This window comes from Aegilops tauschii, chromosome 6, assembly GCF_002575655.3.
Source record: "Aegilops tauschii subsp. strangulata cultivar AL8/78 chromosome 6, Aet v6.0, whole genome shotgun sequence".
NCBI classification, from domain to species: Eukaryota; Viridiplantae; Streptophyta; class Magnoliopsida; order Poales; family Poaceae; genus Aegilops; species Aegilops tauschii.
This window is the reverse complement of record NC_053040.3, coordinates 223,298,357-223,370,445: the sequence shown is the minus strand read 5'-3', so window position 1 is coordinate 223,370,445 and position 72,089 is coordinate 223,298,357. Positions and strand designations below refer to the sequence as shown.

Sequence of the window (72,089 nt, the reverse complement as noted above, 5' to 3'; positions counted from 1 at the left end):
AGCTCGGCACTTTTGCCAATCAAATGGGTATCGACAGCTATGTTCTCTTTGGTTCGAATACGACCCATGTTTGAACAAGAAGCCCCCAAGTGACCTTATTTTTTATGGCTAGATTCGAATACGACCATAAGCCGGATCCTCCTTTAAGTCATCACATAATCTTGTAATAAAAACAATACGTGCATATTTGGAGGAGAAAAAAGGACAGAGGTCCTGCTCTATTGCTTATCATAATATATACATGGCTGAGAGAAATATATACACCACGAGAGCCGGTGCCTCAGGTGTAGTAAGGCCGAAGCTGAGCTATGTTCCACGGCCGACGGGTCTCCTCCTCCGACTTACGTGAATCTTTGTGCTCCCGAATGTCAACGAGGTAATATGACCCGTTGTGCAAGTTCTTGCTGACCACAAAGGGCCCTTCCCAAGGTGGGGATAGTTTGTGTGCATCTGTTTGATCCTGGATGAGTCGGAGCACAAGGTCGCCTTCCTGGAAGACCCGGGATTTGACCCGGCGGCTATGATAACGGCGCAGGTCTTGTTGGTAAATCGCCGAACGGGCTGCTGCCACATCACGCTATTCGTCCAACAAGTCAAGAGCATCTTGGCGCGCCTGTTCATTATCCGTCTCAACATAAGCCGCCACGCGAGGTGAGTCGTGTCGGATGTCACTGGGGAGGACTGCTTCTGCTCCATAAACCATGAAGAAAGGCGTGAAGCCTGTAGACCTGTTAGGAGTAGTGTTGATGCTCCATAACACGGAGGGCAACTCCTCCACCCAACAACCCGGCGTCCGTTGCAAAGGGACCAAAAGCCGGGGCTTGATGCCCTTCAGAATCTCCTGATTAGCTCTCTCAGCTTGACCATTGGATTGAGGATGAGCCACTGAGGAAACATCAAGTCGGATATGCTCTCGTTGACAAAACTCTTCCATGGCGCCCTTGGAGAGATTGGTGCCATTGTCAGTTATAATGCTGTGCGGAAAGCCAAAGCGGAAAATCACCTTTTTCATAAATTGAACCGCCGTGGCTGCATCGCACTTGCTAACTGGCTCAGCTTCCACCCACTTTGTGAATTTTTCCACTGCCACCAAGAGGTGGGTCTTCTTATCCTTGGACCTTTTAAAAGGCCCAACCATGTCAAGCCCCCAGACCGCAAAGGGCCAAGTGATTGGGATCATCCTCAGTTCCTGAGCCGGCACGTGAGCCCGTCGTGAAAACCTCTGGCAACCATCACATTTGCTGACCAAGCCCTCTGCATCAGCATGAGCCGTCAGCCAATAAAATCCATGACGGAAAGCCTTGGCCACAAGGGACTTTGAGCCGGCATGATGGCCACAATCCCCTTCATGGATCTCACGCAAGATCTCTTGACCTTCCTCAGGGGAGACACAACGCTGAAATGCTCCCGTGACACTGCGATGATGCAGTTCGCCATCGATAACAATCATTGACTTAGCCCGCTGGGTTATTTGCCTGGCCAAAGTTTCATCCTCAGGCAACTCGCCCCGGGTCATATAAGCCAGATATGGCATTGTCCAGTCTGGTATGACATGAAGAGCCGCCACCAGTCGTGCCTCCGGGTCAGGGACAGCCAAGTCTTCCTCTGTAGGCAACTTAACTGAAGGGTTATACAGGACGTCCAGGAAAGTGTTAGGCGGCACCGGCTTTCGCTGAGAGCCTAGCCGGCTTAGAGCATCAGCCGCCTCGTTCTTCCTGCGATCAATGTGCTCTACTTGGTAGCCCTGAAAGTGCCCAGCAATGGCATCGACTTCGCGGCGATAAGCCGCCATTAGAGGGTCTTTAGAGTCCCACTTGCCTGATACTTGTTGAGCCACCAAGTCTGAGTCACCGAAGCACCTTACCCGGCTCAAGCTCATCTCCTTAGCCATCCGAAGACCGTGGAGCAAGGCCTCGTACTCAGCCGCATTGTTAGTGCAAGGAAACATCAACTGTAACACATAATGGAACTTGTCACCTTTAGGGGAAGCCAATACAACGCCAGCCCCCGAGCCCTCCAACTGCCTGGACCCATCGAAGTGAATAGTCCAATATGTGTTATCCGGCTTTTGCTCGGGCACTTGTGACTCTGTCCAATCATTGATGAAATCCACCAAGGCCTGAGATTTAACAGCAGTGCGTGGCACATATTTGAGACCATGAGGTCCAAGCTCTATAGCCCACTTAGAAATTCTCCCTGTGGCCTCTCTGTTTTGAATGATATCACCAAGGGGGGCAGTACTGACCACAGTAATGGGATGACCCTGAAAGTAATGCTTAAGTTTCCGGCTCACCATGAACACACCATAGACCAACTTCTGCCAATGCGGGTACCGCTGTTTAGACTCAATGAGCACTTCGCTGACATAATAAACCGGCCGCTGAACCGGATGCTCCTTACCCTCCTCCTTGCGCTCCACCACAATAGCCACACTGACGGCTCGTGCGTTCGCCGCCACATACAGTAGTAAGGGCTCCTTATCAACCGAAGCAGCAAGGACTGGGGGCTCTGCCAGCTGCTTCTTCATATCCTCAAAGGCGGTATTAGCTGCATCATTCCAGACAAAGTTATCAGTTTTCTTCATCAGCTGATATAAGGGCATGGCCTTCTCACCCAAACGGCTTATAAACCGGCTTAAAGCAGCGATGCGACCCGCCAAGCGCTAAACGTCATTCATACACGCCGGTTTAGCCAGGGAGGTGATGGCCTTGATCTTCTCCGGGTTAGCCTCAATGCCTCTGTCAGAAACCAAGAAGCCCAAGAGTTTGCCTGCAGGAACACCAAAGACACACTTGGCCGGATTAAGCATCATCTTATAGACCCGGAGATTATCAAAAGTTTCCTTTAAATCATCTATCAGGGTTTCCTCCTTGATGGACTTAACCACAATATCGTCCACGTAAGCGTGAACATTGCGCCCGATCTGTTTGTGAAGACAGTTCTGTACACAACGCTGGTAAGTCGCCTGTGCACACTTGAGTCCAAAGGGCATAGACACATAGCAGAAGGCTCCAAAGGGAGTGATGAACGCCGTCTTCTCCTGGTCCTTAACCGCCATTTTGATCTGATGATAACCGGAGTAAGCATCCAAGAAACTTAAACGTGCACAACCTGCCGTAGCATCAATGATTTGATCAATACGGGGGAGGGCAAAAGGATCAGCCGGACACTCCTTGTTTAAGTTCGTGTAGTCCACACACATCCGCCAGGTGCCGTTCTTCTTGAGTACGAGCACCGGGTTGGCCAACCACTCTGGGTGAAAGACTTCAACGATAAACCCGGCCGCCAAGAGCCGGGCCACTTCTTCACCAATAGCTTTCCGCCTCTCTTCATTAAACCGCCGAAGGAACTGTCTGACCGGCTTAAATTTAGGATCAACATTGAGAGTATGCTCAGCGAGTTCTCTAGGTACACCTGGCATGTCAGCAGGTTTCCATGCGAAGATGTACCTATTCTCACGGATGAACTCGATGAGCGCGCTTTCCTATTTTGGATCCAGATTTGCACTGATGCTAAACTGCTGAGATGAGTCACCTGGCACAAAATCAACAAGTTTAGTCTCATCAGCTGATTTAAATTTCATTGCCGGCTCTTGTTCTGTAGTTGGCTTTTTCAGAGAGGTCATATCTGTTGGGTCAAGATTGTCCTTGTAAAACTTCAATTCCTCTATAGCACACATAGAGTCTGCATAAGCCGCATCACCTTCCTCACACTCCAGAGCCACTTTCCGGCTGCCGTGAACCGTAATGGTCCCACTGTGACCCGGCATCTTGAGCTGCAAGTATACATAACACGGCCGTGCCATGAATTTGGCGTAAGCCGGCCGTCCAAATATAGCATGGTACGGACTTCTTATCTTGACCACCTCAAAGGTCAACTTTTCCACCCTGTAGTTGTTCTCATCACCAAAAGCCACTTCCAATTCGATCTTGCCGACTGGATAAGCCGACTTACCAGGTACCACCCCATGGAAGATAGTGTTTGACTGGCTGAGGTTCTTATCAACCAACCCCATACGGCGAAAAGTCTCATAATAGAGGATGTTGATGCTGCTGCCTCCATCCATGAGTACCTTTGTGAACTTATAACCTCCCACTTGAGGAGCCACCACTAAGGCCAAGTGGCCCGGGTTATCCACCCGGGGAGGGTGATCCTCCCTACTCCATACTATAGGTTGCTCAGACCACCGCAGGTAGCGTGGTACCGCCGGATCAACAGCATTCACAGCCCTCTTATGAAGCTTCTGATCTCGCTTGCACAAACTAGTGGTAAACACATGGTACTGTCCACCGCTAAGCTGCTTTGGATTGGTCTGATAACCCCCTTGCTGCTGTTGATGACCCTGGCCAGACTGTTGATTAAAGCCCCCTTGACCGTTCTGAGGACCAGAATTTGAGCCGCCCCCCGGGCCATGAAAGCCGCCGGCGCCTGAGCCGCCGGCACCTGAACCGCCGCCCGGGCCATTGTAATTTTTAAAGGCCTTCATGATTGCATAATCCTTCCATAGATGAGTCGCTGGCTTCTCTCTAGAGCCGTGCCTCGGACAAGGCTCATTCAACAGCTGCTCCAGTGAGGGTCCTGACCCGCCGCCTCGGGGAGGGGGCCTCCCCTTGCGTCGCTGGTTATTGCCTTGCGCGCTGGCGTTGGCCACAAACTCTAGGCTGCCATCTGCCTTGCGCTTGCCTCCTCCTTGGTTCCCCGGGTTAAACTGAGGACCCTTGCCGTTGCCGTTCTTCTTACCCTTCCCTGTCCTTTCATCATCTGAAGGGGGATCCTTGGTACCATCAGAATCGGCGTACTTGACAAGAGCTGCCATTAGTGTACCCATATTAGTGCAGTCGCGCTTAAGCCGCCCGAGTTTCATCTTCAGGGGCACAAAACGACAATTCTGCTCCAGCATTAAAACTGTTGAGCCGGCATCCATTTTGTCTGATGAATGTATGATTTCCTTAACCCGGCGAACCCAATGTGTCGTGGACTCACCCTCCTGCTGCTTACAGTTAGTCAAATCCACAATTGACATAGACTGCCTACAGGTATCTTTGAAGTTTTGGATGAACCGGGCTTTCAGCTCAGCCCAAGACCCAATGGAATTCGGTGGTAGCCCTGTCAACCAAGTGCGGGCAGTTCCATCTAACATCATGGTGAAATACTTGGCCATGGCCGCCTCACTGACCTCCAGCAGCTCCATAGCCATCTCATAACTCTCGATCCAGGCTGTGGGTTGTAAGTCAGCTGTGTAGTTAGGCACCTTCCTAGGGCCCTTGAAGTCCTTAGGTAGACGTTCATTACGGGTAGCTGGCACCAAACAAGGGACACCCCCGGTCCTGGTAGGGATACCCACATCAACGGAAGTCGTCGGATAAGCCGGGGGGGTCTGGTAAGCCGTCAATTGAGGCACTTGCTCCGCCTCTTGGCGCGCTTTGTCCTGGTCAGCTGCGTAAAAGGCTCCATTATAAGCCGGGCCATGGCCAGGGGGCGGGTCATGGCGTCAGACGTTACGTGAGCCGGTTGCTGAGACCATGTGCGGGCTGTAACTCGGGCTCTGGCCTGGGCGAGGGGTCGAGTGGATCCTGTCCCAGCTGTAGGAGTATGCCTCTTGCTGCGCCAGTGCTGTCTGAAGGAGTTCCCTGACCCGGCGGGTTTCAATAGCCGTCGGAGAGTCGCCGTCAACTGGGAGAGCCGCCAGCCGTGCTGCCGCAGCGACCATGTTCTCCAGCGGGTTATTATAATGACCCGGGGATATTGGCACATACTGAGGCGGGGCCGGGGGCACCTGGGGAGGCCCCATCACTCGTGACTGAATAAGGGGTCCAGACCCGGGCGCTATGACCCCTGGCGGGTTACTAGACCCTGCACCTGGCGTGTTGAAGAGGTTGCGTGGATCGTAAACCGGAGGGAGTCGAGATTGGGCCTTTTGATGCCTCCTTCTCATGACCTCATTGGCCGCGTTCTGGTCCATCGTGAGTTGGAGGGACTGCACCTGAATCAGCTGAGTCTGGGCATCGAGAGCCGCCCGCTCCGCAGCCAGCCTGATCCCTTCCGCTGCCAGATCCTCTTTAGCTTTCACTAGATCCAATTTTAACTGTGCCACCTCCGCATCATGCCGAGCTTGATCCGCCAGGTCAACCGTGGCGGTTAACAGGGCCGTCATCTTGTCCGTGAGATCCATTAGCACCTGAGCCGGAGAAGGCACCGGGTTTCCTGCTCCAGCGGCAGGGTTCTGAACAGGCTGCGCACCGGCCATAAAAACTCCGACCTGACTTGGCGGCTCAAAGAGGTCCGGAATACTGTCACCATCGGAACAACCCATGAGCCTGCCATCTTGAAGTTGGTACAACGAGTTTGACTCATCGGTGGCCGACTCGCCGTCAGAGCCGGCGGCCGCCTCATCACCAGATCCAGATCGATCGGAGGGTCCTCCATGGATACACCCCACAAAAGCATGCTTTAAGGCAGGCCCGGCCCGGGCGGGTCGTGCGCGCTGAGCCATTTCGATGAGATCGGCGCAGAGATCCGGCTCAGGGCCCGGCTCACTAATCTTGCCAATGAAAACATGAATTCCGCCGAAGGGGACCCAGTACCCGTACTCAATTGAGCCGGCGTCGGGGCCCCAGTTTGCATCGTCGATGTAGAGCTTGCCGCGACGACTCTTGGTCATCCGGCCCACAGCGTATCCCTTGAACCCTTCGAAGCTGCCCTTCAAGAACTCAAATCCACCGTGCGCTGGCCCCACGGTGGGCGCCAACTGTCGTGGAATTGTCACGGCAGATGTCCTCGAGCTAGGACTTAGTCGTGGGGCCATCGCAACTAGGAAGCTTGAAGGGGTTATGTGGGATAAGGAACACGAGGGTTTATACTGGTTCGGCCCCTTACGGTGAAGGTAAAAGCCTACGTCCAGTTGGGGTGGTATTGATTAGGGTTACGATCACCAGGGAGCTAAACTGCTATGCCCGGCTCTCGATGAGATTGTTGTTGTCCCTAAACCGCTGCCGGGTCGTCCCTTTATATAGGGAGGATGACGCCCAGCAGCCCTTAGAGTCCCGGCCGGCTCATAAGAGTGTCCGGCTCGGACTCTCAACTATACTTGCCTTACACTACAAGTTCTTCCATAATAATGATTGTAACTACGGGCTTTAAGCCATATCCGGGTCTTAGCCCATCTCTGGCCCATCATCTTCAAGCTTGGCTCCGGGCTTCTGGCAACGACCATACGAGTAACCCGGCCCCTCCTGGCGGGTGACTCTAAGGTCTATATCCTCAACAACTAGCAAAGCAAAGATAGAAGTGATTTCGAGGGTATGGTCATCTTGCCTGCAAGGTTCTCAGAGTTGTCGAAAGCTTGATCCTCGTAAGCGTACTCAACAGGTTCCTCGTTCACGAATCGTCTCCCGGCTCTACCCACAGCAAGAACACAAGCAATGGAACCACAATCAATCACGTGAAAAGCACAAGCAACATGATGCAATACATGCATGATATGCGAGATGTGATATGCGATGCATATGCGTGCTCCGGAAGAAAAAGGATGAACAAGGCATCAACTTGGCAAACCAAGTATGCCACTGGAAAGATGAGATGATTTCGGTCGAAATCGATATAAAGATCACCGGAAACGGATGCACGGTTTGAAAATGGCAAGCAAAACAAGAATGACACGATTCTGTGATTAACAGCATGATAGCACTTAGAATACATCAAGTAACTATGCTACAGCACCCCAACATAGCAACGAGGCATATGGCAGTGACCTACAGGAGATGTTTGACAAAAGATGAACACTGAGCTACGGCTAGATCACACAATAACAGCTTCAAACAAGCATGGCAAAAGTGCAAAAGATATCAGCTTCACAGACATGGTGAAAATACTGAACATGACTGAAACAACATCAGGTAGCAATGTTCAGAGCAAGCAAAACACATGCTACAGGAACTTAATATAGCAAAACAAAGCATGGCATGAATCTACTAAATGCATATAACAAAAATCGCTTACTGACCATGAGCCAGAAAGGCACAGAAGATATGGTGGCACCCGTGTAAACATAGCAAGTTTCGTTAACAGGTTTCAGACTTAGCAGAAAACAGAGCATGACATTAACAGAATTATGAAGGCATATTTGTGAGCTTGATTCACTCATAACAAAGCAATGCATGACAAAACAAGCATACCTACAGCAAGATGAAATGTTTATAAAGCTAACCATGGCAAGATAAAGTTCATAGCATGTATGGATAAACTACAACAACCTTGGCAAAATTGAATATCATGTGAACAATCTGCCAGGAATAATTTATAGCAAAAGTAGAGCAAGATTAAGATATGTTAGGGCCCTCTATAATTGCAAACAGGGACATGGATGGATAGAGCATAATAATATCTACAAAACATACTTACTGCACATACTAAAAATAAGCATGGATCTCACTGTAGACACATGGATACATGGCAACAAAATAACAGCAGGTAAAAGACAGTATTTTAAATACTAAGTCCCTGAAAACAGAAACATCACGAAGCCTAGTTTGCATGCTTGTGCTAGTCACCACATAGATTACAAAAATACATGGCATACACTTCTGTAAAGATGGCATGACATAGATCAAAACACCTGTAGAGCTCATGCCCATAAGATGCACACATCAAATGTAACAAAAATAACAAAACAGCAAGTTCTGATAAGTAACAGCAGTAAACATCATATAGCACTCTTGCACCAGAGATTTGGGCATCAAGATGGACTCAAACGAGCATGGCACAATTAAACAAAATGAAGAGCATCTCGTGGTGAACATTTCAATATATCATGCACGCAAAACGGAGTAGTATGCAATGAGATATGCTATGATGAACATCGCAACATAATGTGAAATATTCGGGACTTGGAGGATTTCGAGGTCAACCTTATCCCAGATCTAGGGTTCCTCGGGCACGGATGCCGAGGCAGCAGCGGCTCGCCGGAGAAGGGGAGGAGGAGGCCGGAGCTTGGACGGAGAGGGAGGAGGCCGGAGCTTGACGCGGGCGGCACGCGGGCGTCGGGCGAGGTCCCGCGCGGGCGTGGTGGCGGGCGGCGACTCGGGCGCGGTCGGGCGGCGCTTGACGCGGAGGCGGTCGGCGGCGGATGCGGGCGGACAGGCGGCGGGGAGGCGCGGGGAGGCGCGGTCATCGGGCGAGACGGCGAGATGGGTCGCGGGGCGCGGGCGGCGCGCTCGGGCGCGGTCGGGCGGCGTACGGGCTCGGGCGGGCCCTCCTCGGGCTCGTCGGGCTGCGGGCGGTGGGTGGTGGCGGTGACAGGTGGCGGCGCAGGATTGGTGCGGGCGCGGCGGCGGGTTCGTCTGGCGCGGGACAGACGCGTCCGGCGGCGGAGAGGGGAAAGGGTTAGGGTTTCGTCTGCGCGAAATATCCGGGGGATCACTTATTTATAGCTAGAGGGAGCTAGGAGACTCCAAATGTAGTGCAGTTTTCGCCCACACGATCGTGATCGAACGACCGAGAGCATGGAGGGGACTTATATGGGTTATTGGGCTGTTTGGAGGGGGGTTTGGCTGCAACACACAAAAGGCCTTTGCGGTTACCCGGTTAACCGTTGGAGCGTCAAACGACCTCCAAATGGAACGAAACTTGACAGGTGGTCTACCGGTGGTGTACCAAGGCCACTTGACAAGACTCGGTCCATTCCGAGAACGATTAACACCTGCTCACGAAAAGAGACAAGAGGGGGTGCGCCGGTGCATGTGGGAGTGTCGGATTGCAAAACGGACAACGGGAAAAATGCTCGGATGCATGAGACGAACACGTATGCAAATGAGATGCGCATGATGACATGATATGAGATGCATGACATGAACAAAATGCAAAACGAGAGACAAAAACCCGACCACGGAGGGAATATCATAACACATAGCCGAAAACGGCAAGAGTTGGAGTTGCAAATATGGAAAGTTACATCCGGGGTGTTACAACACTCCACCACTACGAGAGGATCTCGTCCCGAGATCTAGGACTGAAAGAACTCCGTATATTCGGAACGGAGGTGATCCTCGCGTTCCCAAGTGGCTTCTCGGTCGGAATGGTGCGACCACTTCACTTTCAGGAATTTGATTGACTTGTTGCGAGTCTTGCGCTCAGTTTCTTCAAGAATAGCAACGGGGTGCTCATGATAAGACAAATCTTCTTGGAGGTCAATCTCTTCGAAGTTGATGGTGCGCTCAGGAGTCTTGAAGCACTTGCAAAGCTGTGACACGTGGAACACATCGTGCATGTTCGCGAAGTTGGAGGGAAGCTCAAGTTGATAGGCGATGTCGCCTCTTTTGCCAATGATCTTGAAAAGACCCACGTATCTAGGGGCAAGCTTCCCTTTGATACCGACGCGGCGAGTGCCTTTCATTGGAGAGACGCGGAGGTAGACATGGTCTCCGATCTCGAAAGCCAAGTCACGGTGCTTGCTATCATAGTAACTCTTCTGGCGCGATTGCGCGGCTTTGAGATTTTCACGGATGACTTTACACATTTCTTCAGCCTCTGTGATTAAGTCGTTGCCAAGAAGTTGGCGTTCACCAGTCTCTGACCAATTGAGAGGAGTACGGCACTTTCTGCCATATAGAATTTCGAATGGGGCCTTGCCCGAACTTGCTTGGAAGTTGTCGTTGTAGGAGAACTCGGCATATGGAAGACAATCTTCCCACTTCATGCCAAAGGAAATGACACAAGCCCTGAGCATATCTTCAAGGATTTGATTGACTCGCTCGACTTGGCCACTAGTTTGAGGATGGAAAGCTGTGCTGAAGCGAATGTTGGTGCCCATGGCCTTCTGGAAGGAGTCCCAGAACTTAGAAGTGAAGATGCTTCCACGATCTGAAGAAATCAATTGTGGAATGCCGTGCAAGGAGACAATCCTGGAGGTGTATAGCTCTGCCAACTGAGCTGCTGTGATAGATTCTTTGATTGGAAGGAAATGAGCCACTTTAGTAAGCTTGTCGATGACAACGAAGATAGCATCATTTCCGCGCTTGGACTTAGGAAATCCAGTCACGAAGTCCATTTCGATATGATCAAACTTCCATTCTGGAATAGCAAGAGGTTGGAGGAGACCAGCTGGTCATTGGTGTTCTGCTTTCACCCTTCGATAGACATCACATTCGTTCACGAATTGAGCGATTTCTCTTTTCATTCGAGTCCACCAATACGACTGCTTGAGGTCATGGTACATCTTCGTACTTCCAGGATGAATGGAAAGAAGAGAATTGTGCACCTCGTTCATAATGACTTTCCTTAGATCACCTTTAGGAACCACAATCCGGTCCTCGAAGAATAAAGTGTCTCTGTCATCAATGCGATAGCACTTGTATTTGGAAAGACCCTTGTCGATACCACGTTTCACCTTCTTCACCATGGTATCCAGGAGTTGTGCCTCACGAATTTGATCTTCCAAAGTAGGAGAGACTAGGAGGTTGGCAAGAAAGCCTTGAGGAACAACTTGGAGATTCAGCTTGCGGAAAGCTTCACAAAGGTCCGGTTGGAATGGCTTGAGAATTAAGTTGTTGCAATAAGCCTTCCTGCTCAAAGCATCTGCAATGACATTGGCCTTGCCTGGAGTATATTCAATACTCGGATTGTACTCTTGAATCATTTCGACCCATCGAGTTTGCCTGAGGTTGAGGTTGGGCTGAGTGAAGATGTACTTGAGACTCTTGTGATCGGTGAATATGTCCACTTTTCTTCCCAACAAGAGATGTCTCCATGTTATTAATGCATGGACAACTGCCGCCACCTCAAGATCGTGAGTGGGGTAGTTCTTTTCGTTGGGCTTCAACTGACGAGAGGTATAGGCCACAACTTTCTTTTCTTGCATTAACACAGCACCGAGACCTTGGAGAGAAGCATCACAGAAAACTTCGAATGGCTTGGATTCGTCAGGAGGAGTCAAGACAGGAGCTGTGACGAGTTTCTCTTTGAGAGTGTTGAAAGCAACGTCACACTCAGGAGTCCAGACATACTTCACATGCTTCTGGAGGAGGTTGTAAAGAGGCTTTGCCATCTTAGAGAAATTCTCAACGAATCTTCGGCAATAGCTTGCAAGACCAAGGAAACTGCGGAGCTGCTTGACATTCTGAGGAGGTTCCCAATTCACAATTGCAGACACCTTCTCGGGATTAACAGCAATGCCCTTGGCAGAGATGATATGACCAAGGTAAAGAACTTCATCAAGCCAAAACTCACATTTGGAAAACTTCGCATAGAATTGATACTCTCTGAGCTTGTCGAGCACCAATCGCAGATGTTTGGCATGATCCTTCTTATTCTTGGAGAAGACCAACATATCATCGAGATACACCAGGACGAATTCATTGGTATAGGGGTTGAAGATGAAATTCATCATTCGAGGAAATGTTGGAGGAGCATTGACAAGGCCGAAAGACATGACAGTATATTCATAAGAACCAAAGCTTGTTCTGAATGCTGTCTTGGGAATATCTTCTTCACGAATGCGAGTCTGATGATAACCCATACGAAGGTCAAGCTTGGAGAATACTTTAGCACCTTTAAGTTGCTCGAATAGCTCATTGATGTTGGGAAGTGGATACTTGTTCTTGATTGTCTTCTTGTTCAATGGATGGTAGTCGACACAAAGTCGGTCCGTGCCATCCTTCTTCTGGACAAAAAGAACACCACAACCCCACGGAGATGAACTCGGTCTGATCAAACCCAGACGCTCTTGTTCATCGAGCTATTTCTTCAATTCTTTCAGCTCCTTGGGTCCAAGCTTGTATGGACGCTTGCAAACGGGTTCCGTGCCAGGCTCAAGATCGATAACGAACTCAACTGGCCGGTGAGGAGGCATACCCGGAAGCTCTTCTGGAAAGACATCTTGATACTCACAAACGACTGGAATTTGAGAAATAGCATCCAACTCGCCCTTCTCATTGAGAGAATAACCGAATGGTCTCGTCACGAGCGGCATAGATGATCACACCCTCACAAGAGTGTGTCAATTGAATTTCCATGGCAGCACAATCAAGTTGAGCCTTGTGCTTAGAAAGCCAGTCCATCTCGAGAATTAGATCAATATCCGAGTCACTAAGGACAATTGGAGAAGACAGAAATTTATAATTCCCCATCTTGATGGAAACATCCGGAACCATGTAGCTTGCGTTCATGCATTTGCCCGGAGAGACAACTGCTAACGTTCTAGGCAATTCTTGGAAATGCAACTCATGCTTAGATGCAAATGGTCTTGAGATGAAACTAAGCGATGCACCGGTGTCAAAAAGAACTTTTGCAGGAAAATCATTAACTGAGAGATTACCCATTATCACATCAGTAGATTCCTCAGCTTGAGCTGCGTTCATCATGTTGACCTTTGCAAACTTGGGATTATGCTTGACCACTGCATTGCTGGAAGATCTCACAGGAGGAGGAGGCGGAAGGCGCCTTTGGTTGAAGCACTTGTTAGCATAGTGACCTTTCTGCTGACACTTGTTGCAAGTCACCTCTGAGAGTGGACGATGATAAGGAGCATTCGACTTTGGAGCTTGATTCTGAGACTTGTTCTGATAGCCAGGGTTGGGTGGGTGGGAAGATCCATGGCCACCTTTGCTCTTCTGCTGGAAAGGCTGACGAAACGGAGGAGGAGGAGGCAACCAGAACTTCTGTTGCTTAGCAGCCACTAGTGAGGAAGAAGAAGACTGAACTGCGTCCCTGACTCTCTTCTTAGAAGCCTCACACTTGAGCTGAGCAGCCTCTTGCTTCAGTGCCATATTGTAGAAATCATCATACTTGGTCGGCTCAAAAAGCACGAGAGGTAATTGCAGATCTTCTCTGAGGCCACCTCTGAATTGATAGATCATGCTCTTTTCATCAGGAACGTCTTGCTTAGCGAAGCGAGCGAGTTTCTGAAACTGGGTATTGTATTGATACACGGACATGCTGCCTTGCTTGAGATTGCGGAACTCCTCACGCTTGCTCTCAACAACACTTTGTGGAATGTGGTGAGCTTTGAAGTCTCGGCGGAAATCATCCCAGGTAATCACACGACCTCCTCTAGAATCTTTGTATTGTTGATACCACTCGGCAGCTTGATCCTTGAGTTGAAAAGAAGCGAACTTGACAAAGTCCTCAGGCCTGACATTGCTACATTCAAAATGCTTGTTGATGTCCACGAGCCAATCATCGGCGTCTGTGGCCTCGGCACAGTAGCTGAAAGACTTCGGCTGATTTGCGAGGAACTGGTTGAGGGTAGCGAAGTGAGGCTGATTGTTGCCTTGGCCTTGATTTCCTTGATTGCCTTGCCCTTGGGTGCGCTCTTGCAAAAGTTGCAAAATCATCTGAGCATTGGCGTTGGTGGCTGCCATGATAGCTTGCCATGCCTCCGGAGGCGGGGGTGGTGGCGGAGGGTTCGCCTGACTCCCTTCATTGCGTTCCGGATTCTGACGCGTTGGCGGAGCCATCCTGAAGAGGGTGACATCCGTTAGCATCTTGATAGACAGATAGACAAGTTGAATCAACGGATAGAAATTGCAACATATAGTCTTCACAATAAACATTCGAACGAGGATGAACGAATGAATTCCATAGTAAATCATCACACTTCCATTAAGGTGAGAAGCCACTTGATAAAGGGTTGATGAATAAATAACAAGGTGCAACTGGAACAAATAAATGGTAAGGATTACCCAATCTCGAACCAAATATCTGCGGGAAGAAATGCAAAGAGCTACTTGAATCCCACCTATAAACTCCCGAAACTTTCTGGTTATGCAATCTGGTGTTGGGGATACAGGGGACACAAAATATATCACCCAAACTAGCAATCCCTAGATCCAACTGTATCCACCCGTCAACACATAACCAAGAAACCTTCGGAAATCGTGTACCTCAACCTTCGAAAAGCATCCGTTATACGAGTTATGGCAATACTCCCGAACTCCCGCCCCAGTACTGGGTGGCGTCGAGGTGATCTCACCAACAACTGCATAAAAGAGATTTTCGATGTCGGCGAAACTCAGGTATTCCAGAACTGCAATGATAAAATTGTGACGACAACACCTCGGAGCTCAACTCCCCGGGACACTGCCACAACCCCTAAATGTCAGGAGGCACCAAGAACAATGTTCTCGTCACAAAACCATCGGAACGATTCCAAGATACCCGCGTGATCCTAAAAATTTTTTAGTGAAATTTGAGGAGAGAAGAGTCAAAACTTCTACGTCAGGAGGCCTCACCAGAGCGACGAGGGACTGAGGAGTAAAAAGAATCCTACTCTCCCATATATATAATCCTAAGACTCAAAACATTTTTGTTCTAGACTCAACAACGCCAGCGATTCAATCAAGCAGGGGGCTCCTAAGTCGGGGATGACTCTGATTACCAACTTGTAACGCCCACGATGCGGCTATATCTCCCACGTGTCGAGGCACAACTTAGAGGCATAACCGCATTGTAGGTATTGTCGCAAGAAGGGTCATCTTCACACAATCCCATGTAATGAACAAGAATGGGATAACGAGAGTTGGCTTACAATCGCCACTTCACACAATACATAAATTAATTCATACATCATCCAAAATCCACACATAGACCGACTACGGTCAAATCCAAATGAAAATAAGATAACCCCAAATGCTAGATCCCCGATCGTCCCAACTGGGCTCCACTACTGATTATCAGGAAATGAAACATAGTAACGACCACGTTCCTCGTCGAACTCCCACTTGAGCTCGGTTGCGTCATCTGCACTGGTATCGTTGGCACCTGCAACTGTTTTGGTAGAATCTGTGAGTCACGAGGACTCAGCAATCTCACACCCGCGAGATCAAGACTATTTAAGCTTATAGGAAAGGATGGTGTAAAAAGGTGGAGCTGCAGCAAGCACTAAGCATATATGGTGGCTAACATGCGCAAATGAGAGCGAGAAGAGAAAACAACGCAACGGTCGCGAAGCTAGAAATGATCAAGAAGTGATCCTGAAACTACTTACGTTCATTCATAACTCCAACCGTGTTCACTTCCCGGACTCCGCCGAAAAGAGACCATCACGGCTACACACACGGTTGATGTATTTTAATTAAGACAAGTGTCAAGTTCTCTACAACCGGACATTAACAAATTCCCATCTGCCTCATAACCGCGGGCACGGCTTTCGAAAGATAATACCCTGCAGGGGTGTCCCAACTTAGCCCATTATAAGCTCTCACGGTCAACGAAGGATAAACCTTCTCCCGGGAAGACCCGATCAGTCTCGAATCCCGGTTTACAAGACATTTCGACAATGGTAAAACAAGACCAGCAAAGCCGCCCGAATGTGCCGACAAATCCCGATAGGAGCTGCACATATCTCGTTCTCAGGGCACACCGGATGAGCTAGACATCGGGTTGGCATAGACCCTGGTTGCCCAGGGGGCGCCGGACATCGCTCGGTTTGGGCCAGCACTCGAAGGAGCACTGGTCCGGGGTTTAAATAAAGATGACCCTCGGGCTTGCGAAACCCAAGGGAAAAAGGCTTAGGTAGGCAAATGTAAAACCAAGGTTGGGCCTTGCTGGAGGAGTTTTATTCAAGGCAAACTATCAAGGGGGTCCCATAAATCACCCAACAGCGTAAGGAACGCAAACTCAAGGAACATAATACCGGTATGACGGAAAACTAGGGCGGCAAGAGTGGAACAAAACACCAGGCATAAGGCCGAGCCTTCCACCCTTTACCAAATATATAGATGCATTAATTAAATAAGAGATATTGTGATATTCCAAAATATCCATGTTCCAACATGGAACCAACTTCTGTTGGGGAACGTAGTAATTTCAAAAAAATTCCTACGCACATGCAAGATCATGGTGATGCATAGCAACGAGAGGGGAGAGTGTTGTCCACGTACCCTCGTAGACCGACAGCGGAAGCGTTATCACAACGCAGTTGATGTAGTCGTACATCTTCACGATCCGACCGATCAAGTACCGAACGCACAGCACCTCTGAGTTCTACATATGTTCAGCTCGATGACGTCCCTCGAACTCCGATCCAGCCGAGTGTTGAGGGAGAGTTTCGTCAGCACGACGGCGTGGTGACGATGATGATGTTCCACCGACGCAGGGCTTCGCCTAAGCTCCGCAACGGTATTATCGAGGTGTAATTTAATGGAGGGGGGCACCGCACACGGCTAAGAGATCTCAAGGATCAATTGTTGTGTCTCTGGGGTGCCCCCTGCCCCCGTATATAAAGGAGCAAGGGGGAGGCAGCCGGCCAAGGGAGGAGAGGCGCGCCAGCAGGGGGAGTCCTACTCCCACCGGGAGTAGGACTCCTCCTTTCCTTGTTGGAATAGGAGAAGGGAAGGGAGAAGGAGAAAGAAGGAAGGGGGCGCCCCCCTTCCCTAGTCCAATTCGGACCAGATCATGGGGAGGGGCGCGGCCACCTTTTGAGGCCTTTCTCTCCTTTTCCGTATGGCCCATTAAGGCCCAATACGAATTCCCGTAACTCTCCGGTACTCCGAAAAATACCCGAATCACTCGGAACCTTTCCGAAGTCCGAATATAGTCGTCCAATATATCGATCTTTACGTCTCGACCATTTCGAGACTCCTCGTCATGTCCCCGATCTCATCCGGGACTCCGAACTCCTTCGGTACATCAAAACTCAATAAAACTGTCATCGTAACGTTAAGCGTGCGGACCCTACGGGTTCGAGAACTATGTAGACATGATCGAGACACCTCTCCGGTCAATAACCAATAGCGGGACCTGGATGCCCATATTGACTCCCACATATTCTACGAAGATCTTTATCGGTCAGACCGCATAACAACATACGTTGTTCCCTTTGTCATCGGTATGTTACTTGCCCGAGATTCGATCGTCGGTATCTCGATACCTAGTTCAATCTCGTTACCGGCAAGTCTCTTTACTCGTTCGGTAATACATCATCCCGCAACTAACTCATTAGTCACAATGCTTGCAAGGCTTATAGTGATGTGCATTACCGAGTGGGCCCAGAGATACCTCTCCGACAATCGGAGTGACAAATCCTAATCTCGAAATACGCCAACCCAACAAGTACCTTTGGAGACACCTGTAGAGCACCTTTATAATCACCCATTTACGTTGTGACGTTTGGTAGCACACAAAGTGTTCCTCTGGTAAACGGGAGTTGCATAATCTCATAGTCATAGGAACATGTATAAGTCATGAAGAAAGCAATAGCAACATACTAAACGATCGGGTGCTAAGCTAACGGATTGGGTCATGTCAATCACGTCATTCTCCTAATGAGGTGATCCCGTTAATCAAATGACAACTCATGTCTATGGCTAGGAAACATAACCATCTTTGATTAACGAGCTAGTCAAGTAGAGGCATACTAGTGACACTCTGTTTGTCTATGTATTCACACATGTATTATGTTTCCGGTTAATACAATTCTAGCAGAATAATAAACATTTATCATGATATAAGGAAATAAATAATACTTTATTATTGCCTCTAGGGCATATTTCTTCAACTTCAACTTCACCTGCAACTAGCAACGCTATAAGAAGGGCTGAGCAAAAGCGGTAACTTAGCCAAACAACGGTTTGCTAGGAAAGGATGGTTAGAGGCTGGACATGGCAATATGGGAGGCATGATATAGCAAGTGGTAGGTAGCGCAGCATAGCAAAAGAGCGAACAACTAGCAAAGCAAAGATAGAAGTGATTTCGAGGGTATGGTCATCTTGCCTACAAGGTTCTCAGAGTTGTCGAAAGCTTGATCCTCGTAAGCGTACTCAACAGGTTCCTCGTTCACGAATCGTCTCCCGGCTCTACCCATAGCAAGAACACAAGCAATGGAACCACAATCAATCACGTGAAAAGCACAAGCAGCATGATGCAATACATGCATGATATGCGAGATGTGATATGCGATGCATATGCGTGCTCCGGAAGAAAAAGGATGAACAAGGCATCAACTTGGCAAACCAAGTATGCCACTGGAAAGATGAGATGATTTCGGTCGAAATCGATATAAAGATCACCGGAAACAGATGCACGGTTTGCAAATGGCAAGCAAAACAAGAATGACACGATTCTGCAATTAACAGCATGATAGCACTTAGAATACATCAAGTAACTATGCTACAGCACCCCAACATAGCAACAAAGCATATGGCAGTGATCTACAGGAGATGCTTGACAAAAGATGAACACTAAGCTACAGCTAGATCACACAATAACAGGTTCAAACAAGCATGGCAAAAGTGCAAAAGATATCAGCTTCACAGACTTGGTGAAAATACTGAATATGACTGAAACAACATCAGGTAGCAATGTTCAGAGCAAGCAAAACACATGATACAGGAACTTAACATAGAAAAACAAGGCATGGCATGAATCTAATAAATGCATATAACAAAAGTTGCTTACTGACCATGAGCCAAAAAGGCACAGAAGATATGGTGGCACCCGTGTAAACATAGCAAGTTTCGTTAACAGGTTTTAGACTTAGCAGAAAACAGAGCATGACATTAACAGAATTATGAAGGCATCTTTGTGAGCTTGATTCACTCATAACAAAGCAATGCATGACAAAACAAGCATAACTACAGTAAGATGGCATGTTTATGAAGCTAACCATGGCAAGATAAAGTTCATAGCATGTATGGATCAACTACAACAACCTTGGCAAAATTGAATATCATGTTAACAATCTGCAAGGAATAATTTATAGCAAAAGTAGAGCAAGATTAAGACATGCTAGGGCACTTCATAATTGCAAAAAGGGACATGGATGGATAGAGCATAACCATATCTACAAAACATAGTTACTGAACATACTCAAAATAAGCATGGATCTCACTGTAGACACATGGATACATGGCAACAAAATAACAGCAGGTAAAAGACAGCAAAATATCGTCCCTGAAAACAGAAACATCACGAAGCCTAGTTTGCATGCTTGTGCTAGTCACCACATAGATCACAAAAATACATGGCATACACCTCTGTAAAGATGGCATGACATAGATCAAAACACCTGTAGAGCTCATGCCCATAAGATGCACACATCAAATGTAACAAAAATAACAAAACAGCAAGTTCTGATAAGTAACAGCAGTAAACATCACATAGCACTCTTGCACCAGAGATTTGGGCATCAAGATGGACTCAAACGAGCATGGCACAATGGAACAAAATGAAGAGCATCTCATTATGAACATTTAGATATATCATGCACGCAAAACAAAGCAGTATGCAATGAGATATGCTATAATGAACATAGCAACATAATGTGAAATATTCGGGACTTAGAGGATTTCGGGGTCAACCTTATCCCAGATCTAGGGTTCCTCGGGCACGGATGCCGAGGCAGCAGCGGCTCGCCGGAGAAGGAGAGGAGGAGGCCGGAGCTTGACGCGGGCGGCGCGCGCGGGCGTCGGGCGAGGTCCCGCGCGGGCGCGGCGGCGGGCGGCTACTCGGGCGCGGTCGGGCGGCGCTTGACGCGGAAGCGGTCGGCGGTGGATGCGGGTGGACGGGCGGCGGCGCGGGTGGACGGCCGACGGGGAGGCGCGGGGAGGCGCGGTCGTCGGGCGAGATGGCGAGACGGGCCGTGGGGCGCGGGCGACCCGGGGCGCGGTCGGGCGGCGTACGGGCTCGGGCGGGCCCTCCTCGGGCTCGCCGGGCCGCGGGCGGTGGGTGGCGGCGGTGACAGGTGGTGGCGCGGGATTGGTGCGGGCGCGGCGGCGGGTTCGTCCGGCGCGGGACGGACGCGTCCGGCAGCGGAGAGGGGAAAGGGTTAGGGTTTCGTCTGCGCGAAAAATCCGGGGATCACTTATTTATAGCTAGAGGGAGCTAGGAGACTCCAAATGTAGTGCAGTTTTCGCCCACACGATCGTGATCGAACGACCAAGAGCATGGAGGGGACGTAGATGGGTTATTGGGCTGTTTGGAGGGGGGTTGGCTGCAACACACAAAAGGCCTTTGCGGTTACCCGGTTAATCGTTGGAGTGTCAAACGACCTCCAAATGGAACGAAACTTGACAGGTGGTCTACCGGTGGTGTACCAAGGCCACTTGGCGAGACTCGGTCCATTCCGAGAACGATTAACACCCGCTCACGAAAAGAGACAAGAGGGGGTGCGCCGGTGCATGTGGGAGTGTCGGATTGCAAAACGGACAACGGGAAAAATGCTCGGATGCATGAGACGAACACGTATGCAAATGAGATGCGCATGATGACATGATATGAGATGCATGACATGAACAAAATGCAAAACGAGAGACAAAAACCCGACCACGGAGGGAATATCATAACACATAGCCGAAAATGGCAAGAGTTAGAGTTGCAAATATGGAAAGTTACATCCGGGGTGTTACACCGGAACTCCGTCCGGATCATCCGGATCCCCGACGCCCGGATCATCCGGGACCCCGTCCGGATCATCCGGCCTTGCCTGCGCGCATGACTTGGGCCGAGGCCCGTGTACCCATTCGCCCCCTCACTTACCCCTTCGCCCCTTGGGCTATAAATAGACCTCCTCCACCTCCTTTCTAGGGTTAGCAAAGTAGTAGCTCATTAGAGATGGAGCTTTGCTCATCCATTACAGATCAACTCCACGAGAGAGACCGCGGCCTCTACGGAGAAGATCCACCTTGGATTCAAGACCCCTCACGGGAAGATCCCCTCGTGGATTCAAGACCTCCTCATGGAGATGAACCTTACCTTGTATTTTTTCCTTTGTTGTTCATGTACCTTGTGGATCTTGTGTGTTTGATTGTCTAGTGGATGTGTGATTGGACTTGTTCTTGAGTGTTCCCCTTGTGATTTTCCTCCATTCTTCCCCGTGTTCATCGTGTTCTTAATTGGGATCCGCTCTTTTTGTGAAAGATCGGCCGTATAAGGTTCCACCCTACATCAGTTGGTGGGAGCGGCACGACTAATTCTGAGGATCTGCCTCCTTTTCCACCTCTTCCACCTCATGTGGGCATTGTAACTCTTCCAACCTTTTAATCATTTATATTATCGTCGCATATGTTTCCCGTCTTATGATTACAGCTCCATCAATCGGCTGGATCCAACAATGTGTCGATAGGTGCATCTACACCTAGGCAAGCAAGCCGAATGACGCCCACTAATGGTCATGGTACTTCCACCTCGACCCATCCTTGACTCGAGGTATTTGACTCATTCATACGACTTGTTGTTTATGCTAATGGAAACCCGTTCATCTTACCGTCTCATATGGAAACTCATGCTTATACTAATGAACTTGTAGCTTCGCATTGCGGACGCCATCAACGGTGCTGAACCATGGAACATATGTGACTGTTGCTGCTTATGCTTATTGTTGGTTATGTGACTTGTTAGATTCTATGCTGCTGCTTGGCGAAACATGTTGATATATGCCACTTAGACCTGGCCATACCTCGGGCCGGGCCGGGCTTCGGGCCGGGCCTAGCCAAGCCCGATGCAAAAAAACCCAGGCCCGGGCCTGGCCCGGCCCGGCCATGGGCCTGTTTTCTGGGCCCAAGCCCGGCCCGAACACAGAAAAGCCCGTCGGGCTCCGGGCCGGCCCGACCCGACCTTCAGAAAAGTGCAAAAACGACGGGCCCGGGCCTGGCCCGGCCCGGCCACCGGGCTCAAAATCTAGGCCCGAGCCCGGCCCGGGAGCAGCGTCGGGCCAGGCCTGGTCGGGCTTTTTCGGGCCGGGTCGGGCCGGGCCGGGCTTCCCATGGCCAGGTATAATGCCACTTCTTGCTTGTTAAGCTGCATACTTATATGAGATTGTATGCTTGTTATGCCGCTTAACCATTTTGGACATATGGACATATATGAGGTTGCTTCTATCATTCTATGGACATACGGACGTATATGAGGTCAGAGATTCTTATGTTATGTGTTGAATTGTGTGCGCACGCTGAACTGTTTATAGATGTTGAATTACAGGGATAGTCCAATTAGCAACCAAAAAAACATATACACACATAAGCCGAGTCATACACTCGGCCTATGTGTATACGCGGAGTGCCACACACGTCGTAAAGAACACGTGGCAAGGCCTGGAAAATCAGTACCAAACGGCAGGACACGGCGTAAGTGCAGGCTGAGAGTTGTGGTGAGCACTCAACCTATGCATTGGACACATGGCAGTGATTGGTCGACCGCTGCTACCATTTTAGCCGTGCAACAGCACTCGGCTTATAGACATGCACTTGGCGTACAGTAGACCGTGACGAATAAATAAGATGCACGGCTTACAATTGCGCTTGATCGTACGTGTTTGCCGACAACACAAATAGGTTGAGTGCTTACCACAACCCTCTGTGTTTCTAATGATAACTAGAGACAACATATCTGCCAATAGCATGGTGCTTCTATTGATTTTGTCAATCTGTTATTTAATGAACCATTTAACCCTAACTCCTTTATTTGGTTTGTGAAATAAAATAGATATGTTCCATAGTATAGAATAAGGGCTGGGTTATATACAGTAATTTTGAGCATGGTAAAAGATTAGGTGATCCTCAATTAAAAGGACAAACTAGAGCAGCAGTTCTTCCCATAACTAGATCGTTAACAAGTATAACTCCGTTCAGTTAAGGCTCGAGCTGATATGAAGTGCACATAGTAATTGCTTCTGAGCAGTACATAGCATATTAATGTGCGGAAGAATGCCAACAAGCAAAACCCGTTATTGAAGGGAATAAATTTCTTGACAAGTCCGCTGCGTCTGTCCGAACCTCTTTCATTATCGAGGCACACTCAGACCAGTTTCTGCAAGGCAGCAGGAAGATCATAAATTTCAGTTGTCGTGCTGCAACAGCATCTATATAAATCCCTGAGCACACCGGGAGAGGTGCCACAACCAAAACACAAAAGAAGTAAAAATGACAGCAAGAAATTTGATAATCCCCTAATGTAAAATCAAGTTACCAAACGTATGTCTCACGTCTGAACAACAACAAAATCACAGTATTGAGTTTGGAAGTCTGGAGTTTCTTGGGTAATAAAACAATCATGATAAGGTAAAAGAAAATATAAATGCTCCATGATGTGGAAATACCGAATTCATTTTATCCAACAGACTGATAGTTATGCTATAGGAGTACAATTTTTTTCTTCATTGACCGATGTATTCTGAAACTCGGTTGGCCAACAGAGTTCATCCAAACAGAGCATTTTGCACCTATATGAAATATGCAGATTGGTGCAAAACATCATTGAGATACAAGTGGGAATTATGTGGCAAACAATTTGAATTTCCAAATTTACAATAAAGTATCGCGCCAAAGCCATTGGTCAGACAAAGATTACAGCAGTCTAACTTCTGTTCCAAACAGCATCCAAACTAAGATAATGATGTCCTACTCAATTGAAGATTACCATTACCTACTTTATGGAAACATTAGAAGGATGTATTAACGAAACTAGCAAAAACAGGTAAATATCAGAATATAAAATTAATAAACTCAACTTCTCAAGCAATAAAAGATAGAGCTGAAGTCACATAAACAATCTGAACATGGACAGCACACCAGGGACCCCGACAAGTTAGATTTTACTATAAAATCAGTCACTGGAAGCAAATACAAATTTTCCACTGTCAACTAATCAGTTACCGAGAACACACCAAATAGTTACAACCACGTCAAGCACCCTAGAGTCTTGTTGCCTCATTGAGAACTCTTTAAGTATATATAGGCCTTTTTTCCTTTTGTTTCTTCTCAACTTTGCTATCTTAGCTGCTAAAGGCATGCATTTTCTGATGTTTCCTTTCAAGTGTCTTTCTAACCCTAGAGCCTAGACATGTATCTTCACCACCTTGGACCACACTCTTCACATCTTAAGCATGGGTACATAGCATTTATACGCTAAAGTCTTTTGTGGCTACAAAGTTTCAACAGAATATGCTAATCCAAGCGAAACACACGTGAAAATCATCGCCAAGATGGGGTTTGTCTGGAACGAGATAAAACGGATATCTATAGTGTCAGCATTCATTCTAAATTTAAGTATTACAAAAATGCTTTATAAATTTTAACAACAGAAATGCCTATGTTTTATGGTTCCTAGCATTTCAAACTAACAATGTACTAAGTACTCATTTGTGGTTAGTAATTTTAGGAAGGGTGCGTTACACTAAATTGGTTACTATATGTACTCCCTCCGTCCGGGTTTATTAGGCCTCTTAGCATCACAAGCATGTCCCATTTTATAAGGCCTCGCTTTGGAAAGGTGCATGCATGCAACCATTTGATTGGTTGCATTGAAAGCCATTGTTGTTGGTGCCATGGCTGGAAAATTAATACACTTCATGCGTGCTTTTTCATTGGCTGCATGCAGTGAGAGAGTGCATTGGGAGTGGAATAGAAGAATTAATGTGAGCAAATTACTATGTGTCTTGGTTTAAGAGAAGTTGTCTTTAGGCCTAATAAACCCGGACGGAGGGAGTACCAATGATCTAAATAAAAGGTGTTGCAGCCTAATACACTTCCATTTACAAGATAAAGGTAGCTTATCCATTGCATGAATTTTAATACTATAAATCTAAACTCGGAGAAGACCAGTAATAATGGTGAATGAATGTGAATTACTGAACCGCCATTTTGTAGTAGATATCTCCTGTCTCTTGTTAGTACTCCCTCCTTTCCGGTTTATAAGGCTTATCTCAACTTTTTTGTTTTCCCAATTTAGAGGGCTCATCTCCATCTCATTTTTAGTTTCCAATGCGCATTAAATATTTGCATGCAAGAATTAAAAAGGAACACACCAATGCATGTACTGTTCCTACTCATCTAGTGGTCAAGCATGCATGCACTGTAATTAATCCAAATTAATACATGAGTTTAATTAGGGTAGTTTTGTAAAGTACGAGATACATTCCTCCAATCACAAAATGCCTTGGTTGATGAGATTTGAGATTTGAGCCCTATAAACCGGAAGGGAGGGAGTACAAATTATAGCACTATAAGCATTTAACAAGAAGAATTTAGTCAACTTTTTCATGCTGCTTCCATGGATAATTCTGGAACTCCATTATTTGTATAGGAAAGATGCATTAGGTGCTTATTCCGTTATTGCAAAATACTAACAAATCTATCTAAACTTTATATAGAAACGTGTGCAAGACCAATATAAACACAAGAACCTTTCCTTTTAAAATGATCTAAACAAAAGAACATGGGCTGACCTTTTGCTACTTGCTTAAGGTTACATTCAACATTACTGTGCATATAGTTCGGCGAAAACCACATTGTGCTGCTGCCACACGCTTAAGTGACGTCGGCCTATCTTTTGCTTAGCTATGTTTTAGTTTATCTCGGGCGTCCTACTACTACTATTAAGCAATCTCGTCACCATGAAAAGTGTCTTTGCAAAATCTCAGCGTTTGTGCTGCCCTTGTATTAAACCGATGCTATGTTCTCGAATCTAAGCTAAGCACTATATATACCGGTTTACTTTTAGCCATGTTCTATCGGTGCCATAGAAGTTTAGTATCGAATCAAACCACCCTGTCAATCTGCTCTTGGAATGTCAGACGGCTGGGCGACCCGCAAAAATGCATCAACGTCCTCTCTGAACTCATCAACTTAAATCCACATCTCGCTTTGGTTCAAGAAACAAAATTAGCTTCGGTCGATGAGTTCAAATTCCAGTTCTTCATCCCACGGACTATAGAATACCACGTTCTCTTGACAACAATTGGCACTGCAGGCGGGGCCATCTCGACGGCTAACTCCAGATTCTTTAACATTACCAATCAACAAAACTACACCTTCTCCACAACCATCAACCTCTCCACCACGGCTCACCCTGCTCCTATTGTAATCACCAATGTCTATGCTCCTTCCAATCGCTCCTTAAAGCTAGACTTGGTCAATAAACTACTAACCATCAAAGAAGAGGATCACATCCCCTGGCTCATTATCGGTGACTTCGATCTCCCTACATTTTTCCTCCGAAAAGAACAAGCAATCATTCCAGCAATCAAAGGCCAACTCTTTCAAGGACACCATTGACCAATTATCATTGCTAGAATTACCACTGCTTGACCGTCGCTTGGCCCGAACAAATGCTAAATCAATGTCCACCTTTGAGTGCCTGGATCGGGTCTTCTTTAATCTTGCCTAGAATGACAAATTCCGAATATTACTCTATTCTCAACACAACTTATTTCAGATAATGTGCCCCTTCTCGTCCACATTAACACAAACGGTCCTTGTTCCCGCCATATCCTATTTGAACCCGGTTGGGCCCTTCATTCTGTCACCGGATCATTCGGCAATGTTGAGCCTCTCCTGCGTAGAGCCGGCCGGCCCAGTTCGCATCAACACATCTAGTGCGGCCTTAAAAAGCTCTTGCTCAGGTCTCAAAACTAGGACTCTAAGCAGGCTACGGCCTTTGTCTGTGTAGGTTTTTGCAAAAAAATGAACATCAATTTATCAATTTGAAAGATGAACGTCGGCCGTTCTCCGCAGCCGAATCATAACTTAGGATTGTTATTATCGCTGTTTTACAACAAACAATTAAAGAAATAGCAGCCTACTGGCGCTTACACCTGAAAATAAGAGGCACTATAGATGCCGGTGAGAATACCAAATTCTTTCATGTCTCCGCCTCTAAAGGACTTCGAAAAACAATGTCTATACGTCACACGATCAAAAAGCAACTCCTATTTTACCCAGATCATCGGGCTTGCGAGACATAACCTAGACCTTTTATCTCTCCAGCCTCTCAAAATACAATGTCACACAACTTTCCTCCATGGCTACACCTTTATCCAAAGCGGAAATTAAAGAGGCCTTTCTCCAATTGAACCGTCAAACAAGCCCACGTCCCAATGGTTTCGGACCAGCCTACTATCAGAAAGTCTTGTCTCTCCTAAAACCAATCATCCTACCCACTCTCGAACTTCTTTCACTTGCAGGCCAGACGAAACGCTTGAACCAAGCACATGTTGTTCTAGCCAAAAAAGACTCCGCTGCTATGCCCGACTCATATAGGCCCATTTCTCTTCAGCACTGTCGGATCAAAGCGGCCACTAAGGTTCTAACAACTAGGCTCAAACCACTAATGCCCTACATCAGTATTGTGGTCCTTCCTAACAGAATTCTCCTTCAAAGAGGAATGTCGAAACAATGTTACTCTTGGATCCATATCCTATCCGCTTGTAAAACCGCAATAATGCTTAATGGTGTTCCGGGAGACTGGATCAACTACAAAAATGGTTTGCACCTAGGACACCCACTTCCCCCTTGTCTCTTTATCATAGTGGCAGACTTACTACAGTAACTCATCCGCCATAATTCCCACCTACTTCACCATCCGATCTTTACACACCTACCACCAACCACCATGCAATACGTTGATGATACCCTCATCATCGCCAAGGCAACTGCTGCCCCTGCAACTGCTCTCAAAAACATCTTGCAAGATTTCGTCCGAGCCAATGGTCTTTCCATTAACTTATCTAAAACCACTTTTGTGCCGATGAATTTACGTCAACAACTATTGTGGAATCGCTGCTTTGCCCAATCTCCTCCTTCCCCCACATCTACATCAGACTACAACCCTCACCCACTCGACTACCCTCTGGTGCTTTTCTGCCTATTTTGCAAAGCTGTTGCAAAGACCTTGCTGGTTGGAAAGCCAGCCTAGTAAACAATGCTTAATGCTCATCCTATGGAAGATTTGGGACGCCAGGAATGCCAAAGCATTTCATCACCTTGATATCCACTCGGCTACGTCGCTTCGGCTTATGATTTCAGATTTGGACCTTTGGTCTCATAGACTTTGTAAACATGCTGATAACAAAGCCGCTTTCTTGTGGCATGCCTTCCTCTCCTCTCGCTCTTGCATTCCTATGTAACTTCTGGTACACCTTGTAACCGGCCTTGGCCGTGTAACACTTTGAGTAATATATTCAGGTGGGGGGCCTCATCGTGAGCATTTTGTTTATTTTACGTTAAGTATAACATGTTCACAATGGCATAAAACTAAACACAGTCCCCCTCCCTGCCTCACATAGATTGACAGGGAAAAACACAGTTTAATCAGTTCATGAATAGCACAAAATGAATCTGAATTTCAGGATTCAACAAACCGAATCAACCAAAATTGTGTGTGTCGGCTACGCATGAACTAAAATAGGCAGGTAACTGAGCAGTCAAAACTCACAGGTAGGATGCAAAGATTAAGATCCTATCAGACTCAGACTCCCGGGTAGGAGCTGCAGAGCGTACCCTGCGACACTGCCCGGGCCACCTCTGCCCCAAGCCGTGACGTTAGCCTCGCCGCCGAGATTGCGCTGTGCAGCGGCTGCAGAGATCGTGCCAGCGCCACCTGCCGCCCCAGGGAAGAAGCCCTGTACCACGCAAACCCGACGGTTCAAGGCTAACTTGGAAAGCATTTGAGAGGGGAAGCGTGCAAGGGGGTCGATCACTTACCTTGGGGTTGGAGCGAGAGCGCGGGGGAGAGAGGCCGCGGGGCTCCGGGCGGAAGCTGAGCGGAGGAAGGCGGCTGCGACGGGACGGGAGAAGGAGCGGAGGCGCGACGCCATTGCCGGGAGGAGGAGCGGAAGGAGAGAGGGGAGGTGGAAGGGCGAAGGTTTTAGGGTTTTGGACCTTGCGATTTGAGACCAAGTCGCTGTACATGGGCTTTAATGGGCTATTTCCAACCAATCGGATTAGGCTAGGCCTTTAGGCCCCCATCCGGCATATTCTTCTTCTTCTCCCCTTTGCTTCTTCCAGAAGCTCCCTGAAAGTCCAGGCCCGATCCCCCATGGCCTCCGGCGAAGGCACCGGAGATTCGAACGCTGCGGGGGCAGGGATGGAGGTGCCGGAGGTGGAGTTGTGCCTCGACCTCACGAGCTGCCAGCTGCACGATCTGAGTGAGGTGGAGATCCCGCCCACCCTGGAGGAGCTGGACCTTACGGCGAACCGTCTCACCGCAGTCGACCCCCGGATCGGCCACCTCCCTCGCCTCCGCAAACTCTCGTTCCGCCAGAATCTCCTCGACGACGACGCCGTCGCGCCCCTCTTCACCTGGGATGCCATCGCTGGCTTACAGGTGATTATTTTTATGTGTTGAACCGCTTGAAAATATGTGATCGAGAGACTTTCTTCGGCTGGTCCCATCTTACTTACCTCTGTTGTTATATGCATGTGTCCTATTGTTGCACTTTCTTTCCTAGTACAGCAAAAAAAAAATCTTCCACCATCACAAGATTTTGTCCGCCTGCCAAGCAATGATCTGCAATGAGCAAATTTTTAGGCGGTACCTTGCTAACATGTGTATGCAGGAAAATTGAACGTGAAGTAAGATGTTAACTGATTATTATTTTTATCTAAATAAACAACATTCGTGAGCAAAACTGAGAGTGTTTCTGCTGAAATGGTTATGCACATCACTTATTTATCACTTTACAAGCTTATATGACATGAAGCCCCATGTAAACAAATTTGATGCATGCCATTTCATGATATTTACATGAAGGCAACCTTACATGCTTTGTTAAATACTCCCTCCGTAAACTAATATAAGAGTGTTTAGATCACTACTTTAGTTATCTAAATGCTCTTATATTAGTTTACAGAGGGAGTACTTTGCACACGGGCTTGGAAGTGCAATTTAAGTTTTACTCTTAAACTTTGCTGTGTTATTCCTGCAATTTTCTCATGGTAAGTTATCCATGCGTTCTGACAAAGTAATTTACTATGCAATGTTTTTCCTTGTCCTGTAACCAGAAATGGTGAAGTGATTTTACAGTGCTATTTTAAATCATTTCCGATTTCAGGAGATAGTCCTTAGAGATAACAAGCTTATAAAGATCCCCGATGCCAGCATCTTCAAGGGTCTTCTGGTGTTTGATGTTTCTTTCAATGAGTTGTCGTCCTTAAATGGGTTATCCAAGGTTTCCAGCACAGTGAAAGAACTCTACTTTTCGAAGAATGAGGTTCCAAAGATGGAAGAACTTGAACATTTCCATGCATTAGAATTGCTTGAACTTGGTAGCAACAGATTAAGGGTAAGCATTTAGGTGCTTCTTTACACATGATGGTGCATGTTATAATAAAGAACTTGGATGGATCCTGGCCCTATGTTCTCACATGTTCTACTCTATTTCAGGTGATGGAAAATCTGGAAACTTTGACAAATCTACAGGAGTTATGGCTCGGAAGAAACCGGATCCGGACTATCAACTTATGTGGGTTGAAATCAATCAAAAAAATAAGTCTGCAAAGCAACAGGCTAACTTCAATGAATGGCTTACAAGTACCGTGTCGTACCTTCACCAGCTCCCTAACTTTTTGCTGAAGTAATTGCTACTCCTACTCGCTAATTTGTCTTTTGCTTTTGAATTCAGGAATGTGTTGCGTTAGAGGAACTGTATCTCAGCCATAATGGAATCCAAAAGATGGAAGGCCTTTCTATGTTACAGAACCTTCGTGTTTTAGATGTTTCATCTAACAAACTAACCGCTATCGAAGATATTGAGCCATTAACCAGGTAGCATGATACTACATGACTGATTGTTTATCATCCTTGGTGCACAAAAATAAGTCGGGAAATTGATCCAAATATCCTAAGCTACATAAATAGCTTGATAGATTGTTTGTTCTGACTCTTTTACTAATTTGACATTATGTGTTTTGCAGGTTAGAGGACTTGTGGTTGAATGACAACCAAATACCATCACTGTCTGGGATAGAATCTGCTTTGTCTGGTTCACGAGAGAAACTGACCACCATATATCTTGAGAGAAATCCTTGTGTACGTACTTATATCCTTTGTTTAGTTATGTCTAGTTACTATCAGTCTCATTCATTGCTGTTAAACCTGATTTAAGAGTTATTGTTACCATCTTAAGCATCATAATGGCACCATCATAGCAGTAAACTCAATCTCACGTTTTATGTTGCCAAAGTTGGTGCATATTGTTGAAGTCAACATTGATTGTGTATGGAATTCTGGATGAATCTTAAGTGTGACATCCAAAGTGCTTAAACCATTTATGATGTACTGTATATTTTCTGGTCTCCATTATTGCTCTATTATTACTCTTAAACACTCTCTCTGGGTGTTTTCCTGTGCCACGTTTGATTTACCATACCATTATAACTGAAATGGACATCAGATTTTCTTTGAACATATCAGTATCTTCAAAAGTTTGAAGCACCTCCGCTGGTTCTGAATGGACATCATTGATTTCTCACGGATCATATATCCTACAGTACTTATTTTGCCAGTTCTTTATCAACTATGGTGCAATCTGGAAGTTTCACAAGTAATATTGTATTTATCAAAGTACCTAGAATACAACTAAGATGTCACCGATGGTGGGAACTTTGTGTACTAATACTTCATGACACTATTGAGAATGGAATGTTGATTTTGGAAATGATTTTTCTAGTGATGTTAATTAATGTACATCCAGTACTGTACAGCATATTGTGCAACTGGCCTACTATGCACCAATCTTATGACTATACCCTAAAATTATCAATCTTCAGAGCTCATGTTAAAAGTGAATCTTATTGTTTGTGCCTTACTTTTTTGCAGGCAAAAACTCCCAACTATTCATCCACATTGAAGGAAATGTTTCCAAATCTTGAGCAAATTGATTCAGATATGCTAGCGTGAAACAGGTTGACTCACTTTCTCAGATTGTTGAAGTTAGTCGAAATATGTGTTGTGTTTCTACAGGAAGAAAGCAGTCATCCAGTTCAGAACAGACAACATAAGCTCCCGGTCAAGTAGCGCTGCAGTTTGTACTGGTGATCTGAATGGATTGTTGCCAACTTTATTTGAAAGGCCCGTCCTGAAGTTGGGTCATTTCCTGCCGAGATCTATAAAAACTGAACTTATGTGATAAAGCCATCCTATGGTCCATGACTCCATGCTCGTGCCACGTTGCAAGGGATGATGTATTTGTTTTCCCTTTTCCCTTGAGTGATTTTTCAGTTATTACTTGGTCTAAGTTTATGAAGCTGTTTGTGGTGTTAGACGCTGGCCGGACTAATCTAGTTGCTGCATCTTCAGCTGTTCAATTGTGGATTGATCAACCTTACCGTGAGAAACTCTTGATAACATACAACGCACAAACTTGATTAAAAGAAAGCAACGTGGCTTATTGAAGGATACCACTGTCAAGAGCTAGTTGAGACATTGGGAATCCAAAAAACCAAACAATATGTTTTTTTTTTGCTTTATTCCACGTTGCTAAGGGCTTTCACGGTTTCATAAGATGACACGTTGCGCCCATGGTGCAAAAAGCGAGAGCGAGCCAAGTATTCAAATCATGCATATGTGACTAATTTAGAACCAACTTAATAGATACTTATATATCATTACATGGTATCGTGATAGACGGTACATAGACAGATGCATCTCATCTGGAAAACTGCTGAAGCGGAAGGCGAATATTGAGCCTTCATTCATGTTGAAGGTCTTTGCAATGGGCCAGTGCTTGTGGATAATTAATCGTCCATCCTTCGACCTTTTCAGGAACACTTTAATATTGAACCGTGGGTGTTGTATGAAAACTTTCCTCGCCTCCTGGCCATAGAGGTGGTTTGAGAGGTAATCATTAGTGAACCCTAAAAATAAGGATGTGCATAACTATCTTCTCTTTATTGGAAATGGGGCAAAGGAATAAAAAAAAGCAAGATATAATAGTTAGTACCATCTTGTAAACCTCAGTGCTTCCTATTGTTTCCCTGCAACACATATAAGATAGTTAGTCATCAGGTTAAGTAAGGGTTCGCATGCTATCAGTAAAATATGTTGATGATAAATAAGCACATTGCAGATTCATCAGATTAATTCAAGCCACATGGAAAACCCGTTTATCCAAACCAAACATGATTGAGAACTAGGAAATATAACACTTGTATATGTTTCTTATGTATTAAGTGCAGCCAAATTCGATTTATTCCTCACATGGTATACAATAACAGAATTCAGCCACAACAATTGAACATCGCATTGCAGAATTGAACCAAGCAGTTAACTAAACACCACAGCAAATGAACCAAACGTTAACTGAGCACCACATTGCACAATATAACATACTCCTAATAGAAGATCAGACAGTAATGCACCAGTTTTGAACTCTTGAATCTCAGGGCCAAGGAGCTACAGTGGAAGTGGATGGTACTACTGTTCTCTAGAACCATCGTTGTACTATCAATGTAAGGAAAGTACACCTGTGTAGTGGGTACTCTCTATGCTCTATTCAAGCGCGTAGCTGGCCTTCTCAGCCGCTCCTCTCACGCACACACTAGCAGCCTGTTTATCAGCGACGGTTACTACGGGGGCAGAACATTTGAGTTATTTGATACAGCGAGACTAGGCTTTTTGCTTCCATTTGTTGAGGTGTAATGGATCTCGTCGAACTTTGTTAGTAGTTCCTTCTTTATGAATGAGATGAGGCAAAGCTTTTGCCTCCGTTTCAAAACAAAAAAAATCACATCGAGAGGAATTTCTTTATGGAGCCGATAATGGAGTGAAGTCCATGCGTGCAACGCCACAAGCTACAGAGTAGTAGAGTACTAGCACTTTACGTACAGAGCCATATTGCACAGTTCCTAATGCCGCGCCAGGCTTTTTCGGCTCCCCGGGCTTAATTGGGAGGCGCTAGTTTAAATATGCTAGCTGATGAGGAAGCTGCAAGCGAGGTGCGGCTAGGGCGAGCACGCAGGCGAGAAACTTTGCATGGTGTGAATTGATATGTAGGAGTACTACTCTAGTACGCGAGCCACGAGATGATGGGAGGGAAAACACGTTCACGTGGCTGGGCTATCCAGTGCATCCAGATTGTGGTGCGACACGTCCATTCGACTTCAAAAGTCAAACTACCAGTGTACAATATTGGCTCGCAGCGAAGTTACTATTTAAAAAAGGCCACCGTGAGTTCGGCCGGGATCGAACCCACAAAACGAGCTATACACTCCCGCGACCACTAATAGTACCCGTTGGATTACAACGCAACCTAGAATCGCCTTTTGTCGCTAGTACATTGTTTCTTACAAGAAACCACTAATAACGCCAAGAAACCACTAATAATGCCAAGAAACTACTACCACTTGCATACGTGGCAGACTTAAGATAAGACTACCTTATCAACCATTGTACATGCCCTTACCAACAAGCCCTACCAAGAAACGACTACTCTACAAAGTGTCGTTATAGGCACGTTTCAACCCATGTCGCCCCTTAAGTCAATGCCTTCTATTCGACCGGCAAGTTAGGCGTTATGACTTGTGGGACCTACATGTTAGTCTGGACAAAAATCCCCGAGTGACCTCCTACCTCTTGCCCGTCCACCTAGTCATCCTCGACCATGGGACGCAGCTACCGCCGCCGGCAGAAGGTGAGGTCAAAACAGCCAGCGGTGCGGAGCCCAACTTGCGGCAACCCGGATGCCAGCTCTGTCCGGCGCTCGCGGCCGCTAGCTAGCCAAGATAGCACAGACCCTGCTGGATGCATCCAGCTGCTTGTATGCAAGGTTTGCTAGCTAGGTTGGCACGGTGGTGCGGCGGCTTGCTCGCGCGCACCGCGCTAAGGCCAGCCATCTGGCTCGAGCGAAGGCCAGCGCGGCGGCTTGCTCGCGCGTGAGTCACGCTCGGGCCAGCCAGCCAACCCATGCGGAGGCCAGCGCGGCGTCCGGCCCGTCCGACGGAGCGGAGGCCAACTGGCTCATCATCGACGCCACCGACGAACACGCATCAGTACTGTTTGAAGTAATGTTTCAGGAAAAATAATGATTTGAGGAGGAATAACAGGATAGAAGGTTAGATGTGGGTCCCTCGTGTCAACGGTCAAACAAAATGTGTTGGTTTAAGCTGCCTCGTCAGCACGGACATGTGAGCCAACCCTATCATAAACGGGTTTAAACGAGCCTAATCGGCACTAGGTAGTATTTTTTTGGTGTGGATTAAGAAATTTTGGGTAAGTTTTTGCTATTTTTTGTACAGTAGTTTCTTCCTAGGGCTTGTTGAAAGTGGTAGTTTTTTGTTAAATACTCTACATACTGTAAGTGGGAGTGAAAGTTAAGCTTTGGAAGCCAATAAGCACGGCTATTTACATAGTGCCTATGTGTACGTAATTGAAACTAAATATCAACCATGAGTGACTAATATCTTGATGGAAAACTCAAAACTATGGAAATACTAGCATTTTTTGCGTGGTTGGAAATACTAGCAATGTTCACGTGCGTTGCAACGGATCATAATTATAATAATACTTATTCACAAACTTGATAGAAAACACTCTAATTTTGATATACATATATCACTAGAGATATATTATGTTTCAATCAGAATATATTCCTTGGGCTATTTTGGTGAGGTGAGGGAGGGATGTGGTTGGTTTTAAGATACTAATTATGGGTTTTTCTGCAAATTGGCAAAGAAGTGGGATGTTGGTGAGAAAAGGCAACAACTTACCTCACAGTCGTTAGATGTATATCTAATGGTCAAAAATGACGGATGACAGACACACCATCATCACCAATTAAGTCTTCTTTAGGAGTACTAGCAAGATGTCCGTGCATTGCACGGAACATCAAGATGCATTTGTTTAGAAAACACCTGTTGTGATTGACCCATGCGGGAGTAATCCCATGTGTAAAAACTAATGATATCTCGAGAAAGAGGAGATATAAGGTGAGGAAGAGTGGGGCGTGGTGGTGATTGGTGGTCGGACTAAGCGGAGGCATGGGGATGGACAACGCCGATAGCGACCACCATGCCAGTTTGTTCCAGAGGCTTCCTTTTTTAATTGCTCAACAATGAGGTTGTTGGAGATAAGGATGAACGAGGGAAGGCCTTGTCTGCAAATGTGGAGAGAGGTGCCGGTATCTTTTAGTTTAATTTCTATCCGTCGGATATAGATTGGATGGTCTATATTGCAAGATGGCAGGCGTACCATCATTACCAACTCAGTTTTTTTATAAGAGAAGAAATATAAGTATGGAGATACAAATGTATTATCGATACTTGTTTCCGTAAACTTGGATCTACATTTTATTCAATGGCTCAGCATGTGGGGCCTTAGCACAATGACTTCTCGACTGTGTAAAACAAAGGTTTTCCCGTCGCCGATAAGGAGGGGGGTGACGGCGGCGCGCTTTCGGCTTGCTCTAGTCCTAGTAGTTATACTAGGTGGTCTACGCACGTGTAGATTTATTCTTTTTCATGTCTCGTGTTCGCCGTACTACCACGACTGTTGATGAATATACGGTAAGTTATTCATGGGAAAACCTTTGTTGAGCGTGTGTGCGAGAGAGAGAGATAGCGTGCATGTGTGATATGTGTAGAGACTGAGGCAATGATAAGAGATTCTTTGTGTCTCTATGTGTGGAGGATAGAGAGAGACATGTACATGGGGCTTTGTGTTGTGTAACATGGAGACACATAGACATAATCAGAGAGTGAGTGTGTGAGATACACATGTGGACATGGGGAGAGATGTGTGAGTTAGAGAGATGGAGAATTTTGGTGTGCATCTGAGCTAGAGAGAGGGGGTATATACATACCTAGAGCTGGAGATAATATGCAAGGGTGTGTGTCTTAAAAGAAGGATCCAGATAGATGGGTGTTTATGCGTGTCTGTGTGTGTTTGTGCCCGCGTGTGTCTGTGAGAGGGAGTGTGTGTATGTGGAGAAGAGAGACCACTAATGAGTAAACCTAGTATAGGGAAGGGGGAATGGTGTGACATGTGTGTCAAAGAGAGACAAATGCATGTGTAGTAGCAGGATAGCATGGGTGCGGGCGGGGAGCTGACTATTTGGAAGAGACATCGAGTGTGTGTGGGAGAGGGGTGAGAGAGGGAGAGAGCTAGCGAGGGAGAGAGAGATGGGGAGAGAGGGGTCGTTTGTGTGCAGAAGTGGCGTATAGATAGGGAGACAATGTTGATGTTGTTCGAAAGTGGCCTATGTACGGAGACGCAAGGGAAGCGAGTCATCGTGTGTGTGATAGAGACTTCATGAGAGATCTAGAATAGATGGTGTAGAGAACAACGTGCGAGATTGAGAACGATGATACATTAGGGAGCTATGGAAAGAGTCACGACATAGATGTATACAGGGAAGGAGCTAGGGCGGGTCAGCATGTGGGAGAGATAGAAAGAGGAGAGTGGTGCACAAGGAGACAAAGTGTGGTTGTTTGCAGTGGGGGTGGTGTGTGAGGTGAGTGTGCGAGAACCACATAACTAAGGAGATAGACGTTTGGGGGCGATGTTTTGTGTGTATGGGAAAGATACACTCTACATAGTGTGTGTGCTTGGGAAAGAGAGATGCCGGGAGACCTAGAGAGTGGGGGAAGAGATGTGTGCATGCCCGAGAGACAAAGTGATAGATGTTGGAAATATGCCCTAGAGGCAATAATAAATAGGTTATTATTATATTTCCTTGTTCATGATAATCGTTTATTATCCATGCTAGAATTGTATTGATAGGAAACTCAGATACATGTGTGGATACATAGACAACACCATGTCCCTAGTAAGCCTCTAGTTGACTAGCTCGTTGATCAATAGATGGTTACGGTTTCCTGACCATGGACATTGGATGTCGTTGATAACGGGATCACATCATTAGGACAATGATGTGATGGACAAGACTCAATCCTAAGCCTAGCACAAGATCGTGTAGTTCGTTTGCTAAGAGCTTTTCTAATGTCAAGTATCATTTCCTTAGACCATGAGATTGTGCAACTCCCGGATACCGTAGGAATGCTTTGGGTGTACCAAACGTCACAACGTAACTGGGTGGCTATAAAGGTGCACTACAGGTATCTCCGAAAGTGTCTGTTGGGTTGGCACGAATCGAGACTGGGATTTGTCACTCCGTGTAAACGGAGAGGTATCTCTGGGCCCACTCGGTAGAACATCATCATTATGTGCACAATGTGACCAAGGAGTTGATCACGGGATGATGTGTTACGGAACGAGTAAAGAGACTTGCCGGTAACGATATTGAACAAGGTATCGGGATACCGACGATCGAATCTCGGGCAAGTAACATACCGATAGACAAAGGGAATTGTATACGGGATTGATTGAATCCCCGACATCGTGGTTCATCCGATGAGATCATCGTGGAACATGTGGGAGCCAACATGGGTATCCAGATCCCGCTGTTGGTTATTGGCCGGAGAACGTCTCGGTCATGTCTGCATGGTTCCCGAACCCGTAGGGTCTACACACTTAAGGTTCGATGATGCTAGGGTTATAGGGAAAGTATGTACGTGGTTACCGAATGTTGTTTGGAGTCCCGGATGAGATCCCAGACGTCACGAGGAGTTCCGGAATGGTCCGGAGGTAAAGATTTATATATAGGAAGTCCTGTTTTGGTCACCGGAAAAGTTTCGGGTGATATCGGTAATGTACCGGGACCACCGGGAGGGTCCCAGGGGTCCACCAGGTGGGGCCACCGGCCCCAGAGGGCTGCGTGGGCCAAGTGTGGGAGGGGACCAGCCCCAGGTGGGCTGGTGCGCCCCCCACAAGAGGCCCAGGGCGCAGGAAAGGGGGGAAAGGGGAAAACCCTAGTCTCAGATGGGCCTAAGGCCCATCTAGTGGGGCGCCCCCCTCTCTCCACCCCTTGGCCGCCCCCCAAGCCCCATCTAGGGCTGGCCGCACCCCTTGGGGGGGGAACCCTAGATGGGGGCGCCGCCCTCCCCCTTCCCTATATATATTGGGGTTTTGGGGCTGCCATACACATGAGAACGTCTCTCTTTCGGCGCAGCCCTACCCCTCTCCCTTCTCCTCCTCTCCCGCGGTGCTTGGTGAAGCCCTGCGGGATTGCCACGCTCCTCCATCACCACCACGCCATCGTGCTGTTGCTGGATGGAGTCTTCCCCAACCTCTCCCTCTCTCCTTGCTGGATCAAGGCGTGGGAGACGTCACCGGGCTGCACGTGTGTTGAACGCGGAGGCACCGTTCTTCGGTGCTCAGATCGGAATCAACCGCGATCTGAATCGCTACGAGTACGACTCCCTCATCCGCGTTCTTGCAACGCTTCCGCATCGCGATCTACAATGGTATGTAGATGTACTCCCCTTCCCCTCGTTGCTAGATTACTCCATAGATTGATCTTGGTGATGCATAGAAAATTTTGAATTTCTGCTACGTTCCCCAACAGTGGCATCATGAGCTAGGTCTATGCGTAGTTTCTATGCACGAGTAGAACACAAAGTAGTTGTGGGCGTCGATGTTGTCAATTTACTTGCCGTTACTAGTCTTATCTTGTTTCGGCGGCATTGTGGGATGAAGCGGCCCGGACCGACCTTACACGTACGCTTACGTGAGACAGGTTCCACCGACTGACATGCACTAGTTGCATAAGGTGGCTAGCGGGTGTCTGTCTCTCCCACTTTAGTCGGAACGGATTCGATGAAAAGGGTCCTTATGAAGGGTAAATAGAAATTGGCATATCACGTTGTGGTTTTACGTAGGTAAGAAACGTTCTTGCTAGAAACCTATACAAGCCACGTAAAAACTTGCAACAACTATTAGAGGACGTCTAACTTGTTTTTGCAGCATGTGCTATGTGATGTGATATGGCCAGAAGATGTGATGAATGATATATGTGATGTATGAGATTGATCATATTCTTGTAATAAGAATCACGACTTGCATGTCGATGAGTATGACAACCGGCAGGAGCCATAGGAGTTGTCTTTATTTTTGTATGACCTGCGTGTCATTGAATAACGCCATGTAAATTACTTTACTTTATTGCTAAGCGCATTAGCCATAGTAGTAGAAGTAATGGTTGGCGAGACAACTTCATGAAGACACAATGATGGAGATCATGATGATGGAGATCATGGTGTCATGCCGGTGACGAAGATGATCATGGTGCCCCGAAGATGGAGATCAAAGGAGCAAAATGATATTGGCCATATCATGTCACTATTTGATTGCATGTGATGTTTATCATGTTTACATCTTATTTGCTTAGAACGACGGTAGCATAAATAAGATGATCCCTCACTAAAATTTCAAGAGACGTGTTCCCCCTAACTGTGCACCGTTGCGAAGGTTCGTTGTTTCGAAGCACCACGTGATGATCGGGTGTGATAGATTCTAACGTTCGAATACAACGAGTGTTGACGAGCCTAGCATGTACAGACATGGCCTCGGAACACATGCGAAACACTTAGGTTGACTTGACGAGCCTAGCATGTACATACATGGCCTCGGAACACAAGAGACCGAAAGGTCAAACATGAGTCGTATAGTAGATACGATCAACATGGAGATGTTCACCGATGATGACTAGTCCGTCTCACGTGATGATCGGACACGGCCTAGTTTGACTCGGATCATGTATCACTTAGATGACTAGAGGGATGTCTATCTGAGTGGGAGTTCATTAATCAGATGAACTTAAATATCATGAATATAGTCAAAAGATCTTTGCAAATTATGTCATACGCTTTAGTTCTACTGTTTAAGATATGTTCCTAGAGAAAATTTAGTTGAAAGTTGGTAGTAGCAATTATGCGGACTGGGTCCGTAAACTGAGGATTGTCCTCATTGCTGCACAGAAGGCTTATGTCCTTAAAGCACCGCTCGGTGTGCTGAACCTCAGCGTCGTCTGTAGATGTTGCGAAACATCTGACACACACGTTTTGATGACTACGTGATAGTTCAGTGCGTATTGCTAACGGTTTAGAATTGTGGCACCAAAGACGGTTTTTTGAAAACGTCGCAGAACATATGAGATGTTTCGAAGACTGAAATAGGGATTTCAGACTAGTGCCCACGTCAAGAGGTATGAGACCTCTGACAAGTTTCTTAAGCCTGCAAACTAAGGGAGAAAAGCTCAATCGTTGAGCATGTGCTCAGATTGTCTGAGTACTACAATCACTTGAATCGAGTGGGAGTTAATCTTCCAGATGAGATAGTGATGGTTCTCCTTAGTCACTGCCACCAAGCTAGTAGAGCCTCGTGATGAACTATAACATATCAGGGATAGTTATGATGATCCTTGAGCAACTCGCGATATTTGACACCGCGAAAGTAGAAATCAAGAAGGAGCATCAATTGTTGATGGTTAGTAAAACCACTAGTTTCTAGAAGGGCAAGGGCAAAAGGGATACTTCATGAAACAGCAAATCGTTTGCTGCTCTAGTGAAGAATCCCAAGGTTGAACCCAAACCCGAGACTAAGTGCTTCTGTAATGAGGGGAACGGTCACTGAAGCAGTACTACCCTAGATACTTGGTAGATGAGAAGGCGGGCAAGGTCGACAGAAGTATATTGGATATACGTTATATGAACGTGTACTTTACTAGTACTCCTAGCAGCACTAGGGTATTAGATACCGGTTCGGTTGCTAAGTGTTAGTAACTCGAAATAAAAGCTGCGGAATAAACAGAGACTAGCTAAAGGTGAGATGATGATATGTGTTGGAAGTGTTTCCAAGGTTGATGTGATCAAGCGTCGCATGCTCCCTCTACCATCGAGATTTGGTGTTTGCGTTGAGCATGATTGGATTATGTTTATCGCAATACGGTTATTCATTTAAGGAGAATAATGGTTACTCTGTTTATTTGAATAATACCTTCAATGGTCTTGCACCTAAAATGAATCTCGATCGTAGTGATACACATGTTCGTGCCAAAAGATATAAAATAGTAATGATAGTTCCACATACTTGTGGCACTGCCATTTGAGTCATATTGGTATAGAACGCATGAAGAAGCTCCATGTAGATGGATCTTTGGACTCACTCGTTTTTGAAAAGATTGAGACATGCGAACCATGTCTATTGGTATATATGCATGAAGAAACTCCATGCAGATGGATCGTTTGGACTCACTTGATTTTGAATCACTTGAGACATGCAAATCATACCACATGGGCAAGATGACTGAAGTCCTCGTTTTCAGTAAGATGGAACAAGAGAGCAACTTATTGGAAGTAATACATTTTGATGTATGCAGTCCAATGAGTGCGGGGGCATGAAGTGGATATCGTTATGTTCTTACTTCACGGATGATTTGAGTAGATGCTGAGTGTATTTACTTGATGAAACACAAGTCTGAATTATTGAAAGGTTCAAGTAATTTCAGAGTGAAGTTGAAGGTCGTCGTGACAAGAGGATAAAATGTCTGTGATATGATCATAGAGATGAGTATCTGAGTTACGAGTTTGGCACACAATTAAGACATTGTGGAAAGTATTTCACAACTAATACCGCCTGGAACACCATAGTGTGATGGTGTGTCCGAACATCATAACTACACCCTATTGGATATGGTGCATACCATGATGTCTCTTATCGAATTACCACTATCGTTTATGGGTTAGGCATTAGAGACAACCGCATTCACTTTAAAAAGGGGCACCACGCAATTCCGTTGAGACGACACCGTTTAGAGAAACCTAAGTTGTTGTTTCTTAAAAGTTTGGGGCTGTGAAGCTTATGTGAAAAAGTTTCAGTCTGATAAGCTCGAACCCAAAGCGGACAAATGCATCTTCATAGAATACCCAAAACGGTTGGGTATACCTCCTATTTCAGATCTGGAAGCAAAACTAATTGCTTCTAGGAATGGGTCCTTTCTCGAGGAAAAGTTTCTCTCGAAAGAATTGAGTGGGAGGATGGTGGAGACTTGATAAGGTTATTGAACCGTCACTTCAACTAGTGTGTAGCAGGGCACAGGAAGTTGTTCCTATGGCACCTATACCAATTGAAGTGGAAGCTTATGATAGTGATCATGAAACTTCGGATCAAGTCACCACCAAACCTCGTAGGACGACGAGGATGCGTGCTACTTCAGAGTGGTACGTGATCCTGTCTGAGATATCATGTTGTTGGACAATACTGAACCTACGAGCTATGGAGAAGCGATGGTGGGCCCATATTCCGACAAATGGTTAGAAACCATGAAATCCGAGATAAATGGATCTTTGAGAAGAAGACGGACGTGGACGGTAATGTTACCGTCTATGAAGCTCGACTTGTGGCAAAGAGTATTTCCACAAGTTCAAGGAGTTGACTACGATGAGATTTTCTCATCCGTAGCGATGCTTAAGTCCGTCGGAATCATGTTAGCATAAGCTGCATTTATGAAATCTGGCAGATGGATGTCAAAACAAGTTTCCTTACCAGTTTTCGTAAGGAAAGGTTGTATGTGATACAATCAGAAAGGTTTTGTCGATCCTTAGGATGCTAAAAGGTATGCTAGCTCCAGCGATCCTTCCATGGACTAGAGCAAGCATCTCGGAGTCGGAATATACGCTTTGATGGAGTGATCAAAGTTTTTGGGTTTATACAAAGTTTGTTGGAAACTTGTATTTACAATAAAGTGAGTGGGAGCGCTACAACATTTCTGATAAGTATATGTGAATGACATATTGTTGATCCGAAATGATGTAAAATTTCTGGAAAGCATAAAGGATTGTTTGAAAGGAGTTTTTCAAAGGAAGACCTGGATAAAGCTGCTTACATATTGGGCATCAAGATCTATAGAGATAGATCAAGACGCCTGATGATACTTTCAAAGAACGCACACCTTGACATGATTTTGAAAGAGTTCAAAATAGATCAGCAAAGAAGGAGTTCTTGGCTGTGTTACAAGGTGTGAGTATTGAGTAAGACTCAAGACCTGACCACAGCAGAAGAGAGAGAAAGGACGAAGGTTGTCCCCTATGCTTCAGACGTAGGCTCTACAGTATGCTATGCTGTGTACCGCACATGAAGTGTGCCTTGCCATGAGTTGGTCAAGGGGTACAATGGTGATCCGGGAATGGATCACATGACAGCGGTCGAACTTATCCTTAGTATCTAGTGGACTAAGGAATTTTCTCGATTATGGAGGTGAAAAGGAGTTCGTCGTAAAGGGTTACGTCGATGCGAACTTTGACACTAATCCGGATGACTCTGAGTAGTAAACCGGATTCGTATAGTAGAGCAATTATTTGAAATGGCTCCAAGTAGCGCGTGGTAGCATCCACAAGATGACACAGATATTCGTAAAGCACACACGGATCTGAAAGGTTCAGACCCGTTGACTAATAACCTCTCTCGCAAGCATAACATGATCAAACCAGAACTCATTGAGTGTTAATCACATAGTGATGTGAACTAGATTGTTGACTCTAGTAAACTCTTTGGATGTTGGTCACATGGTGATGTGACCTATGAGTGTTAATCACATGGTGATGTGGACTAGATTATTGACTCTAGTGCAAGTGGGAGACTGTTGGAAATATGCCCTAGAGGCAATAATAAATAGGTTATTATTATATTTCCTTGTTCATGATAATCGTTTATTATCCATGCTAGAATTGTATTGATAGGAAACTCAGATACATGTGTGGATACATAGACAACACCATGTCCCTAGTAAGCCTCTAGTTGACTAGCTCGTTGATCAATAGATGGTTACGGTTTCCTGACCATGGACATTGGATGTCGTTGATAACGGGGTCACATCATTAGGAGAATGATGTGATGGACAAGACCCAATCCTAAGCCTAGCACAAGATCGTGTAGTTCGTTTGCTCAGAGCTTTTCTAATGTCAAGTATCAGTTCCTTAGACCATGAGATTGTGCAACTCCCGGATACCGTAGGAATGCTTTGGGTGTACCAAACGTCACAACGTAACTGGGTGACTATAAAGGTGCACTACAGGTATCTCCGAAAGTGTCTGTTGGGTTGGCACGAATCGAGACTGGGATTTGTCACTCCGTGTAAACGGAGAGGTATCTCTGGGCCCACTCGGTAGGACATCATCATAATGTGCACAATGTGACCAAGGAGTTGATCACGGGATGATGTGAATAACGGAACGAGTAAAGAGACTTGCCGGTAACGAGATTGAACAAGGTATCGGGATACCGACGATTGAATCTCGGGCAAGTAACATACCGATAGACAAAGGGAATTGTATACGGGATTGATTGAATCCCCGACATCGTGGTTCATCCGATGAGATCATCGTGGAACATGTGGGAGCCAACATGGGTATCCAGATCCCGCTGTTGGTTATTGGCCGGAGAACTTCTCGGTCATGTCTGCATGGTTCCCGAACCCGTAGGGTCTACACACTTAAGGTTCGATGACGCTAGGGTTATAGGGAAAGTATGTACGTGGTTACCGAATGTTGTTCGGAGTCCCGGATGAGATCCCGGACGTCATGAGGAGTTCCGGAATGGTCCGAAGGTAAAGATTTATATATGGGAAGTCCTGTTTTGGTCACCGAAAAAGTTTCGGGTGATATCAGTAATGTACCGGGACCATCGGGAGGGTCCCGAGGGTCCACCAGGTGGGGCCACCGGCCCCAGAGGGCTGCGTGGGCCAAGTGTGGGAGGGGACCAGCCCCAGGTGGGCTGGTGAGCCCCCCCACAAGAGGCCCAGGGCGCAGGAAAGGGGGGAAAGGGGGAAACCCTAGTCTCAGATGGGCCTAAGGCCCATCTAGTGGGGCGCCCCCCTCTCTCCACCCCTTGGCCGCCCCCCCCAAGCCCCATCTAGGGCTGGCCGCACCCCTTGGGGGGGGGGGAACCCTAGATGGGGGCGCAGCCCTCCCCCTCCCCTATATATATTGGGGTTTTGGGGCTGCCATACACATGAGAACGTCTCTCTTTCGGCGCAGCCCTACCCCTCTCCCTTCTCCTCCTCTCCCGCGGTGCTTGGCGAAGCCCTGCGGGATTGCCACGCTCCTCCATCACCACCACGCCGTCGTGCTGCTGCTGGATGGAGTCTTCCCCAACCTCTCCGTCTCTCCTTGCTGGATCAAGGCGTGGGAGACGTCACCGGGCTGCACGTGTGTTGAACGCGGAGGCATCGTTCTTCGGTGCTCAGATCGGAATCAACCGCGATCTGAATCGCTACGAGTACGACTCCCTCATCCGCGTTCTTGCAATGCTTCCGCATCGCGATTTACAATGGTATGTAGATGTACTCCCCTTACCCTCGTTGCTAGATTACTCCATAGATTGATCTTGGTGATGCGTAGAAAATTTTGAATTTCTGCTACGTTCCCCAACAATAGAGACCTATATTGGGGTCCGGACTTTAGAAGAGAGGGGGGGTGTTAATGTGCTTGTGTGTTCATATTTGGGGGAGAGAATGACTTGTGTGTGTGTGTGTGGGGGGGGGGAGACGGGGTGACGTGGGGGGTGGCTTCAGATAAAGAGTGAGGTGTCTATATTTGAGGGACTTTAGCGTAATTGAGATATATATGGTCAATAGTGTGTGCACTCATGGTTGATCAATTTGTTTCACAGTTTGCACTATGAGATGACGATACTTTTGAACATGCGTGATATACCTTGAAGTACCAGAATTACAAACCTAAGATTGGAATTTCATAATTCGACTCCATCATTAGCTTTTGTAATTCATTTAAACGGAGGTACATTTTTTAAGCCGGGATTTCGTGATTTCAAATTCATATATCAAACCTAGAGATATACACATACGGGTGAAAGAGCAATCATGCCCTTACATCATATTTTGATGTTGATGACAATATACATGTAGGGGAATAACAATGGTTGTCAAGTTAATCTCAGGTGTTAGTTCTCGGATCATCGAAGTGTGTGGATCAAGAGCATACAAGTGATTTTACTCAAGGATGAAGCATAAAAATTGATTCCATATTTGTTTTCTTGAGTATAGGATCCCGCACTATTAAGAGGGGATCGATAGGGTTAGTTAAAGGCTTGCTCTTGCCACAAACCTCCCTGCCACATACACATGCTTAAACCTTACTGTTTTTGTCTCCTGGCTGCCGGATGTCCGGGCTTTACCCCGGATGTCCGGGCCTTCCTGTCACGCCGGATGTCCGGGCCCTATCCCAGATGTCCGACCTATACTACCCGTGGAACTACTATGGTTCTGTATTCTAGTTGTGATCGCACCGGATGTCCGGGATTTCCCCGGATGTCCGGGCCTTCCTGTTACGCCGGATGTCCGGGCCCCATTCCGGATATCCGGGCATAGATATCCAGAGAACGTTTTTATGCTGGGCTGTGCGTCGGATGTCCGGCCACCTGCCGGATGTCCGGGCCTTCCTGTTTTGCCGGATGTCCGGGCTTGGCCCGGATGTCCGGCCCCTCTGTTCTCAGCTCTGGTTCTGTTTTCTGTTCCTCATATCTTGCCAGGCCGGATGTCCGGCCCCTTGCCCGGATGTCCGGCCTGCTCGTTCTCTTGCACTACAATGTCCATATTCATGCTCACGCTATATATACCCCTTCTTCTCCACGGGAGAGGGTTGACCATTCACTTTGAACAAACCCTAGAACACTTCTCACTCTCTCTCTCTCTCATTCCTCCACACCAAATCTTAGATCCCCAAGGGATTTGAGAGCTTTGAAGAGAAGTTGTCTGATCAAGTGATAGATCCACCTCTTCCCCTTCTTTGCACCCAAGGAATTCGTGATTTGAGCAAGTCTTTGAGCTTTTCCCCATCGATCTTGTTACTCTTGGAGGTTGGAGACTCCTAGGCGGTAGGAGTCTTTCGGAGAGGAATCGACCTTTGTGATTACCCCCGGAAAAGTTTGTGAGGGTTTGGAGACCACCCCAAGGTCTACCACTAGTGGTTGAGAAACGCCTTCGTGGTGTTGTCTCAAAGGGAGAATAGGGTGAGCCTTCGTGGCGTTGGTGTGCCTTCGTGGTAACATCCACCTCTCTAACGGTGACGTAGCTTCCCTCCAAGGAAGTGAACATCGGCATACATCCTCGTCTCCCGGAGTTGCGGTTATTCCTAACCCTAACTCTCTACTTGTGGTTACTTGTCTCTTAGCACTTACTTATATCATATTGTGCTTGTTTACTTACATACTTGTGTTACTTGTTTATCTTTCTTAGCACTTAGTACTACACTTGCAATTGTTAGGCTCACTCTCATATTCCGCATTAGTGCCTAAAATTGCTAAGTAACAATTAAAAATTTGTAATTGTACCTATTCACCCCCCTCTAGGTCCATCTCGATCCTTTCAACGGGCATGTTCAAACTTTATAATCATCCACTTTATTCATACACATACACATTTTTGCTTTTGTGATCACATTTAGGATAAACACATTTGGAATTTCATTTGAATTGGACTGTATGATGGTATTTTCTTGTACTAGCTCAATGATCCATATTTGAATTGAATGGACAATCTAAGTTTCGAATTGGAGACATTGATTTTCAAAACTTGCACTTTTTTGCGTGCAAAACAAATAAATTCTCGGCCATGATATCATAGTCGGACGTACAAGAGCAGAACACTTAATTTCAGGCGCCAAAAGCTTTCAAACTTCCCGCTCACATCTAAATATCTCGCGCCCGAAAGTTTAGCCCTGTGATATTCCTGTTTTACCCCTGCCACATGAACGGAAAAGGGCTGCTTTGGTAACTCAATTGTTTTCCCCTCTTTGCCCCCAACATTCTTCCCCAGAGCCCCTCCCCGACCCCCCCAACCACGCCATGCCGTCGAATCTAGTCCTCCGCCGCAGCGGTGGACCTCACACCCCACCGGATCTACCTTCCGCACCTTGGAACCCCCAACTGCCAACTCACCACTTCACCGGAGCCGCTTCAGCGACTGGCTTGTCCACCGCTCTAGATCTCCTTGACCGGCATCATGGTCCACCGCACCAGATATGCTTAACCGGCACCCTCGTCCACCACAGTGTAGGTCCTTCAGTGACTCCCTCGTCCGCCCCATCGCTGGCCCTTATACAACCCCTCGTCCGCCGCAACAGATCCGCCTCACCAAAAGCACTGTACACCGCGCCGGATGTGCTTCGCCGATGCCTTCGTCCACTACACCGGACCCACTCCACGGACACTGTCGTGGATTTGTCACGACAGATGTCCTTAGTGTCAGGACGTAGTCGCGAGGCCAACGCATCTATGTGGTAGCTTGAGAGGGGTTGAGTGGGACGAGAGACACAAGGTTTTACCCAGGTTCGGCCCCTCACGGTGGAGGTAAAAGCCTACATCCTGCTTCATTGATATTGATGATGATGATCACGATTACAAGGGTGCTCTATCTCGAGAGCTATTGACTTGTCTGTCTAAACCTAAATTGTGAAAACTCCTCCCTCTTGGGGTGCCCTGGCCCTCCTTACATAAGTTGGAGGGGCGGGTTACATGACTAGTCCTAGTAGGATTAGGATTATTCTATTACAAGTGGAGTCCTAGTCTTGCTTCCTTTGTAGGAGAATATTCCTTATGCCTTTCATCTTAAGCCAGCCTATCATAACCTAAGCCGACCTTCTGGGCCTTGCTTCTAGGCCTCCAGGTCTTTTCGGTCCTCTAACCCGCCTGCCGGGTCACCAATGATTCACCTGGCTCTGACGGGTCATTAGTGAGTGGAGAGATCCGGGCAGGTCATCAGTGAGTCGCCAATGCAGGGCGGGTCACAAGTGAATGGCCAAATCCGGCCGGGTCATACTTCCGGTCAGGTCACACCGCGGGGTATATCCCCGACAGACACCATATTCAACTCCACCGCCCCTGCTTTACTGACGCCACAGCCTCATCAGGTTATTTCGATTTGTACTCCTTCTATTTTTCTCTTCTTGATCATGGAACTGTTGACTTACCACAGATGAGCTTTCTTGTATGTCGACAGGCGCCGCAACCGAAGCACCGGAGCTGCTTCAGCAACGGTGACAGCCGGCCCAAACTCAACCGCAACACGAGCACCATCGACGATCCTTAGCTATCAAGTATGACAACGACACCCATAAGCCGCCGAGAATCAGGTACTATTATCCAACGGCCCGTGCCTACGTTCACTTTCTTAGCATAAGCACCGCACCATTGAAATTCTTCAGGGCATCATTCAATTATTCATGAGACACGTTATTCTGCTTGCACGTGTAGGGCTATACTTCTGGCAGTGAACATGTTACATGTGCTAAATTGCAAACCAGTGCACATATAGTTACAATGCTTTAGTTTTGTCCTAAGTATTACTGTACTTCCTAGATATCACTGCCTACTATTTTACTTCTTGCGTGCTATATTTATGATAATGGTATTGTTTTGATGCCACCTCTTGGTTCCATCAGACTGCTTCATATTCTCTATGCTTAATTATACATCAGGAAATTAGCATGTGGTTCCACTGCTTTTTGTTCGTTTTACCCTACATTTCTGATGCTAGCTATTACATCACTGCTCCGAGCCTCTGTTCATTACTCTTTTGTGCGTTCTTGATCTTCCCAAGTTGCATGACTAATTTGATGCTTCTATTAATTATGGAGCTGCCAACCCCATCAAGAAAAATATTTGTTGTTTTGGGGATGGCACCTCGAACAAGCATAAAAACAGAGTGAAGCACATATATTGTCGTGTAAGCACACACCCTTCTTTCATTAGTTTAGATGAATCATTGATGATCAATTCGAACCAATCATGCGATTAAAATTAATTTTACCTAAATAGAGGGTGCAGAATAAACTACAACAACTAGATTTGCAACCACGGGATGCTGGCGATATCTTCAAAGAACATTGCAACATGAACGAGGCTTCATAGCAACATATGGTAAGCCAGTGTGTTTTAGTACATGTGAAATGTAATGCGTGTGGGTTGCTTTCTTGGCTTGTGCCCTCAACCTGTAATCCTACAGAATTACAAATAGTTAAGTTGTCTGCTTTGTTGTATTGCTTGATTCGAATGCTTATTTGTTACTTGTTAGGCTATACCTGAGTTGGCCAATATGTGAGCAGTGCCTGTTGTATTATCGTAAAGAAATGCATGCCTAGTTCATTTGAGTCCTTAACTTTTCCTATGAACTTCATCGCAAGACTGTCTTTGTAGTTTATATGAGGCCACACTGTTAAGTGCTTTCTCGGATTATTTCAACTGCTTAGATGCCTTGGCAACTTAAATATATCAGTGATACACTGCCTTTCAACTAGTGATGTCAACTGGGTCCCGTTTAATCCCGATTAAAGTCCACTAGTGGTATGATAGTTCAAAAGTGTTTTTTTTGAGGAAAATGAACTAGGGAGCTAGCAAAAACTAACTAGATGAAACTAACGGATGTCTTTTTTTGCCACTTACATCCTTAGTTTCATCTTACCATTTTAATTTCTTTTCGGCTGATGCTGCTTCAAACCATTTAAAATATAGCTTGCCATGCTCGGCAATAATTCGTATGTCGTTTACCATGTAAGCTTACTTCCTGGATCATGCGATAACTAACTCTTACTTATGTCTAGCGGAAACCTTCCAGGATGCCGTTCACACTAGGCCACAGTGTACAACCCCAGAATCTATTTGTGGAAGCAGTGTGCCATCCATGTTACCAGATGGTAGTAGTTCAGAGGCAACACCGCTGGAGAGCAGTCTGAGCACAGATATTATAGTTCTTGAGGCTCTACTAGAGGCAGAAAGAGATGGTGTGGCTGCCATGAATGAGGTAATCTTGATCTTGAGGCTGGAAAATTATGCAATTAGCTGCACGCATTATGCAAGCAACCCAAGAATTGGAGGAAGTAAGAATGTTGCATTTGAAGACGGAGGAGGTCCTGCTGCTTCTGCTATCTAAAGCCCAGGGTAATCCCAGTTCTTCTTTAGATACCAGTTGAAATTGTCATTAGATTATTATACTTGCATGTTGTGTCATGTCTCTGAATGGATTATGTTGTAAGACCCCCTATTTTGTCCATGTGTTGTAATGATCCGAATTTTTTAGGCGAGGTAATCCTCAGTACTTGTATGATTGACATAAGGTGAACTGTTTTTCATGTGAGCATATTGTATTGGATGAAATAACTGTTTGACTCAAAGTGTATCCAACCTACTGAATTCGAAGATCACGACATTTCTAAATCATAATCATATATAAAGGTGGAATAAATCTTTGTCGTGGTTTTGAAAAATAAATAACAAAACGTAGAATTATCTATGGATATTCGTAATTGAATACAAATTGGATTTGAATTTAGTTGCCAGGGCCCAGAGTAAACGTGAATGCTAATTCTCCCATGTTTTGAACGAAGCGGCTAAACACCCACTATCATTTGTGGGCTGCCCGAAGCAAGTGTTTGCGAGATGGACATTACTGTCTACCCCTGACACTTGACATCCTAATCGACCAGATTTACACTGCTGTCGATAGGGGTAGACTATTAACTTCAATCAGACGTGACACGATGCTACCTCTTGAGCACTGCGTTGGTTTTCCCTTGAAGAGGAAAGGGTGATGCAGCAAAGTAGCGTAAGTATTTCCCTCAGTTTTTGAGAACCAAGGTATCAATCCAGTAGGAGGCCACGCGCAAGTCCCTCGCACCTACACAAACAAATAAATCCTCGCAACCAACACAATAAAGGGGTTGTCAATCCCTTCACGGTCACTTACGAGAGTGAGATCTGATAGATATGACAGGATAATATTTTTGGTATTTTTATGATAAAGATGCAAAGTAAAATAAACAGTAATAAAAATAGCTAAGCGTTGGAGGATTAATATGATGGAAAATAGACCCGGGGGCCATAGGTTTCACTAGTGGCTTCTCTCAAGAGCATAAGTATTACGGTGGATGAACAAATTACTGTTGAGCAATTGACAGATTTGAGCATAGTTATGAGAATATCTAGGTATGATCATGTATATAGGCATCACGTCCGAGACAAGTAGACCGACTCCTGCCTGCATCTCCTACTATTACTCCACACATCGACCGCTATCCAGCATGCATCTAGAGTATTAAGTTCATAAGAATAGAGTAACGCTTTAAGCAAGATGACATGATGTAGAGGGATAAACTCATGAAATATGATATAAACCCCATCTTGTTATCCTCGATGGCAACAATACTATACGTGCCTTGCTGCCCCTACTGTCACTGGGAAAGGACACCGCAAGATTGAACCCAAAGCTAAGCACTTCTCCCATTGCAAGAAAGATCAATCTAGTAGGCCAAACCAAACTGTAATTCGAAGAGACTTGCAAAGATAACCAGTCATACATAAAAGAATTCAGAGAAGATTCAAATATTGTTCATAGATAAACTTGATCATAAACCCGGTCTCAACAAACACACCGCAAAAGAAGATTACATCAAATAGATCTCCACAAGAGAGGGGGAGAACATTGTATTGAGATCCAAAAAGAAAGAAGAAGCCATCTAGCTAATAACTATGGACCCAAAGGTCTGAGGTAAACTACTCACACATCATCGGAGAGGCTATGGTGTTGATGTAGAAGCCCTCCGTGATCGATGCCCCCTCCGGTGGAGCTCCGGAACAGGCCCCAAGATGGGATCTCACTGGTACAGAAGGTTGCGGCGGTGGAATTAGGTTTTTGGCTCCGTATTTGGTAGTTTGGGGGTACGTAGGTATATATAGGAGGAAGAAGTACGTCGGTGGAGCAATGTGGGGCCCATGAGGGTGTAGGGCGCGCCCTGGGGGGGTAGGCGCGCCCCCCTACCTCGTGCCTTCCTGGTTGATGTCTTGACGTAGGGTCCAAGTCCTCTGGATCACGTTCATTCCGAAAACCACGTTCCCGAAGGTTTCATTCCGTTTGGACTCCGTTTGATATTCTTTTTCTGCGAAACTCTGAAATAGGCAAAAAATAGCAATTCTGGGCTGCGCCTTCGGTTAATAGGTTAGTCCCAAAAATAATATAAAAGTGTATAATAGAGCCCAGTAATGTCCAAAACAGAATATAATATAGCATGGAACAATCAAAAATTATAGATACGTTGGAGACGTATCACACGACCACCTCTGAGCCCATTCAGACACGGTGGGCGCCAAACGTGGGCGGAAAAACACATTTGATTCAAGCTCGTCCAAAAGACATGTGTCTCTCCCTTCATTTCCTCATTCATACACGGTGGGTGGCAAAACAAATTCTCCTCGTCCGAAATCGATGTAGGCAAATATTTTAAATAGGGGCAGATGTGTAACTTCCCTCAGACATGACAGAACCGCCCTACCTGTCAGCCCCGTTCATACACCGTGGGTGCCAACCGTGGGCGGCAAAACACCCTCTCCTTGCACGAAATCGCTACCAGCAAATATTGGGGGGATGTGAGATTACCATCCTATACCCAACCGATGTGATGTCCAAAATTTTAAACGGGGGATAAGTTCGTAACTTTCCCACATTTCATACAAGCGCGTCCCAGAGTTTGAGATCCCCCCTCCCCCTCCATTTCCCCATTCATACACCGTCGGTGCCACAACAACCTCCCCACTGCGGCCAGCCTCCTCCGTCCGCCACCCCATCCTCCACCTTGCCGGAGCCGCTACCGCTACCCCGTCGTCCACTACAAGAGATGGACGTCTCTCATCCACGGCACCAGACCAGGATCCTTTCATCGTGTCCTCTTGCTTCATCGGTGCCATCGTCCACCTTGCCGCTCCTACGAATGCCTCGTCAAAGGCAACATGACTTATCCCCCGACCCACCGTCTGCCGTCTAAAGTCTTCTTCCGCACCGCCGACAACCATCGCACCCGCATCACCCTCAACGTATCAGCAGGGGCCTACACGGCATCACAAGAGAGGCGGTACTCTTTCATATCTGCTTAAGTTATTGATCTCACCCGGATCATAAATTGTTTACTGTACTTTTCTTATCCGTACCAAATCATAGTGTCTAGTTGAAAGCAAACATTGGTTGCGAAGTAGCTTTGTCCGGTTTGCACCTTCAGATCTGCCATGGCACGATCACTATACTCGTAAAGCTTATGGTTTCCCCCCTTTATATTCACTACCATCATCGTAGGTGCTTCGTGTTGTGCTAGCACTGCTCCTCAAGACCTCAACCCATCAAGCGAAACAACATGCCACTCATAATTCCAAAGCTTAGTTGTTGAAATACAAATATGATATGATGCTCATATTAATAAAACAAAGAACGTTTAATTGATCACCTAATGTTCCTATATTCGTTTCAAAAAGCATGTGTGCCACCCACTGGTCCAGCTAGTTCCACTTTCCTGATTTTACTCTTGATGCTTAGGGTTTTCCCTTTTATCTATTCTACTATGATCTGCGTAGGTGCTTTCTGTCGTACTAGCAGTACTCCACCCTTCAAGCTAAACAGCACACCAATCATAATTCCAAAGCTTAGTTGTTCAAATATGATTCTGATATGATATTCATATTCGTTAATAGACACATTTAATTGGTTAGCTAAAGGTCCCACTTGAGTTTCCAAATGCATGACGCGACATATAGAGAGACAACAGAATTGCATTTCTTTATCACTTGTTGACTGTACTTTCTTGTCCATACCAAATCTTAGTTGTTATTTCAAAGCAAACATCGGTTGCTAACTACCCTTTGCGCGGTTTGCAGCTTCAGATCTGCCATCCCACTGCCATGGTCAACACTATACTCATCATGCTTACGGTTTCCCCATTTTATGATGACCACGATCAGCCTACGTGGTTCGTGTCGTAATAGCACTGCTTCACCCATCGAGCTAAACAAGCTTAGTTATACAAATTCAAATATGATATTATGCCGATGTTAGTAAAACTGAAACATGTTTAATTGGTCAGCTAAATATTCCTACTTTAGTTTCGAAATGCATGTGAGCCACATATGGAGAGACCGGAAGGAATAGTATTTCTCTGTGCGCTTGGTTCATCATGGGTGGGCAACAGACATTGTATAGAAAGACTTGTAATATCTTCAATCTGCTTGCTCTTCTTTAACATGATCCTCTTCTCTTCTTAATAAGTATGTTCCTTCTTGGGAAGAGTAGCAGAGACATTTGCGGTCGACTGGTCAGGTCTAGTTGTTCTCCATTAGTATATTTTGAATCTGTCAGGTTAGGTCGACTTGTTCTTCTTTACTATATGTTGAAGCTGTCATCTATGAAGTATCATCACTTATGGAGCTCGCATATTTTGAGTAGTAGGCCACATTATATTAATGCACACACCAAATTACAACATGCATGGAATCTCTCAGAAGAATTGCAGAGATAGCACAAAGGGGTTTACAGGGAGGCAGTATTGGATTATAATCACTTCTGCATTACAAAGATAATCTCACTTGTTTTTATGTTTTCATGCATCTCAGGTATTGAACATGATCAAAATGAATATGAGAATGGGCACATGAGAGGAATATTGCGGAACAATCCACTGGCTAACAAACTTGGCATGGTGGAGGATGGCCTATCTTATTCACCCATCAAGGTGCTTGCTCTAACTTGGCAAGGTTGTATTGGTCGCACATATTTTGCATATGACCTCTTGCATTACTTCTACTTTGTTACACCACCATCTGCTTAGTTTAAGCATCATATATGAGTATATGCCATACCTATCCATTTTATGTACCTATTCCATGTGTCATCATGCTATGTTTTTTCAGTCAAATGTTGTTCTTTCGTAATAGATGTCCAAAAGGAAGAGGGTGAGTGCAGATCCTCAAGGAGTACAAATTAGTTATTTGGAAAAGGTAGTGATACCTGTTAAATCAGATAGATTAGTAGCCACAGAAAACACAGGCCCAACTGTACCACACTTTACCCCTACTCCATTGGCCAAACCCCTATTAGAAGTGTAGAGAGCCCAGCATCAGGTATTGTCTATGATATCAATTCAAAATTTGAACTCCTAAATTTCTGCATGTGCCTTACCTTCTCTCTTGTATGAAAACTAATTTCAGATGAATCTCCTTGCTCAAAGGATCATAGGATCTCACAACAATACTTGGCACTGCATTGCTCTTGTGAGTACCTCTTGCCCTTTGTCAGCATACTTACACTCATTGCTGTTTGATTATGTAGCATCATTGTAAATGTTCGCTTCTTTATCCACCCTTTGCTTGAAATTATAAGATCTATATTTACTCTTAGATAAATGTAGAATTAACACAATGGTTATGAAGTTTTGGATTGCTCATGTAAGTACATGTTGTCATGTACTCCCTCTGTATCGAATTAATTGTTGATCAATTGGATGTGTTTAGAACTTAATAGTGCTAGATACATCCATTTGAGCAACAAGTAATAACGGATGGTGGTGGTATTACTGTACTTGCATCGCAAGATAGTTGATTGTCTAGCATTACTCTACATCTTATCTGCCCTGCCCTCCACTTTCACCAAATTATCATATCTACATTTACTCTTACCAAAATGTTGAATAAAGCCAATGCCACTACACACGTTGATGTCTGCATTCCTCTTGTCAGTACCTTTTGCCTTGTAACGTTGTACTTAATTAATTGCTATTTGATTATGTATCATCAGTCTGCACCTGAGCTTCATTATCTTCTGTTTCTTCCAATATTATTTGATCTATATACTCTTTGCAAAATGTAGAATAATGGCAACGCTTATAAAGAAGTTTCTTTGGGGAATTTATTGAATTATCCTTCCATCAACATGGAGAAGGGCTTTGTCCAGCCCGTGTTAACATGTAATGTAAGTTCATCCTTCTCAAGCCTTCAAACTTTGTTCAGTATAGATTTGGATAGGCATCATTTCCTCCAGTGTTGTTTACTTTGCTGTTTACATCTGATTGGATGTTTGCAACAACTACCAGTTTTCAATTGTAGTTGTAAAAACATGTTCCTCATGTAGAACAGATCCATTTCTTTGCTTATATAATTGTGAAACCTGTTAGGTGTCTCCTTGTTTCTCTTTCGGAGTCGTATCTCTTATGCCAGGCAGAACTTTAGGGAAGATAGTGAGCCAAACCATCTTGAAAAGAGCAAGATGACACCAAGGTCCTGTCTTGATGAAGACAGTGAGTTGAAGCTACTCACCAGCAGCTGTGAGACAACCTCTGTGCAGTCGCTGCCTCAATCAATTCGACTTCTGCAATCTCAACTTAAAGCGGAAAGGCTTGCTTCAGCTCACCTCCGACTTGATGTCAATGATGCAATGAAGATCTCAGAGGACTGCCTTGTGCACTATGCTGCTATAAAGCTAGGGATGGAGCATCTATCATTGACACAACTGAGGTCTCATCAGCTTGTTCGGCTACTTGCGGAGCCCGTCCTGGCTAGGCCTAATGCCTTCTGGAGTGCTCTTAGTTTTGTTGGCGCGTTTATATGCACTGGTGGCGACCTTTGATGCCCAGTGTATGTAATCCGCGGTCACGTTGCGCTTTATTATCACCGGTAGCGAACTTCGATTCCCAGTGGATGTAATATGCCGTAATTTCTTTATTGTATAGTCTAGGTTTATTCTTGGTCGGTATGCTGTAATTTAGGCCGGAAGGTTCAGTGGATCTTAGTGTTGTCGGTCTTCAAGCCAGCCCGTTACTCATATGGGCCAACACGTGGGCCTATAATCATCTTGGGCCATTAGCAGGTCTAAACATATAGTAGTTTTCCGCCTTTAACAGGCCGAGTAAAGTTCTGGCCAGCTGGGCCCGAGAATACCATGGGCTTTTAACAGGCTAAAACCTAGATTGGGCTAGCGTTGAGCCAAAAAATTCATGGGCCAATACAGGCCGAAACCACCTAAGGCCCATGTTTGGCCCAAATAGGACGAGCCATTAATAGGCCAAAATATATCTCAGGCCTATTTGGCCCAATAAAATTATGGGCTTTAAGCAGGCCGGTATCCACGCTGGCCATAGGCCCAAAAGTGTCATTGGCCATTATTAGATGGGCTGTAAGCAGGCCGGATTCAACGCGGACTTTAATTAGGCCCAACTATTACACGGGCCATTAACAGGCCGATAGGCCAGTTGGGCTGAAATTTATCCACGAAGACTACAGGCCGTTAAGAGGCCTAAAGTTACTTTGGACAAGAAATAGCCTAGTTTCTGCATGGGCCGTTAAATGGCCTAAAGTTAAACCGGGACGACAACGTCCCAAATGGACTAGGGGCTGCTAACAGGCCGAAACTATTATCGGGCCAAACTGGTAAACGGACATTTAATAAGCTGAAATACAAACCTGACTTAGAATGGGCCCAAAAGAATAGTGGCTTGTTAACAGGCCTGATCCGATATGGACCGTAATTTGGCCCAAAACATGGCAGGCTGTGAAGCGGCCTGATCTGATATGGTCCTCAATTTGACCCAAAACATGGCAGGCTGTTAACGGGCCAGCCCACTAGTGTTTGAAAAAATATGGTGGGCCTTTAGCTGGGCCGGTCTTTTTACCTAAAATGGGCCACTGTTGGGCTGTACCACATGTCGACATATCATAGCCATCTTCCGTCCATTGTAGGGATGACATCCGTCCCAACGATGAGCTGACACGTGCATTATCCGGCGAATGAGAATTTTACACGTGGAAAATCCCCATTGGTCGAGGCTGTTAATGGGTTATCGGATCCAAACGGGAACCCGATAGCTTAATGGCGACCCCTTATGATGGATGCCACATATCGGTCACCCTTGGCGAAAGCACTTCTATGACGCGCGATTTATCGTCATGGAAGTGGACACTTCCGTGATGATAATTTTGGTAATGTCATGGAACACTTCTACGACAGCATAGGTATGACTATCTTGATTCTGTCATAAAATCGTCATGGATGTACAATTGTACATGCATGACAGAAAACGTGACCTATTATGACAAACACGTATCATCACAAAAGTGTATTTTTTTGTAGTGTAAGTATCATCTTGGAGTACACTTTTGGTACTAATATTATGTTCTATGCTCAATGAAGAGCTTGTCCATCCTATCAGTGGTGGTGGATTTCGTCAAGACCTTACATATCAGTATGTGGTGTTTTGATCTCAACACGATTATTGGCTTGCTGCAGTGCTTTCCATGTCTGGAGAATTTGTATATAAAGGTGATGATTTCACGCTCATTGAAAGCCCATATATAATGCACTATAATTAATCCTTCAGCTATCACTCTTTCAACATAATCTTTTTTAGACATTAAGTGTTTTCAGTCTTCATCTCTATTTAGGCACTAACACATGGAGAAAAGGTATAACCAATCGATGGTTCAAGAAGCACCGGGATTTTCTCAGATCTCATGACATTCGTTTGAAGACAGTAACGCTGGAAGGATATGCATCCAACAATGCAAACACTAGCTTTGTCACATTCTTCATGTTGAATGCGAGGGCACTATTGTCCGTGAGGATTAAGTTTTTGATAAGAAATTTCTTACGACTGCAATTATTGAACAGCATAAAAAGAAGTTTCAGGTGGACAAAAGGGCTTCTGAACGTGCTCGGCTTCTATTTACAACAACTTGTTATCATGTACCCGTAGAATTTCTGGTCCAGGATCTTGATTTTATGGATCAGACCGATCCATTTGATTGTGACTGCTGAAAACTTTGGTTGAGTTAGTTGTTATTGTCCTGTTCAATCTGTATTTTGTGTAAACCTGATGAGCAGTTAATCATCGTGCTTTTGTACCTTCTGTAAGCTGGGGTTAGATATTGCTGCCCTTTTCAACTCAGCTTTGACCCATATTTTCTTTCATACTGGGCCAATGGCTTGACATTTCTTTAATTAAGACATAAATATTATAAGCATTCACAACATAGGGAAAGAACCTCACTCTCGTGGGATCCTTGAGATCTTTGGTCATTACAGAACCGCAAGTTCTTAGCGCCCACCAACACCCACAAGCTTATTTTCAGCTAGCACACCAAATGGGTTGTAATTCTTAATAAGAAAAGCTGCATGGTAGTGACAAATTTGGATTTTTTCATTTGGGACCCATGAGGAAAAAGCCTATCCAGGGCGGTGCTGACCCGACAGTAAACATTGAGACCTGGTTTTAAAATTACTGTAAATCCAAAACTCGCCTCAAAATCATGGAACTTGGCATGGTGTTATGACATAGCACCAACATGTTGTGGTAAAAAATTAGTCCAATTTGGGACAAGTTTTGGTACAAACTTCTTACAAACTGGAGCTTCTCTCAAAAAGGCTCATGGTTCCAAGAGGGACCTTGTCACTATGTGTGCGAAACGACATACGCTGTCTCTTCCCGCCTTGATTTATTTTACAGAGGCAACATGCAACTATAGTAGCATGGTCCTAAAAATATGAAATTATTCACGGTTCGTTTTGCCTTTTTATACATTATTTGAGTTTTCTAGGCATTTTGGAACATACTTTGGTGTGTGCAAAGGTCATGTGTGTACTAGCCACATATGTAATTGGATGTTCAATATGTTTATGGAATCAAGTCCTTATAAGTTGTAGGTGCATATGTTGTTGTACTGTGTGCAATGACATCACACACGGACCATACTGGGGAACCCATTGGTGATGATTTCATCAACCACTGACAATTCTACACCACCAAGCGTTTGCCCACAACACACACGGCTTAATAGCAACAATCGTCTGTATTATTATCGGTCTTCGCACACATTTCTGATTACAAACCTGTTTGCCGCGTATCACACACATCCTGTTAAATTGAACCGTTTATGTTCTCTTAGTTCAAAGCAAACAGTTCATCCAAGTGAACCGTATGCCGTATATCGCACACACCTTGATCTGGCTGGCCGTTTTTTTGTGTTGCCTAATCACAAACAGTTCACCCGAGTGAACCGTATGCTGTATATCGCACACACCTTCATCTGGCTGCCCGTTTCTTTTGTTTTGCCTCATCGCAAACAGTTCATTCAACTGAACCGTATGCCCCTCATCGCGCACGCAACTAAAATATGAACCGTGTTTGATGTATCCTTCATCACAAACGTTTTGCATCTTTTTTCACGGTTATTTTACATCATGTTTGTGATTAATGCATCGCACACAGTTTCGTCGAAGGGTCTTTGATCGTAGTGTTGCGTTAGCAGCATCCTGTAGTAGTGGTTCTTCCTCTCAACAACTCCATTTTGTTGAGGTGTGTACGTAGCCGAGAACTCATGTGAAATCCCTTCTTCATCAAGAAAGGTATCCACATTGGCGTTCTTGAACTCCATTCTGTTGTCGCTTCGAACCTTCTTGATCTTCACTTCAAATTGGTTTTGGGCCTTCCTAGCGAAGTTCTTGAAGATCTTTTGGAGCTGCGACTTATCATCAAGAAAGAACACCCACCTAAATCTTGAGAAGTCGTCAACAATGACCAAACCGAACAAGTTACCACCGAGACTCTTGTAGGCATTGGGACCAAAAAGATCCATATGAAGTAGCTTAAGCGGTCTTCTCGTGGTCATGATGTTCTGCACAGGATGACTTCCTCCAACTTGTTTTCCTGCTTGACATGCACTGCAAAGTCTATCCTTGTCAAATATGACATCTTTAACACCAAGGATATGATCACCTTTAATAAGCTTATCAAAATTTCGCATACCCACGTGACCTAACTTTCTATGCCACAACCAACCTTTAGAACATTTAGCAATTAAGGAAGTACGAAGTTGAGCTCTCTTAGTGAAATCAACAATGTATAGATCACCTATACGAATACCGGTAAAGACCATATTACAATTATCTCTTCAAAACACTTGGCAATCTATTTCAGTATAGGACGTTGAAACCGAAGTCAGCTAGTCTAGATACGGAAAGTAGATTGTAACCAAGAGATTCAACGAGCATGACATTTTGGATAGAGCTATCATGGGAGATGGCCACCTTACCAAGGCCAACTACCTTACCTTTGAGTTATCACCAAAAGTGACATACTTTCGGGGACCGTCGTTTTCAGCAAGCTCACGAAACATGTCCTTATCTCCGGTCATATGATCCATACATTCACTATCAAGAACCCATTCCTTTCCTCCGACCATGTAACCATGAAGGTTATCCATAAGACCAAAGTGTCTCATTGACTCATCAAGATCAAAGTCACTATCATCATCCTCATCATAATATCCATGCTCAACATCATTATGTGAATGATCATCACCTAGAGAGAGTGATTCATTAGATGTATGACCATGACAATGTGCATGTTTATGAATTCTAATGACTAGTGAAATGATGGTACTAATGACTCCAACATCTCCTTGGGCACACATAATGTCACGAAGCTCAAATAGACTATCATCAAATTTAGGATGACCAGTATCCAATTTTTGAAAAGCAATGGACTTTTGAAGAATCTCATCTAGATTTTTCAAGGAATAGTTTGGAAAGTGCTCCTCAAGATATTTCCATATAGTATAGGCACATTCAAATGTAGGCAAGCATGCAAGAAAATTTCTAGGCAATCCTCTCATGATAAGATCAATAGTTCTAAGATCGCGGGTCATGTCAAGATACTCATCGGGGGTACGATGGAAAGGATCAATGGGGGCGCGTAAGGGCTAGTAATGTAATTCTTCAAGTTATATTCATTGAAAATCTCAAGCATCTCATTCTTCCAAGCACTATAGAACTCTCCGTCAAGCATAGGCACTCTGCATCTAATACTCCCAATCATAGACTCATCCATCTTCCTCCAATGGTGATTAAACCAAAGCAATGGAGACCAAAGCTCTGATACCAATTGAAAGGATCGAGAAGAGGGGTCTAGAGGGGGGGGGGTGATTAGACCCTCAACAAGTAAAAGTGGCGAATTTTAAGTTCTTCAAGTTGAGGTGGAGCTTTAGCACAAGATTAAGCAATCACAATACATTTCAAGCAAGCATGGCATGGGCATGAACAGCGGAAAGAGTAAAGCATGCTAATTGCAAGAAAGTAAAGGGATGAGATTGGTGTGTGCAAACGCAATGAAGACACTGAGATTTTTGGCATGGTTCCGATAGGTGGTGCTATCGTACATCCACGTTGATGGAGACTTCAACCCACGAAGAGTAATAGTTGCGTGAGTCCACGGAGGGCTCCACCCACGAAGGGTCTATGAAGAAGCAACCTTGTCTATCCCACCATGGCCATCACCCACGAAGGACTTGCCTCACTCGAGTAGATCTTCACGAAGTAGGCGATCTCCTTTTCCTTACAAACTTCTTGGTTCAACTCCACAATCTTGTCGGAGGCTCCCAAGCGACACCTAACCAATCTAGGAGCTCCAAAAGGTGATAGATGTTGTGTTGATGATGAACTCCTTGCTCTTGTTCTTCAAATGATAGTCTCCCCAACACTCAACTCTCTCTGACAGATTTGGATATGGTGGAAAGATGATTTGAGTGGGAAGCAACTTGGAGAACGCTAGAAATCAAGATTCTTGTGGTTGGATTGGAATACCTTGATCTCAACACATGAGTAGGAGGTTCTCTCTCAGAAAATGTAGGATGGAAGCGTAGGCACGTTCTGATGGCTCTCTCACATATGGAGAAGGGGGTGGAGGGGTATATATAGCCTCCACACAAAATCCAACCGTTACACACATTTGACCCAACTCGGTCAGACCGAATAGAAGAACTCGGTGGGACTGATTTAGTTCAAAATGTGAATGTTGGGAATCTCGGTGGGACCGACTGGAACAACTCGGTGGGACCGATGTGCTAGGGCTAAGGAAAAACCTCATCTCGGTGAAGCCGATTGCTTGAACTCGATGAGACTGATTTCAGCAAAGAGCAAACAAAGAGTTGGTCAAACAAACTCGATGGCACCAATTGCACATTTCAGTGAGACCGAAATAATTGCAACAGGCAACAGAGAGTTTGCAAGGCCATCTTGGTGAGACCGAGATTCGTATCGGTGTGACCGAGGTGTTAGGGTTTCTGGTAGTGGCTAGGTCAAATGAACTCGGGGGTGCCGGATAGAACAGTTCGGTGGGGCCGAGTTTGACTTTGAGTTTTGGACATATTTGGAAATGAGAAAGTGGTTGAGGGCTTTGGAGCAATATCACTAAGCACTTTGAGCAAGTAGACCATTAAGCAACACCTCATCCCATTTTAATAGTATTGGCTTTCCTATGGACTTAATGTGATCTTGGATCACTAAAATAGAAATGAGGAGTCTTGAGTTTTTGCTAATATGTGTCCTTAGCATTTTGAAGGGGTTCCACATCCTCTTGTCCTTGCCACGCCATTGTTGAACTTGTCTGAAATACACTAGGTAGAAGCAGTAGTCCAACAAGAGATATGTTGACATTAATTACAAAAATCACCCAAGGAGCACTTGTGCTTTCAGTCTGGCAGCAAACTTCTTGAACCTGCATTTCACACACTTATGACCTTGTACAGAATGCGAGCCTGCAGGAAACATTAAAAGGGAAAGAGTCCAGCGCTTTGTGCAAAGGATAAGGAGAAAAACCTGCCCGAAGGCGAATGTGAGCAAATAACAGTGAATATTATGCAGATTTATGCCTTGAATCTGAAAGTGAGAAAGAAGAGAAAGCATGGGGCAAGACTAATGGGAATGAGCATGAGCATGAGCAAAGCAAGAGATTTGAGAGCTAGCATTAGATCTAAAAACCTGTTGAGCAAGATTGTGAGCAGTACCATTTATTTCCCTAGAAATGTGGAACACTTGGGCATTCAAATTAGAGGTGTCTTTGAAAAAGTGAGCAAGATCATTCCTAATATTCCAAGGAGTGGCCGAAATATTTCTTAAGGCAGCAAAATAGGCTAAAGACAGACAATCCATAAGGAAAGTGTAGTTAGCAATATTAAGCCTCAAAGCTAGATGTGCAACACAGGAGAGAGCCACAACTTCAGCCTGCAAAGGAGTAGAGGTAGGAGGGGCCGAAGCCTGAACCTGAACATTAAGGTCGCCCTGATCGGAAGGAATGGAAATAAAAACACCTATACATGTACCCACTTGCCCTTGAGCGCGAGGTGGGATTTTTTATGATCTAAAGGCTGCATCAGAGAAATTTTATTCCTAGGAACTGATACGTCTCCAACGTATCCATACTTTTTTATTGTTCCATGCTGTTATATTATCAATCTTGGATGTTTTGTAATCAATTTATAGTCATTTTATATCATTTTTGATACTAACCTATTGACATAGTGCCAAGTGCCAGTTGATGTTTTCTGCATGTTTTTTACATCGCAGGAAATCAATACCAAACGGAGTCCAAACGCAACAAAACTTTACGGAGATTTTTTCGACCAGAAGACACATAATGGGCCCTGGCTGCGCCTGGGGGGTGCTCCGAGGAGAGCACAACCCACCAGGGCGTGCCAGGAGGCCCAGGAGCGCCCTGGTGGGTTGTGCCCACCACGGTTGCCCCCGGGACCGCCTCTTTGCTCTATAAATACCCCTAATATTCCCAAAATCCTAGGGGAGTCGATGAAATATTGATCCAGCCGCCGCAGAGTCCAGGACCACCAGATCCAATCTAGACACCATCTCTGATGGGGTTCACCACCTCCATTGGTGCCTCTCCAATGATGCGTGAGTAGTTCTTTGTAGACCTTCGGGTCCGTAGTAAGTAGCTAGATGGCTTCCTCTGTCTCGCTGAATTCTCAATACAATGGTCTCTTGGAGATCCATATGATGTAACTCTTTTTGCGGTGTGTTTGTTGGGATCGATGAACTTTGAGTTTATGATCAGATCTATCTTTTTATATCCATGAGAGTATTTGAGTTTCTTTGATGTCTTTTAAGCATGATTACTTATGGCCTCCTATTTCTTCTCTGATATTTGGTTTTTTTGCCAACTTGATCTATTTATCTTGTAATGGGAAGAGGTGCTTTGTAGTGGGTTCGATCTTACGGTGCTTGATCCCAGTGACAGAAAGGGAACCGACACATATGTATCGTTGCTACTAAGGATAAAACGATGGGGTCTATCTCTACATAGATAGATCTTGTCTACATCATGTCATCGTTCTTATTGTATTACTCCGTTTCTCCATGAACTTAATACACTAGATGCATCCTGGATAGCGATCGATGTGTGGAGTAATAGTAGTAGATGCAGGCAGGAGTCGGTCTACTAATCTTGGACGTGATGCCTATGTAATGATCATTGCCTGGATATCATCATGATTATTTGAAGTTCTATCAATTGTCCAACAGTAATTTGTTTACCCACCATTTGCTATTTTTCTCGAGAGAAGCCACTAGTGAAACCTACGGCCCCCGGGTCTCTTTTTCATATTATTTGCCTTTGCGATCTATTTTCCTTTGTTTTTATTTTCAGATCTATTAAACTAAAAATACAACCTTGCTGCAATTTATTCTTATTTATTTTATTTGGCATTCAATCTATATATCTACTACAATTTTATCTCACGTCCGTTTGCCCATCTGGGGCGCCGCTACCTGAAAGGGATTGACAACCCCTTTTACACGTCGGGTTGCGAGAAGTTGTTATTTGTGTGCAGGTGCTGTTTACGTTGTGTTGCTTGGTTCTCCTACTGGTTCGATAACCTTGGTTTCATATCTGAGGGAAATACCTACCGCTGATGTGCTGCATCATCCCTTCCTCTTTGGGGAAATACCGACGTAGCTTCAAGATGCATCAAAAGGAATTTCTGGCGCTGTTGCCGGGGAGGATCTTCAACATATACCAGGTTCCTAATCACAAATCTCATCTCCTTGCAATTTACATTGTTTGCCATTTGCCTCTCGTTTTCCTCTCCCCCACTTAACAAAAATTTGTCGTTTTATTCACCCTCTTTTTCGTTCGCAGTTTTCTCGTCAAGATCTCATGTTTGCTTGTGTTGCCATGTGTCTTCTATTTGCTTGCATCTTCGGTTGCTAAAAATTTATTGATATGGATCCTCATCCACTTGATAATTTTTTAAGAGATCCAATTATGATGAACCAATCTCTAGTGACTTGAGTGCACTAGATTGTCTTTATGAAGTTTTGCTTGAGATTCATGAATCTGAAAATTGTGATGAAAAAAATTTATGAAGTGATTCATGATAGCTCCTTGAATGAAAAGCATGATTGAAATGATTTTACTATAAATTCTATTAATGTCAATTGTGCTAATGATATGCAAAATCCCAAGCTTGGGATGCTTGTTTTAATATGTCTACTACTTAGTTTGCAATGACCATGATTGGGGTGATAATGATTCTTATGATCTTGAAAATTTATTTAAACCTCATGATGAATATGCTTGCGATAATATTAAAAGTGGATTTGGAAGAGTGTTAACTTTAGCTAAAAATAATCCCACATATTTGGAGAGTGTTCAATCTTATGAAATTTTTGATAAAAGCGGGCTTGGAGAGGTCATGACTTTATTTGATGATAATCCCACTATTTTGGAAGAGTGTCAACTTTGCATGCATATGGATCATGAAGAGAATATTTTATGTGATAGCTATATTGTTGAATTTGATCCTACATGTAATTATTATGAGAGAGGAAAATATGGTTGTAGAAATTTTCATGTTACTAAATTACCTCTCATTATGTTGAGATCGTCAATGTTTCATTCCTTGTCTTTGCATATGTTAGATGCTTCTTGTCCTGATAACTTGTTTTCTTATGAAATTACTATGCACATGAAGTATGTTAGACTTAAATGTGTTTTGATATGTTTCATGATGCTCTCTTTGTGTTTCAATTCTTATCTTTCGTGTGAGCATCGTTGAAATCTTATGCCAAGTTAGGGGCGTAAAACTATAGCGCTTGTTGGGAGGCAACCTAATGAATAAAATTTATTTTTTCTTTTTTGCTTTCTGTTCTTGAGTGTTAGCACAATTATGCTACTGTTATGATTGTGTTTTTTGTGTTTTAATTAGTGTTTGTGCCAAGTAAAGCCTTTAGGATCTTCTTGGGTAAGAGTTGTTTGATCTTGCTGAAAAACAGAATGTTTTGCTCTCACGAAAACAATTATCTTTTTTTACCTGAGTGTGATAAAATGCCAATTCTTTTTGTAGTAGATTAATATACAAATTTATCAGGTCTTCCTAATTTTTCAGAATTTTTGGAGTTCCAGAAGTTTTCTAAATAGTCAGATTGCTACAGACTGTTCTGTTTTGACAGATTCTGTTTTCTTTGCGTTGTGTGCTTATTTTGATGGCTCAATGGTTTTCTTTGATGAGTTTTTGCCATAGAAAAGTTGGAATACAATAGATATAATGAAAAAACAAAATATTAATTGGTTTAGTACAATACTTATAGTAGTGATTTTCTTTCTTTTACTCTGAGGAGAGCACAACCCAGTAGGGCGTGCCAGGAGGCCCAGGCGCGCCCTGGTGGCTTCTGCCCACCTCGGGTGCCCCCGGGACCGCCCCTTTGCTCTATAAATACCCCAGTATTCCCAAAACCCTAGGGGAGTTGACAAAATATTGATCCAGCCGCCGCAGAGTCCAGAACCACCAGATCCAATCTAGACACCATCTTAGATGGGGTTCACCACCTCCATTGGTGCCCCTCCGATGATGCGTGAGTAGTTCTTTGTAGACCTTCGGGTCCGTAGTTAGTAGCTAGATGGCTTCCTCTGTCTCGCTGAATTCTCAATACAATGGCCTCTTGGAGATCCATATGATGTAACTCTTTTTGCGGTGTGTTTGTTGGGATCGATGAACTTTGAGTTTACGATCAGATCTCTCTTTTTATATCCATGAAAGTATTTGAGTTTCTTTGATCTCTTTTATGCATGATTACTTATGGCCTCGTATTTCTTCTCTGATATTTGGTTTTTTTGCCAACTTGATCTATTTATCTTGCAATGGGAAGAGGTGCTTTGTAGTGGGTTCGATCTTATGGTGCTTGATCCCAGTGACAGAAAGGGAACCGGCACGTATGTATCGTTGCTACTAAGGATAAAACGATGGGTTCTATCTCTACATAGATAGATCTTGTCTACATCATGTCATCGTTCTTATTGCATTACTCCGTTTCTCCATGAACTTAATACATTAGATGCATCCTGGATAGCGATCGATGTGTGGAGTAATAGTAGTAGATGCAGGCAGGAGTCGGTCTACTAATCTTGGACGTGGTGCCTATGTAATGATCATTGCCTGGATATCATCATGATCATTTGAAGTTCTATCAATTACCCAACAGTAATTTGTTTACCCACCATTTGCTATTTTTCTCGAGAGAAGCCACTAGTGAAACCTACGGCCCCCGGGTCTCTTTTTCATATTATTTGCCTTTGTGATCTATTTTCCTTTCTTTTTATTTTCAGATATATTAAACTAAAAATACAACCTTGCTGCAATTTATTCTTATTTATTTTATTTGGCGTTCAATCTATCAATCTACTACAATTTTATCTCACGTCCGTTTGCCCATCTGGGGCGCCGCTACCCGAAAGGGATTGACAACCCCTTTTACACGTCGGGTTGTGAGAAGTTGTTATTTGTGTGCAGGTGCTGTTTACGTTGAGTTGCTTGGTTCTCCTACTGGTTCGATAACCTTGGTTTCATATCTGAGGGAAATACCTACCGCTGCTGTGCTGCATCATCCCTTCCTCTTTGGGGAAATACCGACGTAGCTTCAAGCCGCATCAAAAGGAATTTCTGGCGCTGTTGCCGGGGAGGATCTTCAACATATACTAGGTTCCTAATCACAAATCTCATCTCCTTGCAATTTACATTGTTTGCCATTTGCCTCTCGTTTTCCTCTCCCCCACTTCACAAAAATTTGCCATTTTGTTCGCCCTCTTTTTCGTTCGCAGTTTTCTCGTCAAGATCTCATATTTGCTTGTGTTGCCATCTGTCTTCTATTTGCTTGCATCTTCGGTTGCTAAAAATTTATTGATATGGATCCTCATCCACTTGATAATTTTTTTAAGATATCCAATTATGATGAACCAATCTCTAGTGACTTGAGTGCACTAGATTATCTTTATGAAGTTTTGCTTGAGATTTGTGAATCTGAAAATTGTGATGAAAAAATTTATGAAGTGATTCATGATAGCTCCTTGAATGAAAAGCATGATTGAAATGATTTTACTATAAATTCTATTAATGTCAATTGTGCTAATGATATGCAAAATCCCAAGCTTGGGGATGCTTGTTTTAATATGTCTACTACTTAGTTTGCAATGACCATGATTGGGGTGATAATGATTCTTATGATCTTGAAAATTTATTTAAACCTCATGATGAATATGCTTGGGATAATATTAAAAGTGGATTTGGAAGAGTGTCAACTTTAGCTAAAAATAATCCCACATATTTGGAGAGTGTTCAATCTTATGAAATTTTTGATAAAAGCGGGCTTGGAGAGGTCATGACTTTATTTGATGATAATCCCACTATTTTAGAAGAGTGTCAACTTTGCATGCATATGGATCATGAAGAGAATATTTTATGTGATAGCTATATTGTTGAATTTGATCCTACATGTAATTATTATGAGAGAGGAAAATATGGTTGTAGAAATTTTCATGTTACTAAATTACCTCTCATTATGTTGAGATCGTCAATGTTTCATTCCTTGTCTTTGCATATGTTAGATGCTTCTTGTC

The 72,089-nt window shown here is 45.1% G+C and overlaps 2 protein-coding genes across 3 annotated transcripts; one reads left to right on the top strand and one right to left on the bottom strand.

Annotated features, from left to right (window-relative positions):
- Window positions 1-23,456: 23,456 nt before the first annotated feature.
- Window positions 23,457-29,636, bottom strand: LOC109767502 (protein NONRESPONDING TO OXYLIPINS 2, mitochondrial). 2 transcript variants are annotated; one of them, XM_020326255.2, is made up of 3 exons: window positions 29,409-29,636; window positions 29,140-29,326; window positions 23,457-23,736 (listed from the first exon to the last, which is right to left on the bottom strand). In XM_020326255.2, exons 1-2 carry the CDS (start codon window positions 29,519-29,521, stop codon window positions 29,173-29,175), a joined length of 267 nt encoding a protein of 88 aa, XP_020181844.1. In that variant the 5' UTR covers window positions 29,522-29,636; the 3' UTR covers window positions 23,457-23,736; window positions 29,140-29,172. The 2 variants fall into 2 exon arrangements, with proteins under 2 accessions (XP_020181844.1, XP_020181845.1); XM_020326256.2 differs by having other exon boundaries at window positions 29,205-29,326.
- A 106-nt stretch (window positions 29,637-29,742) lies between these two features.
- On the top strand, window positions 29,743-32,966 carry LOC109767501 (protein phosphatase 1 regulatory inhibitor subunit PPP1R7 homolog). Its single transcript, XM_020326254.3, has 6 exons — window positions 29,743-30,030; window positions 30,758-30,988; window positions 31,090-31,236; window positions 31,328-31,470; window positions 31,620-31,734; window positions 32,524-32,966. Exons 1-6 carry the CDS (start codon window positions 29,743-29,745, stop codon window positions 32,602-32,604), a joined length of 1,005 nt encoding a protein of 334 aa, XP_020181843.1. The 3' UTR covers window positions 32,605-32,966.
- The last annotated feature ends 39,123 nt before the right edge of the window (window positions 32,967-72,089 follow it).

What these genes read in the sequence shown, in the direction of transcription:
- LOC109767501 (XM_020326254.3), top strand. Translation starts at nt 29,743, where the DNA reads ATGGCCTCCGGCGAAGGCACCGGAGATTCGAACGCTGCGGGGGCAGGG. An exon ending in ATGCCATCGCTGGCTTACAG is followed by an intron (nt 30,031 to 30,757) that starts GTGATTATTTTT and finishes TTCCGATTTCAG; the next exon opens with GAGATAGTCCTTAGAGATAA. An exon ending in CTTCAATGAATGGCTTACAA is followed by an intron (nt 31,237 to 31,327) that starts GTACCGTGTCGT and finishes TTTTGAATTCAG; the next exon opens with GAATGTGTTGCGTTAGAGGA.
- LOC109767502 (XM_020326255.2), bottom strand. Translation starts at nt 29,521, where the DNA reads ATGGCGTCGCGCCTCCGCTCCTTCTCCCGTCCCGTCGCAGCCGCCTTC. An exon ending in GCTCTCGCTCCAACCCCAAG is followed by an intron (nt 29,327 to 29,408) that starts GTAAGTGATCGA and finishes TGCGTGGTACAG; the next exon opens with GGCTTCTTCCCTGGGGCGGC.